General features: G+C 39.1%; 2 pseudogenes; both read left to right on the top strand.

Annotated features, from left to right (window-relative positions):
- The window catches only part of LOC123808341, an 817-nt pseudogene extending 197 nt beyond the window's left edge, over positions 1-620 (top strand).
- Positions 621-15,718: 15,098 nt separating this feature from the next.
- LOC123808350 lies at positions 15,719-53,281 on the top strand (annotated as a pseudogene).
- The last annotated feature ends 18,808 nt before the right edge of the window (positions 53,282-72,089 follow it).

The following is a 72,089-nucleotide window of genomic DNA, read 5'->3' on the forward strand; positions in this document are numbered from 1 at the left end:
CAGCCACAGTGGCCACAAGTTCTAGAATGCAGAAGTAAGCATTGGCTAAATATTTGTTAGAAACTTCCAACTACCTAGATAATCTATGGTATACAAGTTACATGATTTTGGCTACAGAAACTCTGCCTCTCTTTCCAGAGTGTCTTCTCATTTGATTAACTTCAAAGGAGCATATACAATAGAAGGAACTGCTTTGATTAAAAAATACTACAGAGCAAAAAACACTGTGCCAGGCTATTGTGTCCAGTGGCGGAACACAGTATCATAACAACTCGAGGGAAAGACCATGAAAGAGCTGCTTCTGAATACAGAGTAACAGATTTTTCATCAGGGCCAGCCCCTGTGGTCAGAGGTAGCTATAGCATGTATAACATATGTGAGAAAATGGGTAAAGATCTACATTTAATAGTATCTGAGTGTACAGAAGCACCACTAATAATTAGACCTGATGCTTGAAGTTCTCTTAACACTGTATTAAAGTTTGGGGATATTTTAGGTAAGAAGTACCCTGTTACTGATAATGAAAAGGGCCACAGGTTGCTGCCGTCTCCTCTTAGGGTTACTCTAGAGGATGGTGTAGACATACTACCTTACAAAAGATTGCAGAAGGTGGGAAGTAAAAAACAATAATGGAATAATAAAAATGCTTCCTTTGGTCTGGGTGTACCTTTGCTCCAAAAGTTAATCAGCTATTTCTTCAATTTTTTCTTCAAGTGTCATTATGTTGTTAACTAATGGTTTTGGGATTAATGTCTTCCAGGACCCAGTTGCTGATCCCAACAAAAGAACCAGAAAGAGGTGATTACCTTTAAACAGGACACCAGTAGGAAATTGTGTTGCACTTGAGGAGCGAAAAGGATATCCTGGAGAATTTGGTCATGACCTTCTCCAAACTATCTTCAAACATGGGAAGATGGCAAAGCTATTCATTTGATGATATAAGAAAAAGGGCAAAGCCAAACACTGAACTGGAAGCTGCATCTCATTAGGCTGTGTGTGTGTGTGTGTGCGTGTGTGCATATATGCCCACTGTGTGATTACACAATACATAATGCTCTCTGTACAGATATACAGGGTTTCTTGTGTTTTATGATATAGTTCAGCCAAATTATTTGTTGGCTTATAGACATACTGCCTGTTCATTTTTTTCTCTGTTTTGCAATGTTGAAGTGATTTCCAGTTAGGAAGTGCATTTAACCATGGAAAGATGAATGCCAAATTAAGCTTTTTAGGGCCCCTTGCCAATAGCTAGTAATTTTATCTGGTATTGATCTTTTTACAAATAACAGAACTGAGGAACTTTCATATATAATGGAAGCTTAGATAAAACCAATTTGAATAAAATCACTATGATTCTTTCTGTTTATATTTAACTTGTATTTTTGTACAAACAAGACTGTGTAGGATATACTAAAGTTTCAGTGACTTATGAGTCTTTCCAACTTTCTATGAGCTTTAGAAGTGCAAGCTTTTAAGAAAATACTTGAAAATAAATTACAGTGCCTTTTCTTTATTGACCAGCAAATAAAATACGGCCTTAACAAAATTGTTTGTATTATTTGAAAATGATCTTGGAGTACACGCTATAGATCCAATGTTGGGTATGCATTAATCATCCCACATTAAAGAAAATGATGGTCCTTAGTGGGATGTCTAGGCACTGCACAGTGGTTACAAATCTTGGTCACTGAATTGCACCAGTGAAATGCCAAATCTGAAGGGCCTGAACTGCAATTTTATATGTCAGATATTACTTATGGCCCTACTATGTGCCTCCAGAGTTTAAAGAGATAATAGTTTTGGAGAGAATTTCTGCTTACAATATAAAATATATACATAAATTAAAAAATTGACAAAAATGGATATACTGAGTGTATTTATTTGAAATCTTTTGGTCATGTTATAGTTTTCCTTAGGTATGTAAAAAGTAAATTGGATAATAAAGCATAAAAAGATTAGTGAATTTGAAGGTATAGAAATAGAAATTATTCAGACTAAAAGAGAAAAAAATGAAAAGTAATAGTGATCTATGGAACAATTTCACATGCCTTAATATATAAGCATTTGGAATTATTCTCCCAAAGGAGAAAAGAGAAGGCAAAAAGAAACATATATTTGAAAAAAAAAAGGCTGCAAAATTTGCAAAGTTGATGACAACTATAAACCTACAGATACAAAACACTCACCAAAACCCAAGCACAAGAAATATGAAAGAATCTATGTTCCTCTACATGTAATTTGTGTATTTATTTGCATTGGCTGATTTTAAGATTTCTTCACTGGTTTCAGGCAATTTGATTGCAAAATGACTTCGTTTAGGTTCTGTCATGTTTCTTGTACGTTATGAATATTCGCCATTAATTTTTACAGTGGTGACTATAGGTTGAATTTTATCTCCCCCAAATAGATTATGTCAAAGTTCTAGCCTCTCAGTAACTCAGAAGGTGACCTCTTTGGACATGAGGTCTTTACAGAAGTAATCAAGCTGAAATGAGGTCAGCAGAGTGGGCCCTACTCCAATATGACTGATCCTTATAAGAAAGAGAAATATGGACCCAGTGATGGATACGCACAGAGGAAAGACAATGTGAGAGCACATGGAGAGAACATCATGTGAATACAGAGGATTAGAATGATACATTCACAAGCCAAGGAATGGCAGAGATTGCCAGGAACCATCGGAAGGTAAGAAGAGGCCAGGAAGGATTCTCCCACCTATTTCAGGGGTCATATGGCCTCATGACAACTCTATTCTTAATACCTCCAGGTATTTGCAGTATCCCAGGTCTCATCCATGCTCAGAGACAATGGAGACTGAAGGCAGTTCCTCAGGCAGCCTTCACACAAGTCAGATCACTGACTACTCTGTTCACCTCTTGAGCACCACAGGGAGAGCCTGGGAGCCAGGGTTTTCCACGCCCTCACTCTGCTCTGAACCTGGCAGAGGGGCATGAAGATTGCCCACCTAAGGCACCGTCTTTGTTTTCCCCTGAGCAGCTAGAGGTTGCCAGGTCCAATAAGCTCTACATGACTCACAAAATCTAAGCTCATCCTCCATCAAAGTCCTGGTAATGTCAGGACATTGGACATGCTGTGTAACTTCCCGCAGTGGGAAGATGGGAGCTGGGGAGTTTCCTCCTGTTGTTGGCACTGTGCCACAGGTGGGGCGTCCTGGCAGGAAGGTGCCTTGACTTTTCCTACTGGCATCCATGTGTCTGGTTTCACAGCTGTCCATGGTGCAGCAGCCTCTCAACTACCTTCTGGATTTCTCACCAAGAGAATTTTTCTGTGTACTGTCAAATCCGTGTGTTTGTGGGTAGAAGGAGAGTCCAGGACTTATCTGCCGTCTTGCTGTGACCCTCTAGGAGCCACCGAGTACTTGAGCAGGTCAAAGTCACCACACAGGACACCGTGCAATGTCCTAAGGAAGCATTAACAAGACTCTGAGAGTCTGGATCACTATTGCCAGTTGATTCCATTTCCCATCCTGTGGGAGCCGGGATAAAATCAGTTTCCAAACCTATAACATGAGGGAAATGTTGAGAAAGGGCCAACTCACTGATTAAGTTCTAGTTATGTAACATTTTTTTAAAAGTTTTTAGGTTTTTTTAAAGGTTTTATTTATTTATTTTTAGACAGAGGGGAAGTGTAGGAGAAAGAGGAGGAAAGAAACATGAATGTGTGGTTGCCTCTTATGTGCCCCCTACTGGGGACCTGCCTGCAACCCAGGCATGTGCCCTGACTGGGAATCAAACCACCGACCTTTTGATTCACAGGCTGGTGCTCAATCCACTGAGCCACATCAGCCAGGGCTGGAACATTTTTTAAAAATACTCTAGTTGGCAGATATGCTTTACAAAAAGGCATTTATTTTCCCAAAGGAGGAGCCAGGGCCATGGTGGGCCCAGCTACACCAGTTCCCCACAACTGCCTGTGAGTATCTTTTCCCAACTACTCTTTCAGTGACATCACATTGACAACTTGAAATCAGCCACAGTGGGAGCACTACACCATGGAAACTGACACTTTCTACAGATGAGGACTTTTTCCTACCTTTAGAAAAATTGGCTATTAAACATTTACCAGTACAACCTTTGGAGGACTCTGAACCCAGAAGACTATGCATTGTGGGCACTGAGACAGAAGACATCTTCGGTCTGGCTCCCAGAGAGACAGAGTCTGAAAGGAAAACTGCTGTGTAGGAAGTGGTATTAACCATGTCTTTTATAATTTCCTATACGTGACTGCTTTGACATCAGGAGCCTTGCTGCCACTGGACTGCCCAATCCCTAGAGACCCTGAACAACCTGCCCACAAGGGTGCTTTTCAAATGCAAACCAAACAATGTAGAATCCACACCACAACCACCCATCCTAACAGCACAAAAGGCCAGGTACCAGACCATAAGAGCAGCCCCTCTGCTCCCAGAGCCCTCTGAAGTGACCACTAACCAGCCAACTCCTAAAGACGCACACATACATTTGATCCTCCCTTGGAAATCATGCTCAGGGCTCCTGCTCTCAGGGCCTCCCCTTCCTTCCCCCTCCTGACCTTGGTGCTTCCCAGCCTTGCCCTACAGTGTGGTATGCCCCCTCCTCTTGAGCACTGTAACTATTTCTTCGCTGGCAACCATCTCCTGGTTGCTGACTTTATTATACCTAACTACTAGTAAAATGCATTAAAAGAGAAGTTCTTTGAGGAATGCTCCCAAGATGTATAAATCTGAGGAAAACATGGAAATAGGGTTGGGAAGGGAGAGTATTTTCCTATGAATTTGTCTCAAGAAAGGCCTCAGAAATGTCAGTCTCCCAGAAACGGGGTGGAATTTCCAAGTGGTTCCCTTTGAGGCAAGGGGCTAAGGTTTCACAATCCTGTGTTGATTAGGGTAGGGTGTGTCCAGACCCAAGATGGGGGCTTGACCTTGGGCCTTGAAGAAGCTCTTTGGCTGAGAGCACTGCCCAGATGGGCTCTGCGGAAGTGCTTAGAGCCACCAGTGTTCTCACGTTCTCAGCAGTGGGGAGCTCCTCAGTTCTGAAAGAAGGCTGGGAGGGGCACCTCTGGGTGTCCTGAGTGGCACGAAGATAAAATCAACTGCCAGATATTGTCCAGCGTATATGACTCGTGGGCTTTCTGATGCAGTCAACACTGCCAAAGAGTGCAAATGCTGTAGTGGAAAGGTACTAAAAGTTCATGCCAAAGGCACTCAGACAGTCCCCTCAACCCGGGCAGGAAAACCAATGTAAAATAAATGAGCCATTTACAACTTTGCAAAACCCAACATACTGTGAAGATTTGTCAGCTGGACCATGAAAAAAAAAATGACTCTCTTTGACAAAGCAATTAAAAATAAAAATTGGTGCAACTGAAGTCCAAATAAAATAAGCTTCACGAGTAGAAGAAAAATGGGGGGAAAGAAGTTTGTTGGATTTCTCTCTCTTCTTTATTTGCCTTTAGAATTTCATGTCATTTTGTTAAGATGGAATTGGTTGAATAGGAGAAGGCAACTGACAAAGGTTGATTAAAGCTCCTTGTAATCCAAGAACAGTGAGCCCAGGGCATGTAGCCACATGCATTCTGAATAGTAGCAGGGTGATTCTAAGAAATGTTGTTTCTTCCTAGATGTTTTCTTTCCTGTAATGAGAGAATAAAGGTTGTGCGACCTACACTTACCATTCTTTCATTATTCTAATAAGCCATGATAAATATGAAGTAAAAAAATGTAAAGATATGATTGAACCACAAAGTCCTATGGATTATTCTGCCGTATGGATGGGAAATAAAAGAGAGTGGGTTTTATTCAAAGAAAGTTAGCAAGTTTATACAGGAAAAGCAAATACCCAGAGAGGTGCTAAAAATTTAAAGAAATGCTGTTGAGGAAAAGTGGGAACACTCAAGGGAGCAGCGAAAAATAAATGCCTCCTCACGGCTTTTTATATTTCCTGGACATTCTATGCCTTGTAAGTCTCTGTAGTTTTGGGTCTCAGCTAAAATGAGCCTTCCTCTGCTAGATCAGGTATCCCTGCCAGAATCAATCATTGCAGCCTACACTTTTTTTTTTTCAGATGCCATATCATAGCTTGTGCTTAGATATAGCCATAGATGTAATTGTTTAATGCCTCGCATATCCCACTAAGGTATGCTCATCAAGGGTGGGAACTTTATTACTGGGTCTCCAATGCCTAGCACAGTGCTGGGCATGTAGTAGACCTTAAGTAAACAGTTTGTTTTTCAATGAAATGATTACACATTCCTTATTTGGTCCTCTGGGAAGTGGCTGGATTCAGAGCCATGTGAACATGAACTAGGGCTTTGATAACAACTGAGGGAGTTCTTTTCACATACACACTGAGCATGCAGTGTCATCCCTTGTGTGTTTTCTACTTGCACCCCCACCTCTGATGTGCAGAGCTCTGAAAGGGGCTGCTGGGGCGGAATGGGGCAGCTACCAACCCCTGAGCCCTGCTTTTGGCCATTGCTTTCTGAACCTCACATGTATGCTCAAGGTACATTAATTAGTCTTCTTCTGCCTCTTCAAGTGCGTTTGAGAAAGAACAGCTGCAGAGCCTGATGAGTTCTGGAAGATGGAAAGCAGCCTAGACACTGTGGTGGGCTGTCAGGCCCCACTGCTCAGCTCCCTAAGTGTTGGCGGCCTTAGTATTTGCTAAGTCTCTGTGCAGCCCCAAGGAGGCATCATCTCAGCTGTCCTTTCAAAAACAAATTCTTTTTCAGTAAGACTTGCTGAATGCAGCCCCTCCCTTTCTCTCCTTCCACGTGTGTGAATAAACCCACTCAGACTGCGGTCAGCCCACCCTTCACTGTCCTGGTCAAATTGCACAATTCGTTCCATGAGAATGACTCTTAAATACTGTTACTGACAGACAAGTGAGAAAAGAAACTTCCCCTTTTCCTCTTCTTTCCTCTGGAGCAATAAATCACCTACTCATCCCAGGTGATTTCTACAGACAGTCCGCTTAAAGCAGAATTTCATGATTTAACAGATAAAATGTTTCTTCAACAGACCGTTCCTAACCATTCTCCCTATGCTCCACAGACAACCTAATTTTTTTTTTTTTCATTTTCAACTTACCTAAGGGCCAAGTGAATAAAGCTCTTAGGGAATATGGTCTATGATTTCACATTGTGGCTATTTCCCCTCACCTCCCATTTCCAGGAAGACTATTTCTTTCTTTTTAAAAGAATTAAAGAAAATATGTTTATTGATTTGAGAGAGAGAGGAAGGGAGAGTGAGAAAGAGAGAAACATCAATGTGAGAGAGAAACTTTGATTTGTTGCCTCCTATACACACGCCGATCGAGGATCGAACCTGCACCTTTTGGTGTACAGGACGATGCTCCAGCCACCTGAGCACACTGGCCAGGGCCAGAACGAGTATTTCTTTAGGAATAAAATAACTGTATTGGATGGGAACAGGGACAGTTGACAGAGCTGCTGCAGCCTGCCCAACCAGACAACCTGTTGTTTTAGGAAGAAATGGTGTCCACTCTGATGTGTTTACCTCTTAATGTTCACAATATCTGTCAAGTGAAATTTGATTGAAATTAAAAGAGAGGCTTAAATGCGCTTGTCCTTGAATCTCAGCTATTTTTTAAACATCTTACTGGATCCATTGACTTTAAGGAAAAGTAATTTCTGCAGTTTAGCATGGAGGGGACTTTGCTTTTGCTTTTCTAATAAATTATACATACAGCTTAAAGGATGCTAGGAAGGTTTTGCTTGAAGAGTACACTCAATAGATATGCACAGTAAAATAGTTTTTTTTTTTTTGCACTTTGCCTAATCTTCTGGTTTTATGTTAAAGCCCTTAATTTAATTTTCCCATTAATATCCAAAGCTTGACTGTGCACAAAATGACACCATATTAAGGGTGGTTTTTATGGTATTTAAATGCCATTTCCCTTCCTCTGTTACCCATTCATATTAGGGGAGAGTTTTCAAACTAAGTAAAATGCAATGTTTCCACATAAATGAGACATGGAGACTCACACCAAAGCAATGTCACTTGCTACAAAGAGTCCCATATTCTGTTAGCAAACTATAATTTCTCTTCCCTGCTTTTGGGGATAAGAGAATTAAAACTTGCAAAAGAAACTGGTGTCCTATGTGCCAAAGAGGGCTTCTTCCAATGTATTACATTTATGCTGGACACCCTTATGCAATAAATCTTAAACCTCACTCTCTGAACTCAAAAATCTTAATCAGCGTGAAGGTCATCAATTTTAATTAAATGGAAATCCTTTTTTATACTTTCAAGGAAATGAAGATTAGTCACAATAACTGTCATTAAATAAATAGAGCAAATTAAAATGTATAATACATTTTCTACATGGACCTAAAATGGTCTCGTCAAAAATCTATTAGTTGACAATAGGGGAAGTGTCTCGGTGGGTTATGGTAAAAGACGTACCCAGAATCCAGGATAAAAAAAAGGGTCTGTTTGCCGAGCTGGTGTCTATAGTTGATTTTACTCCAACATTCTATTACGCTTCTATTATTATAGCAGGGAGGTAAAGATAGCATTAACTTTATGGGCTTTGGTTAACATAATTTATTATAATCACAAACCCTGTATTTATACAGCTTTTGGCAGCTTACAAAGCACTTTTATACATGCCACTTCTTTTGGAATGATTCATTAGAAACGGTACATGCTTTAAAAAGAAATATTCTGGATCACAATTCTCTCTGTGCCAATTATTAGCTCTCACTTCAGAAAAACAGCTCTAACTCTCTGAGCCTCAGTTGTCTCATATTTAAAGTGGATATAATCATTTCAACCCTCCAGGAATGGCAAGAGACTGAAGTAAAATAATATGTGGAAAAGGGTATGTACAGGCTTGGCACATGTAAGTGCATATGAAATACAATCTGAAAAAATTATTTTTTGTAACCAATTTTCCAGGGCTGCCTAATGGTAAGAGTCTGAGGTCACTCAGTCGATTATTTGGAGATCCGGTGTTGAAATTTGTGTTTATTCCTCATATTAGTACCTTCTACCTCCTCCTCATTCTGCGCTACTCTTGGACACATACACAAGAATATTTGACAAAAGGATTTATTACTAACCAAACCCTCCAACTCTTTCTCAGTTTGCAGAAAATTAGCAGTACTACCACAAACATTAAAAAAGCTTAATGAACATGTTATTTTACCATGAAAACATCAAAAGTGCTCATTTATAACTTAACATTTCGAAAACACTTGATACAGGAAAATAGAGAAGACTGCAGAGTTATATGAAACTTCTCTTTTCTGGCTAATTTTTCTGAAAGTAAAAAAAGTCAAGATTTGAAAGCAGTCACTTAACCAAGACTAAGGGAAAAGTCTGTTTCTGGGTCTACACTATGATAAAGTAGTTTTTTGTACTGCACCTTTCATTCTCAATTGTTTTAAATGATTATTGTGCTAAATTAATACAAGATAAAAGCGTGACCAAGAAAGTACATGTTAGAACGGTGGGACACATTTGGTCAACTCTTCTTTCTGTCCTTTCTCCCTCCCCCTCCTCTTCTCCCTCCCTTCCTTTTTATTCATCAGGAGGAAATAATCTCCCTAAAGCGCCTGGGGGCACTTCTGGTTCAGTCTCCTCTCCCAGGGCTTTGTATGTGCAGTCTTTAAAGCTTGCTCCTGAATGTTTTTTTTTTCTTACTTTCTGCTCTTTTTCTAGGTTTTACCACTTAAGACCTTGGCTTTATTCCTAAGGATCCTTCTCCCCTCCTCTGGGTTGCAGCTATCCAACTTCCTACCCAACATTATTATTGTGTATCACACAGCTTCTTCCCATTCCTCACATCCTGACCTCACGATCTTCCCTCACAAATTGGTCTTCCCCTTTTCTATCTCATGTATACTACTCCATATTTTTTTTAATCTGCTCTCAATTTGTAGCGACAATAGTTATAGGTATCAGAAACCACATGCTGTTTAGTTCTGGGCCCAGATACATTTCTCAGTAGCTACTGGGGTCAGTGTCTGACAATGTTTGAAGGCAGGGACATTGGGATCTCACTGCCTGAATTCAAATCCCCACTGCCTCTTATCAGGTCTATGAGATGAGGCAGCAAATTCACCTTTGGGTTTTCAGTTCTAAGAATATAACACTGAGAAAGTTATGTCAGTTTTCCGAAGATCTCATGGTGAGAACTAAGTTAATTCATACAAAGCATCTTACCTCTGTTGTCAGTACGTGCTTATCATCACTAATTTTAGAAAGATGTAGGATTGGGTCTGGCTTCTCCATTTATAACCAGTTAGAGTTAGAGAATGTTACCTAATCACTTTTTTGTTTTTAAAATAGAATTTAAAAATAATTCCTTATCACATCTCTCACGATGACTAAATGATATCAGGTTCGAACATGACCTGTGTTCACTTCTGCACACAGCAGTATGGTCTCCCACATCTCCCTGCCTAACAGCCCAGTTTGTACACTTAGGGAAAGGAATGAAAATGGTAGTAATGAAAGAGTAACATTAATATTCATAAGTTCAGAGGCTATGATCTGTTTTACAAGACATTTGAGGAATTCTGGAGGTAAGACAAAAAATTGGATGGTGAAAATAAATCCATTACAATGTCATATTGATTGATGTTGAAGATGGAGGAGGAACTGTCTTTGTTTGCAGATGACATGATAGTGTACATAGAAAATCCTATAGACTCCACCAAAAAACTACTTAACCTAATAAATGAATTTGGCGAAACAGTAGGATACAAGGTCAATATTCAGAAATCAAAGGCATTTTTGTACACTAACAATGGAATATCAGAAACAGAAATCATGAAAAAGTCCCATTTGATATAGCAACAAGAAAAATAAAGTACCTAGGAATAAATCAAACCAAGGAGGTAAAAGACCGGTCCTCAGAAAACTATACAACATCGAAGAAAGAAATTAAGGAAGACACAACAAATGGAAGTATGTATCATGCTCATGGATTGGAATAATTAACGTCATCAAAATGGCCATACTACCCAAAGTGATTTATAGATTCAATGCAATCCCTATGAAAGTACCAATGACATGTTTCACAGACATAGAACAAACATTTCAGAAATTTATATGGAACAATAAACAACCCCAAATAGTTGCAGCAATTTTCAGAAAGAAGAACAAAGTAGGAAGGATCACAATACCTGATATCAAACTGTATTACAAGGCCACTGTAATCAAAACAGCCTGGTACTGGCATAAGAACAAACACATAAACCAATGGAACAGAACAGAGAGCCCAGAAATAAACCCAAGCCTCTATGGTCAATTAATATTTGACAAAGGAGGAAGAAACATAAAATGGAGTAAAAATAGCCTCTTCAACAAATGATGTTGGGAGATCTGGACAGCTACATACAAAAAAATGAAACTTGATCATCAACTTACACCATACACAAAAATAAATTCAAGGTAGATAGAAGACTTAAATATAAGTTATGACACCATAAAAGTCCTAGAGGAAAATATCAGTAGGAAAATCTCAGACATTCCACGCAGCAACATCTTCACTGATATGTCCCCTAAAGCAAGGGACATAAAGGAAAGAATAAACAAATAGGACCTCATCAAATTAAAAAAGCTTCTGCATGGCTAAAGAACACAGTATTAAAATGAAAAGAGAACATATCTGCCAATGATACCTTGGACAAGGGTTTGAGCTCCAAAATTATAAAGAACTCACACAACTCCACTCCAGGAAGACAAAAAACCCAATTAAAAAATAGGCAAAAGATTTGAACAGACACTTCTCCAAGGAGGACATACAGAGGGCCCAGAGACATATGAAAAGATGCTCAGCATCACTAGCCATCAGAGAGATGCAAATTAAAACCACAATGAGATACTACTTCACACAAATCAGAGTGACGACATAAACAAATCAACAAGCAAGTGTTGGAGAAGATATGTAGAAGGGGGAACCCTAGTGCACTGTTGGTGGGATTGCAGACTGGTGCAGACACTGTGGAAAACAGTATGGAATTTTCTCAGAAAACTAAAAATGGAACTGCCTTTTGACCCAGCAATTCCACCACTGAGATTATACCCTAAGAACCCTGAAACACCATAGGTTCCAAAAGAACCTATGCACTCCAATGTTCATAGCAACACAATTTACAATAGCCAAGTGCTGGAAGCAACCTAGGTGCCCATCAGCAAATGAGTGGATCAAAAAACTATGGTACACTTACACAATGGAATTCTATGCAGCAGAGAGAAAAAAGGAGCTCCTACCCTTTATGACAGCTTGGATGGAACTGGAGAGCATTATGCTAAATGAAATAAGCCAGGCGGTGAGGGACAAATACAATATGATCTCACCTTTAACTGGAACATAATCAACAAAAGAAAAAAGCAAACAAAATATAACCAGAAACATTGAAATTAAGAACAATCTAACAATAGCCAGAGGGGAGGGGGGAGGGGACAGTGGGGAGAAGGGTTTTCAGGAACTACTATAAAGGACACATGGACAAAACCAAGGGGGAGGATGGAAGCAAGGCAGGGAGGTGGGTTTGGCTGGGGTGGGGGGGAGGGGTGGGGAGAAAATGCAGACAACTGTAATTGAACAACAATAAAATAATTTTTTAAAAGATGGAGGAGGAAATATTTTTAAAATCAATATTCAGGCATAACTAATTTATTCATTACATTCTAGTTGAGATCATAATTATAGAGTGGGGCTAAGGTAGGTTTACAATTGTTCACATGGAAAATAATACAATAATTAATAAACAATAATACAGAATAAACCGTGTCTTGTGTACTCACAATTATAAGCCTACTTTTACCCCATCCTGTATTTTTTACCATTACTGCAGCTACTAAACCCTCTGCCTGAAGACTTTGCTAAGTACATTTTACATTCATAAACTGGAGTTAAAAGGGACTGAGATTTATTCAGTGTCTTGGTTTGTAGATCATTTTATACATCCCCCACATGTGTAAACTCTAGGCTGGAATCTACCTGCTAGGTCTGTTTGGAGTAAAGCTAATATGAACTGTGATGTAAATCCCACAAAGCAGGACATTTTATGTTTCTTTACTGCTTCATTCTCAGTGTCTAGAACTCTATCTGTCACACAGTAGGTACTTAACAAATAAGTGTTAAATGAATGAATTTGTAGTGTGTAACCTGCCTTCCAGGTCTGTAGAGCCCATGATCACAGCCTACCATTATAAGGGATTATTACACACACACACACACACACACACACACACACACACACATTGTAAAACAACCAAATGCAGAACAGCCAATGTGGGCTTTTCTATTTTGCTTTATAAAGAAGTAACCTCCCTATCCCCCAGCCCCCTATAATTCCCTTTCTCTGCTGAGCAGAGCGTCTTGTGCAAAGTTGATGTTCAAACAATACTTGCTATAAAATTAAATGAATTACATGCAAAGAAATCCCAAACACTAATTCAAAAGAACATAAGCATCCCTATGTTCATTGCAGCATTATTTACAATCATCAAGATATGGAAACAGCCCAAGTGTCCATCAGTACATGAGTAGATACAACAACTATGGGACATTTACACAGTGGAATACTCCTTGGCCATAAAAAAGAAGAAAAGTTTACCCTTTGTGACAGTATGGATGGACCTAGAGAACATTATGCTAAGTGAAATAAGCCAGTCAGAGAAAGATAAATACCATATGATTTCAACCATATGTGGGATCTAATGCGTAAACTGAACTACCAAGCACAATAGAGACAGACTCATAGATGCAGGGCAGGCTGACAGCCCTGGGTGTGGGGGAGGGACATTTTCGGGTGGGGGGAACATATAAAAAGGAAAAAAGGACTCATGGACATGGACAACAGTGTGGGGATAGTGGAGGAGGGAGAGGAGTATAAGGGGGACAAATGGTAAAGGAAAAACTACAAATAAGAATTAAAAAAATAAATTTAGGGGGGGAAAACTAGGAATCAAAACTCGCTAGAAACAAAAGTGTTAGCCAAGGGCAGGTATGTGAGAGGACTTCCACTAGGAACTGTGTAAAGCAGTTCAAACCCCCTCCAGTAGGATTTATAAATTAAAATTTTCACAAGGAAAAATGGAGAGACAACAGTACACACACCTCAGGTTGGCTTTATTAATCACTATTTAACCACTTGTGTCTCCATTGCTAGATGGAAATAGCAATACTCACAAACTTCACAGAATTGAAACAAATGCTAAGATGCAAAGGAGGTTAAAATAAAACATTGTAGATAAATAAGCTTTTAGAAAGAGCTATTTTCCTCTTATTTAGGAGAATTTCCATCTATATTTTAAGTAATGCATTACAGCCATTAAATAAATGAGAGTTTTGGTTTTCCACCTGATTATGCTATTCAACAGGCAGAGGACATTAATCTCCGATAGTTCCAAGGAAGTCAGTGGTTTTGGGACCTGTGGGTGGCGAAGTTGCTGGGTTAACAACTTATTTAGTAGCAGGATATGGCCCACCTGGTTTAGAAAGAAACTAGAGAAACCACTAATTTCTCCTCAGCATGACACCATACACACAACCCAAATAAAATAAATGGTGTTAAGTGGACAGACATCATAAACGAGGTTTACGATTGGAGTTAGTCCCTGCTCCTTCCACATGGCTGCATTCTCCCATTGAGTTCAACATTAAAATCACCAAACTGGCCTCTGCTCTGGTGTGCATTCCAGTGTCCATCACTATTGCCCAGCCCCTTGCAGGCAGGCAGTGAATCATGAAAACGATGTGATGGCACAATTCAGTTTGTGCCGTTGGGTTTCATCCATGTGAACTTTTCAGAGTTTTCCAAAATGTATGTGGGTGTATGCATGTGTGTAAGTGGGCATACTGACAGTTTAAATTGTTTTTAAGTAAGGAAAATAGAAATTAAGAGTTGTTTTGGAGTTTGCCCTTTCCTTTCCTTCTTTCGTTTCTACAATGGCAAAATGGAAACAGGAAGGAATATAACTAAGTTTATTTAATAAATCTTGGCTAAATCATTGCTTGCATCTGATACAAAACCAGTGGTCTTGTTTCTCTTATCAGTGGTTGCTTTGAGGTTATAAGGACACCGCTTCCCTGTTGGTGAGAAGCAGCACAGTCTGTTGCCTTGAGAAACAGATAGAAAATTACACTTTAAATATATAGCTTGAGCATCTTGAGTAGCTCACTTTTATGTCAGAGGTTTTCTTAATTACAGCATCTCTTCTGGAAGATAAGAAACCTCTTGTCACCTTTGCTGAAAAGCACATTATAAGAAAATTTTGATTTTACCCCTTTCCCAGGGGACACCCCTAGCTCATTGACTTGGAAAGAAAGAACAGGCACCCCACCTGATAGATCAGAAATTTATCCACGGGTGGAGCCAATGAGTGGAGTGGTCTTCTGGTCTATAAAGAATTTTTGCTTTACATAAAAAGGCATATTCTTCTGCTTATCCCCTTTGATGTTACTAGAAATGATGTTTCCTGTTCTAATAACATCCTTTTCCTGTTAATTTTAAGTGGATAATAATAAGTGACAATATAAAAACTATACATACATTAATTCATTTAGTCCTCACAAACCTCCACAAGATGAGTTAGCCTTATGTTAAAGATGAACAAAATGAGCCCAAGATGTGTTTTTTTTTTTAAAGAAGATTCAGTGAGTGCTAGCTAAGGAGTATCAGAGCCATAATTCAAATCTGGACTGTCTGACTCCAGAGTCCACACATCTTAAATGTCATGGTCAGGGAAGACCATATTGAGAAGCTGGCATTTGAACAAAGACCTACAGAATGTGAAAAAGTGAGGCACGGCGCTCTCAAGGAAATGGCATTCCAGGCAGAGGGGAGCGAGCACAAGGCCGCTGAGGGAACGGCACACTTAGGTGAGAGACAGTGGGTGGCATGACTTCCAGCATTTTTGCCCAAAAGTGGAGAAGATCTGGGTGATCCAGGTTTGGTGGCACAATCAAGAGTTCAGTTTGAACAGAAATTGGGGGTTCAGTAGGTTTGATTGAAAACTCTATTAGATATTTAAGAGAAGCTATCAAGTAGGCAGTTAGAATCCAAGACTGGGTTCTGAGGACATAATGCCCCAGGGGGGCACCAGCTTTATGGATGCACTTACAGCCATGAGGCTGGTAAAGAGCACTAACAGAAATTGCCAAGTACGTGAAGATGGGAAAGTGGGCCAAGAACTAAATGCTCCGATATTCAGAGACAGAAGATGAGGAGTCACCAGGAAAAGAACCTGAGATGGAGCAGTGGGTGAGGTGGGAGGAAGACCAGGTGATTGTGAAGTCTTGGATGCTAGGTGAAAAAAGAGGAGGAGGTCATCAGATTTGTCAAACGTCACTGGTAAGGCAATGAAAGGCCTGGAAATTGAGCAATGAATATAGAAATGTGGATTATTCCATCAGTAACCTTGATGAGAGAATTTTCATTATAATGACCAAGCAAAAATCTAATTAGTGCAGACTTAGGAATGATCAAGAATTTTTCCCAAACCACACAGCAAAGATCTGTCAAAAACCAAGCCCTTATCCTTATTGATTGCATGAAATGGTGCGTCATACTATGGAAATTATTTTTAAATGATGCATAATTTCTGAACAAAATATAGAATTCAGTAAAGTAATAATTTAACATAGGCAAAGAAATACTGAGAAGAGGGATTTAACAGAGGACATCTTGAAAGAATGGAATAGATACAAGAATGTGATTGGGTCAAAGGCTTATACTTGGAAGTGCCAATCACTCAGTCCAACCTGATTTAGGAAAAATTGCGGGAGATTTGTTGGCCAGCATAACTGAGAAAGTTCAGGCACAGCTGAATGAAGGTGCTCTCTGTCATTGTCTGAACTCAATGAAGCCTCGTCTGTTACTGTTTGTGTTGGCTTCACTTTCAGGCAAGCTCCCCAGTCACGCTGGCCACCAACGGCTCCAGGCTTCCCTCTCATTGCCTAGCAATCCCTGTGGGAGGGGCTTTACTTCCTCAACATACCTGTGAACTATGTATTGGCTCCGATCAGCAAGACTACTGTGCTATATATAGCTCAATAACAATTTCCTGTGATCCTCGAGGCATGGGTTAGATTTAAATCTCATCCCCACCCTTTGGAGGTGGCATAGGGAGGTCAGCTCTTTCCAAACCACAGGTCTTAGTGATTAAGTACGGAGTTACCCACTAAAAAATTAAGGTTCTACACCTACAAAAAATAGGGTAGTGAATATTTGGTGCATGAAAAAAGATGTCCATTAGAGAAGAGAAGGAAGGAGATTTGAAAGAAAAAAGCATGGAGACACGTAATTGTGCAGCTTTGACTATGTACTTCACCTGGACTTGTTTACATTCTCGGATTTAATACCCATAACAACCCCGAGAGGTAAGTGCTAATGTTGGGGAAAGCTTTGAAATGAGAGGGATCTCTAATATTTGCTTCAGAGACAACTTGCCGCTAGTACAAAATTATAAACGAATATTTTAAACCTTAGGATATTTGTATTCATAGCCATATAGTGAAAACAAGTATGTATGGCTCATCTGTTTAGCACTATAATCAACAGCCATGGAAATAAATCAATAAATACAAATAAGTGTTACTGAAAATTGTAGTCTTACAGTCTGGTTCAAGTCTCGAGGTTCTCTGGTTCAATTTCTCCAGCAAGTGAAGCTCTTAGCTTCTCAGGGTGAGCAAAGAGGGGTCGATGGGTGTGAGATGGGGTGGAGGGGCCCTAGTGTGAGGTGGGGTAGGGGAGTAACTACCTCTTACAAGGTTTTTCAAACAGTCCTCTCAATTCAGGCTCACCTCTTTCCAGTTCCTTAAGAATTACACAATACCTCCGAAGCCTGAACCTCTCTGAGGTTCCGAGGCTAACACCAGCCTGTTGCAAACTGGCTCTTCACATCAGTACTAGATTTCAGCTTCATTTTCTTCCTTTGTATGCTCTAGGGTCTTCTCCTCTGTCACTTTCTTTTTCTTTCTTTTTTTTTTTTGTAGACTTCTATTTCCCCCACCCCCACTGGTGTTTTGAGAAGTCACAAGCACAAAACATACATGTTCATTCAAGCTACCTCATCAACCAGAGATTCTTCCATTAGTTTCTCCATCATCATGTACAAGTGTAATGAATGATCATGTTAAGCATGCTATTATAATCCCTCTGGGTAGCCTAAATCCCCACCTTGTAATTTTAATAAATCTTCCATTCCCAGTGGGTATATATACCAACTTCTAAACCCTACCCCATTCATATATTTGAACCTATTTTTTGGCCTAAGTCCTACCCTCATATTTATTTGATCACCTATTTTTAAATTGGTGCCAAATCTGAGGCATCACTAGGTATCAAACAGAATTTGCCTTCTGATCATATTGTAGTTAAGTTGTCAGAAAAACAGATAGCAACATTTAGATTAGTGTTTTGAGCTGTGGTCACCTATGTTCCACACACAGATAAAGGGAGTTCTCATTTTATCTGGAGTTTTCTAACCTACTGTAGCAAAGGTACACCCACAATTGCCACATCTCTCTAAAGCACAAATTTAGACATAACGTAAGCTCATGAAGCCTGGTGGAGTTTGTGAATCTCTCCATGAGGCTTTGCTATCTCAGAAAGTGTATATGTCTGGGAGAGAAGGACACTGAATCACAGAACCAGAGAAAATGCTGCTCGAAGCAGTCCATTTCTTTTAGCTGTCAGTGACTTTTGGTTGTTGGTTTCTTTGTTTTATAGCTTTCTTTGGCTCTATAAAGTATCTTGACATACTGCCTGAGACCTCTGGCTTGTTCTCCATTCCATTTTTTTTAGAGTAAGTGAGATGCCACTGTGAAAGGCATTGAGGCATTACCGTTCAATTACTTCCACTGTGTGTGCAGACAGCCATGTAGAGCTCACTCCCACTCCCTGGGCACACTTTATTTTTAGCTTAGGGGAGCAAAGGTGATCACAGTGGTAGGACAGACTTGATGCTTAGCTACGGCAACATTCTTCTTTATTAGGTCTAATTGTTACTCCGTATTTAACAGGGAGACAGTTTTACTGGGAATTTGGGTACTCTATTTAAATGAGGAATATGTTATAACTTGGAACATAGATTAATATCTAGCCCACTGTCTGACATACACTTATTCAATACCTTTCAGTTACTCTATCTCATTGAACACTCATTGCCAGCGTTCACACTGAGGCCTTTGTCCTGTCTGTTCAACTGCCCTAACACCCTTGTTCCAGGTCTTAGGATGGATGGTGCTTCCTCATCTCTCCAGCTTTGGCCTAAATGTGACTTTTTCAGAGAAATTGCCTCTGAGCTTTCACAAACCCACTTTATTTTATTTTTTGTACTCACCTGGGCTTGATATTTTCTTGACTTTTAACTTGCTAATACAACAGAAAGAGTAATTGTATTTTTTTTTCCTTTATTTTATTCCTAGTGCCTGGAATATGGTAGGCATACCCATGTCTCTATATTGCACAGAGAAGGGGTCCTTGCCTGGTGTGTTCACTGTGGTAGCTCTAACACCTTGTGGAGTCTAACACCTTGTAACACCACACGTGTGGACTTCATACGTGTGCAATTAATGAATGAAAGACTTTCCTCTGTAGCTTAATGCCTAATTGAATTGGACTTTTAAAAGTAAAATATCCCATTCTAGATATTTTCCCAAGGCAAATGAAAACTTACATTTACACACACACACACACATACACACAAACAAAATAATGTCTTTAGAGGCCTTATTCATAACTGTCGAATACTGGAAAAATCACAAATTCTCGTGAATGGAAAAAGAAACTGTGGTATATCCATTCAACAGTGTATAACTTAGCAATGAAAAGGACCAAATTACCAAAACACACAACATGGACAAATCTTGAATGTATAATGCTAAACCAAAGAAGTTAGACTCAAAAGGCTACGTACTCCATGACTCCACTGATATGACATTTTGAAAAGGGCAGCACTATAGGACAGGAATCAGACCAGTGGTCACTAGGCCATGGGAATGGGCAGAGGAGGTTACTGTGAGGGGCAGTATAACAAAATTTGGGTGGTGATAGAACTGTTTTATATCATTATTGTAGTGGGGTGAGGGTTACATGATTGTATGTGCTTGTCCAAACTCACAAACTCCGAAGATCATGAATACTACTTTATATAAATTATACCTCAATTAAAAAAAGTAAGATAGCTGAGACATTATAATCCACTATACTTCAGAGAACTGTTTGACTGTTCTACAACTGCCTATTTTCCAGATTGACACAATGAAAACACGTCAGATCATTTTACTCCTCCAGCATCCTCCCAGCTCAGTTCTCATAATGGCCTACAAAGGCTGACCTGAATTGCTAACCCACTGCTTCGCTAACCGCATCATCTATAACCTTCCACCACTTCCACTCTGCTCCAGCCACCTTACTGACCTTCACACACATCAAGCACCATGAGGTCTCTGCAGTTGCTGTTCTCTGCCAGATCTACCTCACTATTATATCCACATGGCTTGTTCCTTTACTTCCTACAGCTCTCTGCAAATGTCCTCTGACCAGAGATGTTTCCTTGACCAGCCTATATTACAAATACCTCTGTCTTTGTATACAGCTTTTCTTTTCTCAACAGGAAATTTTATTCTATTTTTAAAAAACCTGCATGCCCTCTTTAGAATGTAAGGATCATAAAGTTTAAGATTGTATTTTATTTCCATATTTTAGAATGGTTCCTAGTTTTAATAAACAATAAAATGTATACATGTGTGATAAAATAAATGAACTAATTAATTAATGTATATGTTTCAACAGAGACCAATCAGATGCTCATAAACCCATTTTTTCATCCTCAGCACACAGCTTATTCTCATTTCCCAACCTACCCTGTGTATGGGGACAACCTGACTAGTTCTCATCAATGGAATGTAGAGGGAAGAGACATTTTATTGTTTGATCTAAGAAGCTATAATCAATTTGTCTTCCCTTTGATCTCTTCTCTCCCTTTTTCCTCACCCTGCCAAATGGATGACACCTATATGATGTCAGATTCTCGAAGCTGTTTGTTAAGCTGGAAGAAACACATGGCATGGAATGTGTCCAGGTCCCTGAAGACCCAACTGTCAGAACCCTGCCCACCCCTCCATCCACAATGGACTCTGAAACATTCATGAGAAATAAACATTTATTGTGTGAGGCTACCATACTTTTGAGTTGTTTGTTACAGCAGCTAGTGTTACTTACTCCGGCTAAAACACACAGATTTGGAATCTAAAGATGCTTCTAATCTCAGATAGGCCACATGTGGTCATGATTTAGGTTAGAAAACTATTTTCAGATTTTCTACACTGGGGATAATAAATGCTAAGCACTTCATAGGATGAAAGTACTCTGCAAATCAAAAAAGGCACGTGAAAATGTATTTTTAAAAGAACTTCATAAATGCAAGTTTTGTAAAGTGCAACTTCTCTTACTTTGTTGATTCAGATTCTTTTCCCCCAAACACTCCTTCACTGACTTCTTTTCTTGTTCACTCTCTCGATATTTAACATGTACTCAATTAGTATATTCTCTGTGCCAAGCACTGTGTCTTGGAAGAGAGTGGAGAAAATAATAACAAAACAGTTAATCATGATGTTACAGTGCCTTCAGACGGGGGGAGGTCTACAGAGTGCTAGGAGAGCACAGAATAGAGGAACCTGCCCAAAACTTGATGTCCCAGAGGAAGTACCATTCAATGGATGTGTCAATGAGTATGATACATTTAGAAAGTTAACTGGATGGTGAGATTGGGAATAAAGTGTTCTTTAGAGTGCTTGGAACTATCAAGGAACTTAAAGAAGTTACAGTGAATAGAGGGTAACATGTTTGTAGGAGTGGCAAGAGTATGGGTTGAGTGTGAGGACAAGACCAAGTTCTGAACAGTCCTGAAAGTGATGGAGCATGTTTGGTCTTCATTTAAAGGAAAGTGGAAACTACTAAAGAGTTTAAAATAAAATAATATGATTTTATTTGCTTTTTGGAAAGAATGATTCAGCTGAATTACAGAAAACAGAAAATGGACAAGGTATATATGAACCTGGGAATGGCATACTACTGCAGGCTGTGGCTGCAATTCTCAAGGTAAAAAAAGATTTAAATTCCAACTAGGGATATTGTTGTGGGGATGCAGGAAAGTTAGAATATTAGGAAATTTTAAAAATTGATATTTCCAGGCTATTGCTATTATAACTAGTTATGTAGCTGAAAAAAGAGGAAGAAGCAAATTGTTAGTTTTGTAGTTCATTCAAATTCTACAACTAAAGGAATTCTTCAAAGTCCTCTCCTTGGTCATCACTTTGTTTTTCTCTACATTTCCACCTGTAACCTCAATGACTATTTCTAAGTGAGTCAATACTACACCACCAATCATCAACTCTATATTCAGCTATAACCACAATCCTCTTTCACTATCTATACATATATCAGATAGACAGATAGGTAGATAAATACAGATAAATAAAATTTGACATTTGTCTTATGATTTTGTCTGGGACATCCAATAAAGTTTAGATAAAAGTAACGAGTACTAGCACCTTGCTTGTTTTTACCATTAAGCATAATATTAAATTTTTTGTGTGTTGTCAGTCAATTGAGGAAGTTCTTTCTATTCTTAATTTTCTCGGATATTTTTCATAATAAAGGGTACTGAATTTTATCAAATTCTTTTTCTCAATTATTCCCTGAATATGGTCAATAGCATTGATTGACTTTTGTGTGTTAAACCAACCTTACATTCTTGGGATAGTTTTTATTGCCCATGGTGTAATATCCTCTGCACATACTGATGACCCTAATTTGCTAATATTTTGTTAGGTATTTCTGCATCTATACTTATGAGGGATATTGACCTTAAGCTTTTTTATTCCTTGCCATAAACAACTAAAAAAAATGAACATATATGAAGTAACTGTTTTAAAAATCAGGGATTCCTTAAAAAAATAAAACATATAAAGCAAGCCCTAGAGCACCCCAGTTTTCTGCTTTGAGCACTTGCTTGACCCTTGTGTAGAGAGAGGTGTCCTAAGCAAGGTGGGGACAGCTTGCTGAATTAAGGACAAAGATGTAAATTTTCAGAGGGGCTAAGGCTCCAAGGAGAAGGTAGCTGCACAAGGAAAGAGTTCGATAATCCTGTATAGGAATACCCTCCTATGTTCTACTGAATACTAAGACATGCAAGTCTGAAGTCCTGCTGAAACTGTTTTTTTTTTTAGATATACTTTGTATCCCTCTCTGTTTAATGAAATCTCTGGCATAATGGTGGTTCAACCATGAGTTGTGGCTACTTGACCCAAACTGATGAGTTGAAAATTATAAAATTTACTCAATTTGTTAATTGTTTTTTTATGTGTAGCAGTTTGTTTTTCCACTGAATTTGTGGTTTCCTGTGTTCTGGAAGAAACAAAAGAAATATCTTGTTTTAGCAAACAGATAGATGAATTGATTAGGCATGGTAGGATCCTCTGTTTTTAACTTCAGTGGAGACTGCTGGTGGAAGGCAAGGAACATGTAGCCTCCATCTCAGGTGTGCTCACATGTTGCAGTTGAGGAAATCCACTCTTAGTCAACCTGGGTGAAAGTGACTGATCAAAGTGTCAAATGATTTACTTCCAGTGTAAACTACAATTCCCTGCCCAAAATATGATGACTTATTTAATAAAAAGAGGGTATCATTAAAGCCCAGACACATATTATTCACAAATGATGATCTAATGGCATATGAATGGTGTAATTATTTTCCAACGGGTAAACACAATCAGTGGCTTCTCCACACCCATCCTCATTATAAGTAATGCTTCCAATTAGAGTTATCTAAATGCTGTGTGAAGGCTTGTGTAAAGATGCAATATAAAACAATGTAGTATTATTTTTTTATACTCAGTGAAATATATACAAGCCAGGAAGAGAAGGGGTTCATGGCAGAGCAGTAGGGATGCAGAGGGTAAACCAGCTTGAAAATTATATAATCAAATTAGGTCAACAGGAAGAAGAGTTATAATCTGGGGGCAAGTCATACTAATCATCATTATTGTTCATCAATACTTTATATTGAGCAACAATAAACAATGACCCCAAATTACTAGTTAATTTGGTTTGGAGTCAATCCCAAGATGTGAGGCTTCCTTGACTGTATAATGTAGAAAAATAACAATTATGTAGGAATGACCACAGTGTGCTCCTCTTATTGGCATTGTGTTTGATATTCTTTTTAAAAGGCATTTAATGTCTAGTGTACCATTTTAGCTCCATAGTCACGGTATAATATTGTTTAAGAGCTTAGGCTCTGGGGCCAGAATACCTTGACTTCCGTTGCTCGCTAAGCCTCAATTCTCTCAGCTGTAAAGTGCAGGCTAGTCAGAGGCCCTACTTCTTAGGGATGTGGACATTTAAACAACTAGATAAAGTTCTTGCAGCTGGCTGGTGATGGAATAGAGGTGCAAAACATAACAGTCGCTTTCAGAGTCTGCATTCGGACCACCATGCATACTGCCTCCCCCCTTTCAGGGATTTGTGACAATTTAGCAAACGCATACATGTTGTGGGTGGGCACTTAGCTCACTGGTTGGTGTGCAGCATTCAAAGACCGGTAGCTAAAAGGAGGAGATAGAGGAGTTACAAGAAAAGGAGTTGGAAGATATTGGCCAGTATAACTACATTAGAGCAGGGGTTTGCAAACTTTTACTGTAAAGGATCAGAGAGTAAATATTTTAGGCTTGGCACAGTATACATCCTGTCTCAACTACTCAAGTCTGCCATTGTAGCTAGAGAGCAATCACACAAAATAAGTAAGTGGGTATGTTCCAATATGATTTTATTTACAAAATGCATTGAGTTGGATTTTTCTCTTAGAGCACAGCTGGGTATCTGGGTCAGAGAATGAGGACTTGATTTCAGTATCCCTATTTCTCTCTCTGTCTCTCTCTTTTTCCAGGTATAATTGACAAATATTAATGAAGTCTAGTATTCTTTTCACTTTCTCCCAGCTGCCTCCCTCTGGATGACTGTAGCAGCGGGAACATTGAGGGAATGAGACCACTGTGACCTCCAGGCTGTTTGCAGAAGTGCTGGTCTAAGATTACACAGTGTGTTTACTGAGGATGATTTAGCAACTGTTAACTAAAAAAAAAATTAAACAATTAAATGCTAATTCCACATCGTGGACATGACTCAGACCATGGTGAAAACCATGCTTGTGACTCCTCATTCTCTGTTCAAATCAGCATTATGGCTTTGTTCAATGGGCAGATACATATTTGTATCTGAAACCCTTCACGCTTTCCAGTCACCGAGTGCCAGGTGATATTTGCAGATAGGGGGAACAGATGTCCTTGTTCACCTGTGGAAGTTCCAGCACACGACTGCTGTGCCTATTTAATTATTATTATCATCCTCTTTCAATGTTCTAAAAATGTCCCAGTTCAGATGAAAAATTACATGGTCATCCTATCAGTAGGACATAGACCCCAATTCTATAGATTTCCACTTCCTTTGGAAGCCACCCCCCAAAGGGATAAAAAGCAATTCTCATCTTATAGTCCCTCTATTTCAGCAAACACTCACTGAGTACCTAATATATGCCATGTACTGCGAAAGACACTGAAGATAAAACGTTCACTCAGAAGTTTTCATTTTACTTGGAGGCAGGTTGTCTGTAAAGGTTTATATGAACTCATTCTCTGACTGAAATCTTCGAATTCCAGAGGCACAGGCTGTCTTCTTACAAATTCTCTCCACTGTTCTGCGTCCTACATGAGCCAAAGGTGCATGAGAGCAGAGGGAGGTACACAGCTCCCCCTCCCCATCACCAGCATCTAATCATACTTGCTGTGTGCTGAACGAATCCTAAGTAAACACTCAGGCAAGAAATAACTCAGTATTAAAGATTTCCCCATTAAGCATTATTTTTTGTTCCTACTTTGCATGAGAAAGGGAAGTGAGTTATTATAAAGAATTCAAGATGCCTGTATGAGTGGCTGCAGATACTTATCTTCATACTTTATACCTATTGTTTATTTAGAGCTTACTATATGCCTGGCCCTAAATTAAAATTTTATGTATTGTATAGCACTGAATCCTCTCAATCACCCTATGAGGTAGGAGCTATTGTTTTCTCTATTTTGTAGATAATAAAGCTCAAAGAATTAAGGAAACTGACATAAGGCAACATAGCTAGGAAGCATTAAACACAGGACTCTATCCCACATTTGATTCCCATGAAGACTGAATTATTTGGAAAGCTGTGAGGCAAAGCACAGCTCAGATGCACGCACTTAATGACAGCCTTGACCAAGGTGCTTCATTTAATACTACTAGTATCACTCCTACAAACATTGCAGGGGCCATATTTATATTACAACATTATTTGTCGTTTATTGGAAACTCAAATGTAACTGACCATGCTGTATTTTTATTTGCTAAAGCTGGCAACATCATCAGTTACTCAGGCTGTGGAGATTTGCACGGAAAGAGCACAAAGTCCTAAAGCAGTTCTCACCTGAGTTCCACATGCCATTCCTGAGTTCATGATTGTGGGTATATGTGGACATAGACAATATTCCTAGTGCAGTTATGACGAAGTACAGGAGGGCATTCGTTTCTCAGCTTTCACCCCAGCTCTCATGGTGTGCATTGTGTGATCTTAGGCAGAAGCCATAGGAACCCAAATGCCCCAGAGCCACCCACATTATATTGATCCTGTTCCACCACTGCACAGATTAATCCGAAGAGTAAGTCATTGAGCTCTCCTTTCATGGTGATGAGAGGCAGTGTAGAGTTCAGCTGTTCGAGTGAACTTCTATTATAAATTACAGCAGTGACCAAAAACAGGCAGGAAGGGATCCAGCTGGGAGCCTAATAGGTATGCTGGCTACTGTGAAACCTACAAAGAAAGCTGAAGACCGATTTCTCACTTGAAGGTCCTGCCATCTGCTTGCAGAGAAATTGCTGACACCTTGAAATGATGGATACAGTTATGTATAAACCTTCTGACACAGAGTGATTATTATGTTTTGGGCCCCTAGGTTGCTAATGCTAACTTCCTAAAAGTACCCCAGATTTCCCTTGTAGAGTCACCCTTTCCCATTTTATACCAGATTTGTTTAAATCAATGGTTGTAAAACTTTCTACACCATGCAGCTAAATGATTTTGCCCATAGAAGACACAGACCTGATTCCAGTGAGATGAGAGACATCTATTCCAGGAGAGAAAGGCACCTTTCCTACCCTATAGGAGCAATCCTAAGAAACCTTCCTTCTTCCTGTGAACGTAATGGGCTGGGTGCTTTAGACATGTGGTTGCATTTTGCTGCCATGAAGAGAGAGAGAGGCTGAAACCTCAAAGGGCAGAGGGCAGAGAAGAGGGACTTACAAAGTAGCCAGGTATAATTTGAACTTCTGGATCAAGCTTCAGCCAAAGCCTCTAGATTTTTTGTCTATATGAGTCAACACATTCTTTGTTGCTTGAGCCAAATCAAGGTGGGTTATATGTTGTTACCTGCAATGCAAATGCTTCTAACAGATCTATTCATTTGCTTTTTAATTTGCAAGTTCCCCAGGAAAAAAAATTCATGAGGCGTATTAAAATATACAGAACACAAAAGTGAACTATATAGATTAGAACTGTGTGATAAAGAATAAGTACGTCTGTCGGGGAAAACATTCCGATGTGTAACAGAGCCAGCAATGAGGCTCAGATAAAAAATGCTTCCTGTGGAGTCTTCACCCTTGCTGTGCATAGCCCAGAGACTGTGATACACTTCCTAGCATGGGATTCCAAGGAAACAGCTTGTTCTGGTACCCAACTCACAGTGACCTCCAGCTAAATTTCAAGGAATTGCTCAGAAGAAGCACAAATTTAAAAAATCTGAAAGTGAAAGTTAATAATTGAGAGAATGATCACTGTAGGGTGGAGCATTTAACCATCCTATAAGAGGTCAGACTTAAGCTGAGCCACGAGAGGTGGGGTAAGATGTGTAGGGAGGAGAACCAACATTCCGGGAAGTGGGAGCAGCATGAGCCAGCTGATACTCGAAGTGAACTTGTGTAGACAGCTGTGAGGAGCTGGGCATGGGTAAAGTTGAGAGAAGTTATGGCAAAAAGGAATCAATAATTATTTTAAAACAGAGTCAAAACATGGAGCAGTGTGCAAAAAAAAAAAACTTCTAAGAGTGTATAGAGTAGAAGTTCTCAAGCTTATTAAGTCCTTACATTTCCTAAATTGTAAATATAGCCATGGCAGTAATTCTGGTTTGATGAAAAATGGAAACGGTCTACAAATAAATCTTGCCAAAAAAAAAAAAATAAAACTGAGAATAAACAAACTCCCCTGCAAAAAATAAACAACATATTGAGCTTCATTCTCCTGTTGTATAAATTAGTCCTTAGGAGTAATTTAGGTAACTTTTATTCCCTAACCTAGCAATCTAAATCTTGAATAAAATAATTCTCATTAACACCCTGTCAAGATTATATAGCAGATGTTTTAATATTGTTTTCTTAATCTGGTAGGATGGAGAGTGAAAAAATAACAATGTTCCACACCTATGTAATAAACTCTTAGGGTCATCATTCTAATGGTGACCTAGCTCTATGAACTAGCCCTGTGATAGTGTCAAATTGAAACACCTCTAAATCGCTAAAAAATCATGAATTATCAGTGGATCATTTGTAAAAAAGCACCTGCTGAATAGTTGTGGATTTCAATTATATTTTGACATAATTACCATACTAGCTCTGAGACCTTGAATAAGTGAATTAATCTCTCTGAGCCTTGCATCCCTGATTTGCACAATGGGTGCAATAATAATCACCTATTAAGGTTTATGAGGATGAAGTGTGAAAATACATAGTAAGTGCCTAGTAGGAGTAACCGTCATTTGAGTGATTACTATGGGCCAAAGTCCTAAGGTTGTTACATGAATTAATTACTTTAATTCTCATTAAAACCTGATAGGGGGTTTTCCCTTTTTATGGTTGAATAAATTCAGACACAGGGAGGTTTACCGACTTACCCAATATCATCATTAAGTAAAATAATGCATATAATATATAGTACTTCCCTATTTAAGAGAGTACCCCATTACCACCAGAATGTCAAATTAATAAAACTTATTTTACTACTATTTCCAAGGAACCAGAAAAAATGTACTTTAAAATGAAATTATTGCTCCTCAGAGAAGTTCCTTGAGGTAGCTTAGTCATATATTATTGTCTTTATTTTATAGACGGGTATAAGAAATTACAATGAAATGTAACATATTAAATCAATAGTTTATTAGCTTTATTTAATTACCATCTGTTTCAATGGTTCTCAGACTTTGGTATTTCTTAGACTCACTTAAGGAACTTGTTAAAAATACAGACCGCTGGGTCTGATCTTCAGGGATTCTGCACTGGGGAGAGTTCCAGGCCTATTTTAACAGGCGTTATTGGAAACTTTGATATAAGTTATCCACTAGCTTCATTTTATGAAAAACTGATGTGGAGTTCAGTAACCCCGTGAGGTCAGGGGCTACATATGCATGCAGCACAAAAGGACTGACAGAAAAGAAAAAAAGAGAAAGAAAAGAGGAGGCAGAGTGTCTCCGTACTGTTTGCCTCCACAGCAATAGCATGAAATTTTCTGGTGGGCATTCAGCATTCCCTCACTATCAGTTCACAGTTCTAGGTGGCACCCTGCCCACCTCCCAAGTGATCATGTGATTTAAGCCCCAGCCAATCAGCACACCTGATTACTCCTGCATGCCACGATTGGTTCAAGCTTGCCAAAGCAGGTCCAATCAGAGAAAAGCAGAGACTATCAGAGATACCAGAAAAAAGGAGCCTGTCTCCTTCTGCAGCGAGAGTCCTAAGAGTATTGAGGTATTGCAGGCCTCTTGCTGCATCTTGGAGGCTGAGATGAAAATGAATGTGGCAAAATTCATCCTCAAGATATTGTTTTGAGTTCTGAAGCCAGCCATGCCTGAAGCCAATCTACCTCAGGACTTCTCAGTCTTGTGAGCTAGTAAATTACATTTTGACTTGAGACAGTTCCACTTGCAACCCACAGAGACAGATGATTTTCATCAAAACTTAGGGGCAGGACAGACAGAAATTCACTGGGTGACAGGTTTTAAAGAGAGGACCTCCTAAAATTGCTTTTAAACAGTCTTCCTGTGCCCTACAGTGTGCTTATAATAATTCAGGAAAATTTTTAATCATTATTTTTTAAAATAACTTACTGAACACTTACTATGCTAGATGTTATGCTAAGCATAATACCCTTTCATCCTCAGACCCACCTTCTGTTGGTAGACACTATTATTATTCCAATTTTACTTAAGAGAGAAATGAGGCTTAGAAATATTAAGAAACTTGCCTAAGATCATGCAGCTTGTAAATGGCAGAGTCAAAATTCAATCCCTAGCTGCCTGAGTCCGAGGACTGATACCTTACCCACTGTCATACATCATCTCTAAAATATTTGGCTATATTGAACTCTGTAATTAGGCTTTCTCAGAAAATAAATTACCTTGGGGGATTCACTTTTCCTGTACTTAAACTTCAACTTAACCCCTTTATTGGGGGCAAGTGGATTTATAGTGCATTGAACCACCTTTCAATCTCTCGTGGCTGGCAGGACACTATTCATCTATTCCTTTCTGTTTTCTAGTGGTTTAACATGTTTTATGAGGGACCTGGAATTTTCTTTGGATCATGCTGCCTGCAGAGTAGAGGGGATGCAAGGGAGTGGTAGTGGGGAAAGGGATGCAGCATCCACAGGATTCAAATGGCACCACCCCTTCAGCTTCTATCTGCTGGTTAGATTGCTGCTCTTCCTCCTTTTGCTCAATTCCTTGATCACTGCCAGCCAAATACACACATGGATGGACATTCGAGGTTCCATTCAACTAGACAGCAAACTTGCAAAGCCTACAGATTTGGTGGTTGGGGCAGGCTGATTGCTACAGAGGGACATGGCTGGATGATGGTCTGGATGCCAAACACAGCATCTGTTTGTGATACTGCTTCCTGCCTCTTGCTGCACAAACATTTGCTGCTGCATTCTGCCAGTTCTAATCTGCATTTAGGTTGTTAAAATACAAATTCATTTTTTTTCTTGCCTGGGCATTGTTTGGGCTAGTCAACATTTTGGAGGTCCTATTCAAATATGAAAGAATCTTAAAATTTCAAAGTTAAAGTGTTTTCGATCATGAATGAGGATAAATCATTTCAATGCTGAGTTTTTGCTGGTGTATTTTACATGTGTTATCTCATTCATAACAGATCAAGAGGAAAGAGACCATGATTGCTCCCATTTGATGGCTCAGGAAATAAAGTAGTTCAGTGAACTGCCAATATTCATGAAGCTAGTGAGTTGTAAAGCTTGGGTCAAATCCCTATCTGTTTGACTCTGACGCTCTTAATCATTATATTTGACTATCTAGTCTAGTGCTTCTGAAAGTTTAGTGCATAGCGGGATCACCTGGAGGGCTAGTTGAAACAGAAATTGCTGGGCCCCACCCAGAGTTTCTGATGCAGTAGGTATGGGGTGCTCCATGATAATCTGCGTTTCAAAGGAGTTCCCAGGTAGTTCGGAGACTGCCTCTGTGAGACTCACACTTTGAGGACTACCAATCCACTCAACCATCTCCCTGCAGAACTCAGAGAAAGGTAAAACCAGAACTCAGAGAAGGAAAGGACCTATCCAATATCACAACATGGATGAATGGCCAAGAGGAAATTTGAATCTAGGTGTTTTGGTGCTCAAGCAGATGGTTTCTTAAGTATGGGGATGTACCTCTTCCCTCTCCCCTTTACATTAACAATAAAGAACATAATACTTGGCTAAAGTCACAAATGATAATTTCTCTGATGTATCCTGATTCACCAAAAGGACAGATATTCATGAATGAGAGTTGATTAAACTACTCGGGTTTTAAACTCCTGTAAATCCGTAGCAACCAATTCCCACTTTGTAGCTCTGTCATAAAGATTCAATATGATTGAAATTTCCCCCACTGAATACAATCTTCATGACTCAATACTTTGCTTATCTTTACCTCAGGATGCATTCCTACATCCAAGAACACTGGATGTAGGAATTCATCCTCATACATATTAGATATTTATAAATAATTTTTGAGTGATTAAAATAGATAGTTGGTACATTGAGTAGGGATAAATGTGGCTTTATTGCTATTTTAATATCAACACCAGAGGGGAATAAGGGGATAAAAAAGTGGAAGGGTCTAATCAATGAACAGGTGTAAATGACCCATGGACATGAACAACACAATGGGAATTGACTTTGAGGGTGTGGGGTCAGGGCAGAGGAGAGCAATGGGAGAAAACTGGGACTACTGTAACAGAACAATTAAAAACATAATGTACCATTTTGAGGAAATATTCAGAAAAGTATCAACACCACCACTACTACCACCACCAGCACCAGCATTGTTGCCATTGTCATCATCATCACAATCATCAATTTGGAGAATTTCCTGATTCATTTCCCATCCTACTTTCTCCCTTTCAGGATTTTCTACACCCTCTGTACCTGCCAAGTGCCATTGTATACTCTGGTAATGATGTTTCTGTTTTATGGTTTCAGGAAAACGGGCCAGATGTTAAGTTTTCATTTGTTTATTTGTTATTCTTTCAGCAAATACACACTACAGCCATTGATATCCCATTTTCAAATGGGGAGCTCTAAATTACAACAAACATTCTGCCTTGCCTGCCTTTTAAACATGTCCAGCTGTCAGCTTTGAAGGGAAAATGGCCATTCATCATCTGGGACACATTTTAACCCTTTGGATAACTGTGAGACCTCTCTCCTCCTGCAGTGTGGATGTGGGTCCCCACACGGAGCTCTCTCCCCTCAGGAAACAGGCAAATGGGGAAGAGACTGCTGAATCTATTATATGGCTCATCCTTTGAACCTGAGATGGCCTGGCATGAAGTGGTCAAGCTACCTGTGAAAGGTAGCATGATGAGCACTGATATAAGATGCAACCTTGAACAATGAAAAATTTCTGGAGGAAAACAGTGACAAAGAAGGAAAACTGTCTCACTAGCTATAGACCCAGGGTTCGCAACACTCTTTGCATTGCAGATTCATCAGGAAAGCATTTTTAAAAATCCTGAGGCAAAAACATCATTCACAATTATTTGATATCAGTCTCTCTGAGCAGTGAGTTCAAGGCAGATACATGTAATTCTAAAAAGCTCTCTGTTTGCCCAGTGCTCTTCAAGGATGAATGCAGAGTGTTTCAGGAATTTTTCATGGATCCTCAACATGGTGAGAAAAATGAAGTCCAAGTAACAGGATGTTCATAATCTAAATATGGTCCTTTAATAAAGGTTGTCTTTTATTGTGAGAACACTCATCCTCCCTAGTACTGCTTGAAGAAATCATTAACCACAACTAAATAAATAAAATGCCACTGCAGCTCAGCTGGGAGCAGGCTGCAAATCCTGAGAAGCAGCAAGATTGTAATCAAAGCCTGTAATTTAGAACATCTGCCCTTCTGGCTTCAATCTGGAGCTCACATCTGAAATCAGCACTGCTTTCTTTGTATGAGGCATGTGGCAATCTCAGTGTGTGCTGCCTGTGTCTCCCTGTCAGCTAGTAGGAGGGTGTCTCCCTCGTGCTCAGGTTCAGATGCTCTAAAAGAAGGACGGTTGTTGCTTTTGGGGGACTACCCAAGGTTCCCAATGGGAATTTGCTGTATGACACTCAGCTACACTTTAAATCAGATTGGCCAAGATGTGTACTCTAAATATTCTTAAAATCCATATGATGACTTCACTAAAATGCATTGAGAGACATACAAAGACCAACTTAATTTTATTAACATAGATTATGTTCTTTCTGCTTGTTGTGGCTTCAAACTATTCTTTTAAAAAATGACAGCTATAGTTACTGTTGCTTCAGAAATTATACATTTATGTGATAAAATAAAAAATGTGGGTAATGCTCTTTGGAGGAGACTTATTAATCAATTTATTTTTAGTTGTACTAGCCTGTGTAACCCAGAAGTCTGGGGATACGACAGTCTGTGATAGAAAGTATCCACAACACAGCAACTCTCCATCCTTATTGTTTTGCCAATAACCAATGATGACTGTTTACTATTCAAATGAACTTTTAGGAGAAGGTCCCCATTTTCTCTTGGGCCACGAGAAACTAAGAGGCAACCACCACTTACGTGCCCAGGTTTTATTTCACTCAATTCTGAGGACTCAAACTAGTACCATTATAACTGAGTTCAGGCAGCAAATGACAACAGAAAATTATGTGCTTTGTGAGAAGGACACTTTTGCTACGGCCCTGAATCGCTCCTTAAAATACTATCTTTCCCTCCGGTACCTTCCCCCAGCCCCTGATCAGTCCTCGTGACTGACATTTATCATTGCTTTCTTAACTGACATGTAATTGCATATAAGCAGATCCTTGGCATCCTTGTGAACATAACATGCCCAGCTCCATCTCCTCATAAGTGACCCTGAAGGGTTCATAATTTGTATAGTTTGTCATATTGTTGTGGTATGAATTTAAACCACGCTCACTTTGAGCTGTGTAGGAAAAATAAATGACTTAGCCAGTGTACCATCACCCAGCACCTCCCCACAGTATAGCTCTGGTGTCCTTTTTCGCCATTTCTGAGAAATCAAAATTTCATATTTTTGTTGGAATGATTATCTTAGTGAAAATTGAAATAGCAATTAATTGGTGGTGTGAGGCTGTTAGTAGGAAGCGATAAGAATGAGATTCAGAAGAAGCAATAACAAGAGTTAACACTGAGTGCTTCCTGTGTGTCCGGCACCACGCAGACAGCTTTCTAGTCATGATCTCACTGGGTCCTCGCCACCCCACAGTTGAGTTGTATGATGAAATCCCTCCTGCGAAAGGGGAAAATGAAGACTAGAGGGTCTGGTTTAAAGTCACATAGCCAAAGCCAAGATATGAAAAAAAGGTATCTCTGACTTCAAGATGTATTTTCCCCTTAAAAAATTATATATCATTGTCATGCAACATTATATCAGTTGCAGGTATATAAAATAATATTTTGACATTTGTATATATTGCAAAAGCATTGCCACAATAAGTTTAGTTAACATTCATCATTCCACCTAGTTACAAAATCATTTTCATGTGATGAGAACTTTTAAGATCTCTTGGCAATTTTCAAGTACACAGAACAGTAGCACTAACTATAATCACCATGCTGTGTATTGTACCCCCATGACTTATTTATTTTGTAACTGGAAGCTTACCCTTAACCCCCCTTTACCCAGTTTGCCTTCCCTCCCTCAATCTCCGGCAACCACCAGTAACCTACCCTCTTTCTCCATGATCCATCACTTTCTTTTATAAAAAATGAGGTGTGATTGATATACAATGTAATGTTACTTTCAGATGTACCAAATAATTATCTAATGTTGTATCTATTGAGAAATGACCACCACAGTAAGCCTAGTTAACATCCATTACCAGACACAGCAACTATTTTTTTTCTTGAGGTGAGAACATGGAATGTGTACTTTTAAATTCCTGTTGTCTCTATTTCACCCACCTTCTCCCCATTACCCCATTTATTTTTCATACTCCTTATAAGTTCTTTTTGACCATGAGTTTAACTTCATTTGGATATTCCTTGGAGTACTTAGAACTTTTGCTATACCAGGATTTGTTGAATGTGGAAGGATGGGTAAATGAATATAGGAATGAATGATCCACTGTGTAAATGTACCACAGCTTTTTTATCCACTCATCTACTGATGGAATACTTTTGGCCATAAAAAAGAAGGGAATAATACCTTTTGCATCAGTGTAGACAGATTTGGAGAGCATTACGCTAAGTGAAATAAGTCAGTCAGAGAAAGGCAAGTACCAAATTATTTCACTTACATGTGGAATGTAATGAACAAAATCAACTAACAGACAAAATAGAAACAGACTCATAGATACAGAAAACAGACTGACAGCTGTCAGAGGGGAGAGGGGTTGGGTGAACAAAAGGGTAACATAGATCCAGACAACAGTATGGTGGTTACCAGAGGGAAAGGGGAATGAGGAGAGGTAGGAGAGGGCAAAGGCAGGTAGGTGGTGATGGAAGGAGACTTGGGGCAGCAAACACATGATACAATATACAGATGATATATTATAGAATAGTACCCCTGAAACCTATACAATTTTATTAATCCATGTCACCACAATAAATTCAATAAAAATTTAAAAAGAATTTTCACTTACCTTAATATTTACTTCATCAGCAAAATCATGAGAGAACAAATACACTTTCAAATGTATTTATTTCAGTAATCTACAGAAAGTCTGAATGTTGAACAACATTCAGAGTCATTTCTCAGAGAGATTTCTCAAAAAGCGATTTCTCTGTATGGAAGGGGCTCCAAGATCAAACAAACAAAATATTTCTTTTACTAAAAACCTTCCACACTATGAGTCAACCTTTATAACTCCTCTGATCATATCCCCATGTCATTTGTGGATTTTCAAGGGAGTGTGACCTTGAAACCAGAAAGTACCAGGGGGGCCCTGCTACTTCACGTTCAGAGAAAAGGAACAATACATCTCATTCTTTCATGATAAAACTGACAGACCTAAAACAATACATAGTTAATTTCTCCATATGTGTATCAGTCAGGGATCTCCAGAGAAACAGAACCAATAGGGTATATATATATATATATATATATATATATATATATAATATATTATATATATTATTATTATAGGGATCGGCTTACATGTTTTTGGAGGCTGAGTAGTCCCCGTGATCTGCTTGCTGTCTGCAAGCTGAAGAACCAGGAAGGCTGGTGGTATTAATTCATTCTGGGTCTAACCCTGAGATCCAAGGGAGCTGATGGTGTAAGTCCAAGTCCAAAGCCAGAGAGCCAGGAACACTGAGGCATAAGGGCAGGAAAAGATGGATGCCTCAGTTCAAGCAGAGAAAGCAAACTCATTCCTCCTCTGACTTCGTTCTATTCAGGCTTTCAGCAGATTGAATGATGCCCACCCATGTTGGTGAGGGTGACCGTCTTTACTCAGTTTACTAATTCCAATGCTGATCTCTTCCAGAGACACACACACGTATAATGTCTTACAACCTTAGTGGGCATCCTTTAGCCCGGTCAAGGTGACACATAAAATGAACCATCCCAATTGTCATACAGTGCCATGAAATGAATTAAACAGTTATTTGTTTTTGGTTATCATAAATGGCAAGAAGGAGAAAGACAGGGGCCTATGAGGGCACAAAGCAGTCAGCTATACCCTATTTGGGGGGCCGGGTCTGGGAAGATTTCCCTTCGGAAATGATATATGATCCAGAACTAAAAGAGGAGGCAGATAGATAAATTAGAAAACATATTTAATATGCATGCGAGTTGGGTTTTTGAAATAGGGAAAAGTGCCCACGGCAAGTGGAACAGTGTATGTGAGGGTTTAAAGCAAACAGGATCAGGAAGCTCTTGAAGAATTAAAAAAAAATAATGTGGGTGAATTTTGGTGATTTAAATACTGGAAAAAATTTGAATCGAAGAGCTGCAGTTAGTTAATGATGTTGTACCCATGCTGGCTTTCTGGTTTAGATACAGCAGTGTAGCTGTGGGAGATGTTGTCATCAAAGAAATCTTGGGGGAGGGTTCACGGGAGCTTTCTGTACTCGTTTTTCAACTTCCGAGTCTAAAATGATTTTTTTAAAAAAGAACATTTGGAAAATGACCTCTGGGTTTCTGTCTGAAATTGGGACTTTATGGGTATCAATAAAATTATACCATGCCGTGACATTCCTAAGTTTACCCACTGTGTTCTTTTAACACGTGGGGTGCTGTATTGTCTTAATTTATTAGCGGTGATTCCTATCTGACATATCTCCCCCAGGCACTGATGATAGTATTCGTTCAGGCAAACTATCATCAGGATTCTGGGCAGGAAAACGTGAGAATTAGCTGTCTACTTCTCTACAAATGTCAGCACTCTGCTCTGGAATATATGGTAAGTAGGCGTCTGAGATTCCCTGTATTAGCTGAGAACTGCGGCTCAGAGAAAGTCTAATTGAATCATACTGCATGACAATGTAAGGAGAATGTGTTCGTGGAAGGTCAAAAGAAGTAACACCTACAATCCTGTGTGATAGCCAGAATGGCAGTCACATGCTTACATCTAGACAAGACTTTCATCAGTCTGGTGTTGCTTACAGCATGTATGGCATGGAACCAGAAAATACAGGACAGCAAGCCTCACAGCTCACCAGAGCTGGGCAAGGACTGACTTCCTGTCAGCAGCACAAATGCCCTTCCTCTGAAGTAAATGTGGCATGGAGCACTCACTTCTAATTGTGTCATTTCTCTACTCAAAATTCTACAGCTGTTCCCCATTGCTCGCTGGATTAAATATAAATTTTTTTGAAAGATGGTCAGGCCCTCTATGAGTCCACCCCTGACTAGGTGTCTAACCTCATTGATTTTTCTTTCATTCCAATATTACAAATTCTTTCATTGATTTTTAAAGACCCTAGGCTCTTTATGCTTCTGAGCAATTGATTGTGATTTCTTAACCTTCTTAACACAAACCCCACTGTATCTGTGAATCCTCTTCTGGCTTGTCCAAACCTGAGGGCATCTTCCTTATATTCTCATCCACCCTATACGGAGCTATATTATGGCAATGGTTATTTTGTATCATCACGTGTTTCTTCACAAGTCTGTCCCTCCACTAGCTTCAGGCTCCTTGAGGACAAAGTTCATCCTTTCTGTTGTACTCAACACCTATAAGACTGCCTGACATAATGTAGTTATTAATAAAAAATTTGATAAATGGAAACAAAATTGATTAATATTTGCCTTAATCCAAAGAAAAACACTGAAATGATTTACAATAAGGATCATCAATGGTAGTACAAAGGAGTTTTGGACCGCGGCTCTGAAGCACCAAGGTGAGTGTGGACTATGGATACTCCAAATGGATCTGCCCACCGTCATGTCCCAGGCTTGCTGCCTGGGGAGAGCACAGGGTAAAAACGTTTCTCCATTTCAAAACACAGAAAACACAACCAGAATTTTTATAATACCTATATGACACAAAATTATTTCGTTTCCCATTTTAATGAAGCTATTTTTTTTCTTTTTATTACATGTATTGGGATGAAGCTATGTTTGAGGATAATTTTTTCATAACCTGAAAGGGCAATGACTCTGATTCAGCAATTTTCAACTACTGCACCACGAGAATTTTTAAAACATGCAGTATCTGACTGTAGTCGAGGGCACTGACCTCTTTTCCCTTAGATTGTCAAATAAAAGATGACAACAGCCAACACAGTAATACCCAACTGGTGTGGATGAATCCAAATTATAGCTATTTTTTGGTCAGATTGGCAAATATATCTATTTTTTTGGTATGCCGCAGAATTTTAGTAATTAATTTATGTGTGCCATGAAATGAAAAAGGTTGAAAATTGCTGCTGTAGATTAAAAATGCTGATGTTCAAAATCCTTTTAGGAAAACTTCTGGGTAAATGGGTAACTGTATTTCATCTTCAGGCCCAAACTGCAATATGTTACAATTTTAGAAAGAGACTGAATACCAGCAAACATATGAAGGTGGCATGTAAAAAGAAGCTATAACCTTGTATGATCTGAGGCTTGCAAAATTATTTCAAGTATTCCAAATAAATATGTTTCCCAAACATTCCAAAGTTTTCCAAAATATTCCATGGTAAAAAAAAAAAACAAAAACAAAAACAAAACAAAGGCAAAGGGAGATTCCAGAAGTCATAAAAAGATCTGTAAGCTGGACACTGACGATACTGCAGAGCCAAATTCTCTGACAAACATTTTTGATATAAGATAGAATTTCAATGAATAGTTTTTGAAATTTGCAGTCCAATTCAGTTAAAGAGGCATCTGTACTAACCGCACAGCAGACACTTGACTAACCTGTGGCACACTGTGCTCGGTGGAACGCAGACCCTGCCTCTGAGGGGCTCACAGCCCGGGAGGCGGCAGCGCAGGGAAGGGAGTAAAGCCCACATCACGGAATTCTGCCGTCTTTGATTTGGATGCCACGGCTTCGAATTATTAGCTGTGGGATTGGGCTAATTAATCTCTCTAGATTGTAGTTTGTTTGCCTGCAGAGCAGATAATAGTCACAAGGTTGCTGGGAAGATTATAAAGAAAATCCTATAATGTGCTTGGGAATGCCTGGCTGGGAGTAAAAACAAATATATTTTCGCTGAGAAAGTAAAATAATCATTTTTCTAATTCATATTTGTGTAGGCCCTAGGTCTACAAAGAGTAATAAGGATCCACAGTAATCTAAGAAATTATAAGAGACCACGGCCTCAATTTAAAAAATAACTGTTTTTAAAAAATCACTGAAAAATTATAACTCATTTCTGAAGAACAAAGGGTGAGGTACAGAGTGTATATGCTTCCTGTGAGAGGTGGACACAAAGAACAGCTTTCAGCTCAATTTCAGGAGAACGTCACATTCATCAGAATTGTCTATCCAAAACTGAAATGAGCTGCCATCAAATTTATCAAATGCCATGAAGAGTAATGTGAGCTTGTAGAGAGATTAAGGTAGGTAATAATTTAGGAATAACCAGTAATAAGCAGATGCTCTAACCAGATGCCTTGAAGAGCCTATAACACTGAACCCACCGCCTGACTCACCATTTATTTTGCCACAGAGAGCAGGCTGTCACTTCCCCAATCAAACTGACTGTGTGTTAGCCGATGATGAGCTACTTTTAGAGCAACCGACAAACTGTGCTGTGAAACGATTGATTTTCTACTGACTGGCCATCATTTTGCTTTTCTGGCCCCCCAAAATGGAATCAACAAAATTGAAATCATTACAAATCACTGGTAAAAAGCCTGTGCACTATCATTCCACAGTGGGTTTTTTTCTTTTTCTTTTTTTCATTTGTTCTTGAAGCTCTGAAAACAATGTGCCTTTTCCCATTACTGAAGACACTTGTATTTTGTACTTTTGCCAAATGAAACAGTTGGTTGAAAGGACCAGCACTGATTATGCCTGAAGCTCTCATGTGACACTGAAGGTGACGGAGTCTGAAATCGGAGAGACTGAGGCTTGCGCTCCCTCCGGCTTCAGGCCATGCGACGTTAGGGGGAGGTGACCAGCCTCTGTCACAGCTTCCTTACAGGCTAAGATACTGACTGCACAAAAAAATTCATGGGTTCCAAAGGAGATAATGTTTCACCATACCCACTAGTATTTAACATATTTAATATTAAATACTAAAACGAATACATTTTCTTTTATTAATGTATCTCCTTATTTCCACATCTTGATGTTTTCTACCATCTACTAAGCCTTACTGATTATCAAGAGCACTGGAGACACAGAAATCACAACTGAGATAAGTTAAGAAGTGATTTACTTCATCTCTCCTTTCGCAGAGGACCAAGCGAAGCCCAAGGCCCCACAGCTCATTGAGGGAAGAGCTAAGTGAGGGGAAGGAAGCATTCTCCACCTCCTGCCTCCCAATCTAGCGTTCCTTCTGCAACAAATGCCATCTCTGGTAATGTTGCAGGTTTGAAAGAGACATTTTTGTTTGAAGAAAATTAAGCACAGCATAAAGGAGTAGAAAGAACAGCAACTTTGGAGTAAGAGCACTGTGGATTTGGTTCAGGTTTGCCACATGGTGGTTGGGTGCCTTGGAAAAAACACAATGCTTCTGGCCCCCCATTTTGTCACCTACATGTGTGGGTGATCAGATGGACCTCACGGGGCTTTGGGAAAATTTTTAAAATAAAGAATGTAACATCCTTAGAACAGCATTTGCCTCACTAAGAATCCTTGCCACATATTAATAAATAATATTTTTAAAAATAATAGTAAGAGGTTTAAGTATCATAACAGGCTCAAAGAGGAGATAGGGGACAGGAAGTCCTTTTCAGTCCTCCCAACCCCCATCAGTGTGGTGGTCACTCTTGAAACAGGAATTACATTTTATAACAGAAAAATACCAGTGCGCCATGCTCTCCTTCTCCTCCAGGAAAAAACACAAACAATTTTTTAACCTATCTTCTCAGCTTTTCCAAGTTCTGGTTCTTTTTCCACTCCTAATAAATATTTTCCTTAGAGAACACCCACGTCGTGCCGGCAACGTGCTCAGTTTCTGGCCCGACTGTTTCGGAGGCGCATGGGTGCCTCTGAGCGCCATGCACCCAGGGCTGGGACATCCATCAAAATCTTTTTTCAGTGACTGTCACTGTCTCCAAGGTCTGCTCACTGTTCTGGTGAATTAATTTACACCCACAGCTAAGCCTAATCCTGCCAAGTTCTTCAAGGAATTCAGAGCACCATGCGTTTAGCTGTCTAATCTCTCCTCCCTGTAATGCTGTGTGCAACCAGACACCCTGTGCGGTGCCATTCCATCCGATTGCTTCTTCTTCAGTTGATTTACCGTCCTCTACATCCACAAGGATGCTCAGACCCGTAGTTATAGTTCATGCATGCACTCCCTTGTTGGCTGTATATTTCTGCTGGATAAGCGGGCTGGAGAGAGATTGCTCCATAGAACAAAAATTCTTGAGTTTTGTGATACATGCAAAGATACATTTCCACGAGGATTAAAACAATATACCCACCCCAAAAGGACGTTAACACTTTCAGTGTGGGCATTGAAAACAACTAATTCATTTGTGTTGTTCTGATACCACTATCTTTGCCAAGAGTATTTATAGCCATTTTAGGAATTTCCTTAACTCTGGTGGCTATGGTCTTGCTACATTCTTGGTCATCCTTCCTTCAGTTATGAATTGTCTAGTTTTACATTCCTTCTTCTTCCATTGATACAGATAGAAATATGTAGACACTTTATATATAAGACCATGGCGAAGAGTTCTATGTTGCGTTCGAAGATCTGGTATGAATTCCTTTTTCTTAGCTCTCCTGAAATACCGACCACTGCAGCCTCAACAGTTCATATTCCACTTCCTTGTTCGCTTTTTCTCCTTAACTTTCTCCACTCTTTTACAAATGTTGTATTTTATTTACTTTTTTATTTATTATCAGTGCCCTTCAGTAAGCTCTATGAGGGCAAGAATATTTGTCTTTTTTATTTATTGCTGTCCCCTAGCTCAGAGAATAAAATATTTGTGAATGAACAACTGAGAGATTAAATGAGATAATCCATTCCAAACCCTTAGAACAGTGAACTCATACTTTCTTGGTTTAGACAAAATGGAAGAAAGTAGAACAACTCTTTCTCCTTACTGCATAGCTCCAGACATCCATGCTCCACAATATATCAAAAGTGTGCTTTCCAAACTAGACTATAGCTGAAACCTAACCTACTAAACTTTCTTTCTAAAGCCTGTTTTGGAAAAGCATGTCATTCAGAGTATCATGGGAGATCTTTTGTCCAAAGCCAAGTGCTTAATAGCTCATTTTTCCTTCCACTGTGAAATGAAAACTAAAATAAATCAAAGTAGCAACCTAACAGTCCAGAACGGCCCTGGAATAAAAGTGTAAATAAATGTGCTCAGTGATGAAAGGAAAAAAAATCAGGTAGAGAAACATATTTCAATTCCTGGTTCCTGGGGATTTTGTGTAAGCAAAACCAAAGCAAGTTTTGTGCAGAACTTTCTTCTGGATGCTCCTTTATTTATTACTCATGACTGCCAAAAAGTTAAATAAGCATTTACCGATCTCGTAAGCCCAAAGAATCAACTGTGTATTTATTTATTTTCATTCAATAACTTGTCAAAAAAACCCCTAAGACATCAGCAATGAACAAGCAAAGTTTAGATACAGAGCAATTTAGCCCAGAGTTGTTGTTTTTTAAATTTTTTTGTGTTGACTAGAACCAGAAACAGATGATAAACAAGGACCCTCATCTTTGCTAGATATAATGGAGTTTGAGTAGATCAACAAAAGTCTTCCACGTACTACTCTACAAGTCCCATTTGATTTTCTGATATGCATCACAGGAGATGGGTGCAAAGACTGGCACTTTGTGTAGACATGGATACTGGGATGATTGTTTCCATATCAACATACTGTTGCCACCAGGCCCCTGAATGTTCAGTTTCTCCTTTATGAAACCTCATCACTGCCCTTATGCATCCTACATCTGACAAAATGCATGGAGGAAGTCAAATCGAATTGCAAATTTCCTGGGTTGTTAACTCTAGTGGAAATTTGTTGCATCTTTTTCTCTCATCTTCCATTATGCCTTCTGCAAATGTATTTTAATACTCTCCTGGGAAATGTTCTCTTTCCTTCCATGATAGTTTCATTATTCACAATGACACACTTGACCACTTGGACTTCACCTTCTGGGGCCTCATATCTGACATATAATAATGCCACTGAATACTTTGGAGTGTATACTGGCATTGATCTAAGTCCTTTGGTGTCCCTCAACAACCCAATTAAGTAGACACTATTATTATTCCAACCTGCCAAATGAAGCAAATATCAGAGACCAGAAAGCCAGAAGTTAAGTGGTGACATAGAATTCACACTCAGTTTGGTTAAAGTGAGAGCAGATACTTGCCACATTAGGCTATACCGCTCCTCTGAGTACAGGGACCCAAGAACCAAACACCAGTTAAAGGTGATTCGCGTCAGCAGCAGTTTCCTGGTGAAATGGTTCATTCTTCCCTGCTGCCTAGGTTTTCATCTTTCTTCCGATAGCCTTCATTCATATGACTGCCCCATGACCTTTTTAATAAATGAACTTTTCCCCTTTTTTATTTAAGTATAGTTGGCATATAACATAATTGATACAACCACTATGAAAAACAGAATGGAGATTCCTCAAAAAGGTTGCTTCCACTTCTAGGTATTTACTTGAAGAAAATGAAAACAGTCACTTGACAAGATATGTGTTCCCCTGTGTTCATTACAGCATTATTTACAAAAGCCAAGATATGGAAGCAACATTGGTGTCTTGTCCACTAACACATGAATGGATAAAGAAGATGTGATTTACACATATATATGCATACACAAGGAATATTGCTCAGCAATAAAATAAAAGAACAACATCTTGCCACTGCAACAACACGGATGGACCTAGATCACAGGTGGCAAACACAAGACCTGTGGGCCGAATCCAGCCCTTCACCTTGTTTTAATCAGCCCAGCACCTTTTTTCTACCCAGTGGCAGTGCCAAGCTCTTGCCTAACTATTAAGGAGTAGTTACATGTATACAGTCCTAAAATTTCATTCAGCCCTTTGAAGGCAACCACGAGGCTAATGTGGCCCCCGGTGAAAGTGAGTTTGACACCCCTGACCTAGATGGTACTATTCTAAGTGAAATAAGTCAGAGAAAGATAAATGCTATGTGGTTTCACTTACGTGTGGAATCTAAAAAGAAAAATGAATGAAGAAAATAAAACAAAACAAAACAGACTCATAGAAACAGAGATCAAACTAATGGTTGCCAGAGGAGAGGGGTGTGGGAGTAAGGTGGAAAAGGTGAAGGGTAATATAGTCAATAATACTGTGGTAACTTTACATGGTAACAGATGATTACTAGGCTTCATGTAGTGATCACACTGTAAAATTTATAAATCTCAAATCACTATTTTGTACATATGAAACTATTAAGTTGACTTTTTGATAGACTTTAGAAGATAGATGGAATCAGTATTTGTTTATTTTTCTGTTCTTCCCCCGGAAGTTCCCACTTGTATTTTTTTCTTTTTCTTTCCTACTTCTTTTTTTATTGATGTTCAAGTACAGCTGTCTCCATTTCCCGCACCCCCACCCCTCAATCCTACCCCCTTTGGCTTTGTCCATGTGTCCTTTATACAGTTTTTACCAGTTTGTTCTTTATTTCAATGCCTCTGGTTATATTTTGCTTGCTGGTTTTTTATGTCAATGAATCTTAACCTGGTATTCAGAGTCCCCATCTGCATTGGACTCTGTCAAGTGGGTGCTGTTATTAAGAACTAAACACATTTTGTTTTTTTTTTAAACCTATTTTAAAGCTTATTTCAGGCTGTGCTGATCTCTCACAATGTATGTTATGGGGTGAGTCACTGTACATTCCTAATGTGTGAAGTCCTGCTATTCAAGGACAAGGTCAGAGCTCAGCTGCCTGGTGCAATAGGAGTCAATACTTTGGTTCTCCCCATGAATCCCTTTCTGGGTCAAAGGGATTGTTTGATTTTCCTAACTTCAAAACCATAAAGTATTTCAGCTTTGACCTCCTTACAAAACCCCAGCAGAATTCCACGTCTCGTCCATTCAGAAGTTACTGCCAGCACACTCTGATGTCCCAACTGGAATAAGACAGTTCAGGAGTGGCCCACCTGCTTGAGGAGTGCATATTCACCAATGCCATCAACAAGGAGACATTGTTTTCTTTCTCAACATCTATGCCTATAAGAATATATTGAACCTTCAGTAGCATTATTTTTATTTCCCCCCCCTTTAAGTACCACCTCCTCCATTCCACGTGCTCCTGAGAAGGAGGATATCAATTCGTGTCCTAGTTCCCAGCCACAGGGATGGGCACCGAATCCAGACTGGCCAATTAGTGCATCCAATCCAGGACAGTTAGCAAAAATGAATTATATGTTTCAAACAGGACCCATTGGCGTTCTCTTTGAAATAATTGATGCAGCCACTGAGACGGAGAGGGTTCTTGGGATTTTGACATGTAAAAATGTAACTCTGGAGCAGTTTATAACATCTGTGCAGTAGAGAAAAGAGATCTGAAAATAGAAAAACCTAGGGGAAGGGGGAGAGGGAGTGGAGGGGAAACTGATGGCATCCTTTGAACCTTCATATCCTGTGCTGCCTGAAGCCAGAACTGCCCCACCACGGTTCCTTCACCCTCTTTGTATGAAGAAGTTTGAGTTGGGTTTTTGTCACTTGTTGCTAAAGTCCTGGTTAATCTTGGTGTACCTATAAACTGGAATATGTATTTAGGATATTTAGCATATTGTTTATTATTTTGTTTTTCCTTAAAATATCAACACAGTTTATAATATCTATCCATTTATTTATCTAACTACAGGTGTGCACATACACACAGCATTGTTTCCTAAAACACTAAACATCTGAAAAATAAAAAATAAAACCCCCGCCATTTAGAAGCATGTTATAATACCATCTGTCTTTTGCTGCCATATGGCTCAAACATCCTCCTTAATGATTAGAAATTTATGTCTTTCAGATTCTCGTCATGAAAGGCTCCAGTATCCTCTCTTACGTAGTCTTCCCATCTCTTTACCACTCACTTGCTCTCACGCTGACATTTGAGATTATTGCTTTTCTCCATGATCAAAATTAGTTTTTCTAAGAATTCAATGAGAACAACCAATATTTTAATTAATTTTGGATCTCTCCTCTCTTCTAAGACTTAGAAGAAGATAGTCTTAACAGTAAGTGAAGCTTGCCTCCCTCCACTCACTGAACAGGGGCAGGTTACTAAGACAATTTCCAATATGAATGCCTTCCTTTAATTCTATCATAGACATTCTTTAGACACTGTCACATGTGTTACTGCACTTGTTTTCCAATGTGCATAGGTATGCTGAGAATCCCACCTACACAACACGAGAAACGAATACTGAGAAAGAAGGTAGCCTGCCCTAATTCACTCATCTATCAAGAATCTGGATTCAAACCCAAATTGTTTGGCTCTAAACCCAATGATATCTCTACTTAGAGCCCTGACTCTTTTCTCTGATCCATACACAGAGGTTCTGGCCACACTTTTTTAAGAAAATAGTTTCTGTTGCATTAGCCATGTTGAAAATAGGTTGCAAAATCACCTAACTTCTATTTCTTTCAAACTTGAAAAGACAGTGGTAGGGTGATGGCCTAGAGACTATGATCATGAAAGACACATTTCTTGTCTGAGATTCAACTTAGAAAAAAATGTAAGTCTGGGTATGAATTCTTGGGAATTAGCAGAAGAGAAAAAGATTCTTTTGCAGGACGAAGCAGTGGGTGCAGCTCTTCTTGTGTCTTCTATCGTGACAGCTGAAGTCTCCTCTGTGTAGCTCTGCTCAGTTCAGTTATTCAGGCTGCCTTTTGTATTAGAGGCCACTTTGATTCCCAGCCATGTCTCTTCACAAGGGTGGTTGTTAAGAAATATGTGAATGAGCTCAGAAACTAAAAATACATTCTTCCTCTCTCTGCCTGGTTAAATCCGTTGAACTCCAGCCTTGATCTAACTCTATCTTTTATTATTTATTAACATCTTTGTCTGTGATCTCAAGTCACCCCCATGACCCATGTATTCACGTGACCAGCAGAGTTTGGGGCCAGAGCAGAGCTCCCCGAGTAGTCTGTGGCCTGACAATAGCTTCAAAGTCTTACGTCTCTCAGTGAAAAGAGAGAAAATCTATCACAGGTTACATTCTTCTCTGGGGAACAGGATACAAAAACTTTCCTGTCGTTTGTCATTTCCAGACTCCTCCATGTTGCACAATAAGTAAATCTGTTTTAATGTCTCTGGCTTGTCACCTCCTGTCATCTGTTGTGGAACTACATGCTTTGGGGGGAGTTTGGCTGAACTTATGTCAGGAAGAAGTCATGTTAATCTCAGTGGGGAATGTCTCTGATCTGACGCTGTTCAAAAGACTCAGAAATAATGATCGATAATCTGTAGTAAATTGCCATGTATTTATTACCTATGGGTATTTATCATAAATCATAAAAGTTTGATTTTTCTCCTTCAGATTATTTTACACTGGTATTTGAATTTGAATTTTGCATGTAAGATTCTTGCATTAGGTTCCTTCCTACCTTGTAGGGCAAAGTAAAAACAAGGAGAATTCAGGGTGGGGTGAAAGTAGGGTTTATAGATGTATGTGAAACACAGAACTTATTCTTGTGTTATTATTTAATAATTATGGTAATATTTTCCATACAATCAACTATAAACCTGCTTTGCCCCACTCTATATAAGCATCTGGTTTTACATTCTATCGGAGGTAAAAATGATTTCTATTCTTGCCATTATCATATCAAAACACTACCTTAATTTTTCTTTTTACATCATGATTGAGAGAACAATTTAAGAATGTATATAATAGTCCTATATATCTTGCCAATCCATCATCCATTAGATTTTTAAGCTAATAGCACCCACATTATCGTTTCGGGGACCACCATTTCTCCACTGTGGGTCCATGTGGTTCAGTGCAGGCTGACTCTATCTCCTGTTCTGAGAACAGGAGCAGGATTCAGGCGTGGCCTATCACACCTACCGCAGCCATGTGAATAGCCCTGGGGAGGGCAGATGACCGAGGCAGGCCAATGGCATTCAATCCCAAGGCTTCTTAAGGAACTTCAAGTGAAGTTTAAAGTTCCACTGGGATTACTGAGCTGGTGGGATACAAACCTGGAAATTGTGCTATTTATTTTACCATCCCAAAGGCAAAGCCTACCTGGGAATAAGCTAATGTGAAAGAAAACAGAACTGAGAGATTGAGAGTCTCTCTCAGTCTCATGAGGCCCAAAATGCCAGTCCCCCAGCCATCATAGCCAGGGGCCCAAGGGGCAGTCCCTGTGTGGGCTGTGTGAGCCTGTGGCATTAGCTGTGCAGTGAGGGATCTCAGGGGTGGGAGAAGCCCACCAACTTCATCAGGGCCATGCAAAACAGATGCTCAAGCTCATTTATGTCCATTTAGATAAGAAAGTATAAGGACCACAACTACTGAGTTTCTAAAATTGTGGTCCTGATGTTTTCCTCTGTGAAAGTGTTGCCATGAAGAGTATTAATATTCCCTGGAATGCTACTGTTATCAGAACAAATACAATGAATAGCCATATTCCTTTCAATTTCCTCCATTAACAGTATAGTCTCATAGTGAACAAGCCATTCATGCATTACTTATACTGTGCTAATGTAAGGGAAGCATGCTTGACTTTGTCTGTCACCAATATGCACTTGAATATTTCATCAGTATTCATCTTCTATCATAACTTTGTAAGTATTCAAGAAATTAACCTCTGCTATAGTCCTGTAACATGCCTACTTAAGAAAAATCTTATCATTTTTCCTAGCAATATTTCAAAGCTCATGTCAAATTTCGTGACCCAGGGACTTTTGGAACTATCCTCTAATGTGGAAATTTTATTCTGAACCTGCAAATGTGTTCATTACTTCTACATTATTACCTATTTTATATCATTTTATGTATGCATTACACAAATTCTGACTATCTTAATAACTCTTGTGATATGTCATATATAAAGTATGACTGCCTTGAAAATGGCAATTTAAAAGTTAGATTTATAAAGTGTCACTTTAAAATTGTATTAGGAACCAGATTTCTAATATATTTAAAACTTGATTTCATGGCAGTAAACAAAATTACTGTGAAGTTACAGCTTACCCATAAAATCCTGAAGTAGAATAGATATCTAATACCACTGCACTTGACCAGTTAAGAAATTAGGTTACCCATTATTAAAACATTTATCTATTTATTCCTTTAACATTTGTAGCAAAAATATACTTGTAACAAAAATTTTAGATGAAGAAAATTAATCAGTATGGCCATTGTCCATAAATAATATCTATTTTATTCTGTCACTTGAACTACTGAAGTAGCACATACTTAGGTTAGAACTAAAGCAATTGTTTGAGAAATTAATACAATAGTGATGTAGGGCAGTTTTCTGGTCAAGGCTGTGAAGTTTTTGATGGCCATGACTGTGCCAAGTTTGCTTTTAAACTTTTAACATACAGTGAATTAGTAAAGGTTTTTTAATTATTTGTTATCTATAAGAGACACCTTTGTTTTTTCTTTTTAAATAATCATTTCTATTGCTATCCTGTTACAGTTGTCCCAAGTTTTCCCCTTTGCCCTCCTCGGCCCATCCCCCATTCCCCCCCACAGTCAATTCCCACACTGTTGTCCACGTCCATTGGTCATTTTCACGTGTTCTTTGTCTAGTCCCCTTCCCCTTCTTGCTACCATTATCCCCTTCCCCCCTCCCCTCTGGTCACTCTCAGGCTGTTCCGTGTTCCCACGCCAGTGGTTCTATCTTGTTCATTAGTGTGTTTTGTTCATTAGATTCCTCTTATACACCAGGAAGACAAACAATCCAATTAAAAATGGGCAAAGGACCTGAATAGACACTTCTCCAAGGAGGACCTACAGATGGCCCATACATATATGAAAAGATGCTTAACATCACTAGCCATCAGAAAGATGTAAATTAAAACCACAATGAGATATTACCTCACATCAGTCAGAATAGCCATCATTAAGAAATCAATGAATAACAGGTGCTGGAGAGGGTGAGAAGAAAAGGGAACCCTCATGCACTGTTGGTGGGAATACAGACTGGAGCAGCCACTATGGAAAAACAGTATGGAATTTCCTCAGAAAACTAAAAGCGGAACTTCCTTTTGACCCAGCAATTCTGCTGCTGGGATTATACCCTAAGAATCCCAAATCGCCAATTCAAAAGAAATCATAAAATCACTTATGCACCCCTGTGTTCATAGCAGCACGGTTTACAACAGCCAGTGCTGGAAACAGCCTAAGTGCCCATCAATAAATGAGTGGATCAAAAAACTATGGTATATTTACACAATGGAATACTACACAGCAGAAAGAGAGAAGGAACTCCTACCTTTTGTGACAGCAGAGAAGGAACTGGAGAGTATTATGCTAAGTGAAATAAGCCAGTTGGTAGTAAGGAAGTTTTTAAAAAATTTAGTCCAGCAGATGAATAAACAGTAGTGTTATATTCCCATCTACTCTGTAGCTACTGGATGTATTCAGAACTCTAGACAGCACTGTTTCTTCTCAATAAGGCCTTTAGCATGCTACTTACTAGCTGTGAAATGGAAGGCTTACCCCCTCTCTTTGGGTACACTGACAAGAAATTTTATACGCACATCATTAAAGGTATTACAACTTTTTCTGTTTGGAAACAATGGGATCACTGCTTCATTTCAGGGAGCAGATGCCTTCTTTCTCCACAAATATGTAAGTTCCCCAATGGCAAGGACCCTGTCTTGTCTGTTGCTATATCTTCATTATTCAGCCAATAATGTGGGACATAATAGCTTTTTGAACAAATGATTAATGTAGTGTCTCTCTGGTAAATTCTCATTATTAAGCACAGCGACAACCAACAATAATGAACAAGTTTTTAAGATTTGTTCATAAGAAAGCCAGTCATAGGACTTTGAAAATGGACAAGACCAGTGTAGTTATCTTCATTCAAATAAAATTCAATAAAGAGCTCAAAAGTTCTACAAAACAAACAGTCTATTGAGCTCTTAATCCATAAATTTACTGAGATCATTTTGGGTAACTAAAATGCTTCTAAAATGAACATTATTTAAAAATATATATTATCACACCCTGGCTGGTGTGGCTCAGTGAATTGAGCACCGGCCTACGAAGCAAAGGGTCGCCAGTTCAATTTTCAGTCAGGGCACATGCCTGGGTTGTGGGCCAGGCCCTCAGTAGGGGGTGCATTAGAGGCAACCACACATTAATGTTTCCCTGCCTCTCTTTCTCCTTCCTTTCACCTCTGTCTAAAAATAAATAAAATAAAAAAAATCTTTAAAAAAATAAAAATATATATTGTCAGGACTTCTGCAGGATCCGGGAATCCTGAAACCCTGGATTGCCTATATATGCTTTAAGACTTGCTTTCCATACTTTTATCTGGAAGTCCTGCAACTACCCTAAGTATTGAACAGACCTATGGGCAATGGTGGCGGAGTCTACATACAAATATGCTTTGTGATGTTCTGGGAAAAGACTTCCAACTTGTTGGCTGTACTATTCACTGTGGCTGCATCGCTCACTATGCTTTTGAATACATTGGCAGTGTTGTCATGCATTCTGTCATGTAGCATCAGTGGAGGCTACAATTCAAATTCAGATGCCGTCTTTGCAGAAAACCTTAGTTGACACTTTTATGGTATCCAAAGAGGTGACACTGTTTTTGCAAAAAGCCCATGTGATTTAAAATCAAATATTTGTAAAAATGTAATTGATTTGGAAGGGACCAAATCCTTACCAAATTTCTTTAAAAGTCATAGTTATGTGCAAAGGGGTTATGCTTGGTTAGAAGGCGATAATATAGAGAATTATCCATATTCCAGGTACTATGGATCTATTCCATATGGTCTAATAAGAGGACATATCTTCTTTAAGATTTGGCCTCTGTGTGATTTTGGATTTCTACATCATAGCCCCAATGGCCACAGATTTTCTGATGATTACCCAGTAGTTATTCTTTTGATTTTATTATTTCTCCTATTCAAGTGGATTTATTATTGCCACTGAAACCACTTACTTAATGAATGAACTATTTGATAGTGTTTTAGTTATTTTTAATTGTTAAATAGAAAAAGTAACAGAATCTTCAAACTATATTAATTCAAAATATATGGATAAAAGTAATCCAAAAATCATTTAAATTTTCAAATATATATATTCTTAAAGATTTATAACTATGGATAGAATAAAATCACTTTATCCAGAGACTACAGGGAGTACAAATATAAGATGATAAGTAAGATGCGTAGTCATGTGTCATGTCATGACATGTTTAGACCCCAGCACAGTGCAGGGACGGTATAGGGATCTAGCTGATGGCAGAACGGCATTCATGCCATCAGCAAGCATCATCGGAAGATGACTGAAACTACAAATAGGTACTAATGATGACAAAAACTTGATGTGTTTCAGCCTAGGGTGAAAATAAAATCAAGAGAATGTTGTCACATGACATAGCTTTGAACACCCAAGGTGAAAAGCACATTTTGGTAAAGCATGGCAGACTAAAAGCATTACACGTAGCTAAAGTCTGGCAAAGTTTGGACATAGCTAGCTGCCTTGCCCTAAGGTCTCAACTACTGTGAACTGAATACTGGTCCTTTGCACTTTGAAAATGAAAAGATTATTAGTATATACATTCTCTTTCTTTTTCCCCTTTTTTATTGCTGTTCTATAACATGTGTCCTCATTTCCCCCCATTACAATCCCTTACCCTACCCACCCTCACCTTCCACATTCAATCCCCCATTGTCTTTCTATTAATATTCATAACATTATTTAATCCTGGCCTACAGAATTTCTTTTTATTCTTATTTTTTAGTTAAAGCAGATCTTAATAAACATACAAGTTATTAAGATCCCTTATTGAAATTAAGGGTCTATCTATCATGGCCATAACAAGATTTTACACCTGTCTTATCTGACTTACAGATTTTCAAAGCAAACCTGAGCAACCAAATAGAGAATGGTTCTACTTTCTCTGATACAGGACCTGTGTGATTAGGATGATGGGGAGACTGAGCCTGCTTACCTTCCAGACAGTGTCTTTAGTGTCTCTCAACTCTGATGAAATAGGACTTGGGGAATGCAGGCTGTAGAGTTCTGAATGAACAGCATATACTCCCCTCCCAACATGTAAACACACACACACACACATCTTCTGGAAATCTCTGATCTGTTTTTCAAACTGTGTAAGATGTTGTTTTCATAGAATAAAAACAGTCTACACAGTACAACCTCTGGTTGAGAGTTATAAAAGTCAGCTGGTCATTTCCTGCCCCAGTGCCAAGCAACCAGTTTCACTGATTATTTTTTTTTCACTATACAAACCCCAAATAGTATTTCATTTAAAAATCAAACAGAGTTGAGTCCAAACAAATTTCCAGTTATATCATCACATGCAACAGAAACGTTTTGGGTGGACTTCCACCATAATTTTGTTCCAAGCAGACCTCTATGTGAAAGCACTGCTCTACTGACTGGCTGAATCACACCCCAGTAGGAAAAATCGGCATGAATCATCATCTCTCTGTGTAGTACTACCATGGGACACAACGAGCATCAACCCTTAGAAAGAAGGCAAGAAATAAAGGCATCCCTCGTATCATGAGACAGTGTCGTCCCTGTTGGTGAACAGAGCCACCATTCCATTTTTCTGTCGTTGCCGTGTATTTGGAAGGCAGCAGGATGGCATCCAAGCAAGAGCATAAACCTAGCGTACAGGAGAACTTAATGGTTAAAAACACTGGGCTTCGGAGTCAACCAGACAGATTTGTATCCAGATTCTTCCAGTTTATCTCTGGGCCAGTGTAGGCCCCGGGGCTCCACTTCTGTGTCTGTAAATTGGATAACGATAGTATCTAACAGCCAACTTGTGAGTATTAAAAGAGGTAATATAGAAAAAGATCTAATTTCACACAACACATGACATATAACAAATACTCATAAATGATAGCTCTTATTCTGAGGAGACTTAACTATGTCATTAACCAGCAGTGTAATAGTTGCTGGTTGATAACTGTGACTGATTAATGAATTCTTATTTTGGCCCAAAGACTATACTAAACATTTTATCTGAACCAAATTAACACAAAATTAAAATTTCAATATGAAAACAACTTCTCTCCTTAATGTTTAGATGACGAAAGCCATGACTCAAAGAAGTTAAATTGACCTTAGATGTCAGATCAAGTTTGACTGACATCAAAATTTGAATCAGGCTACAGGCCAGAACCCATACTTTCACCCCCACACTCTCCACTTATCAAAAAATAGAGAAAACAAAAGAAGGCAGAAGAAAGTGGTTCCTACCTATAAGACTAAAGAAAAAGAAGGGAACTGAAATTTCTTGAATGTCTATTCTACATGATTTTAACACCATGTTAGTCTATTTAATTCTCACTCAAATCCTTATTGCCCCTTTGTTAAATTATAAGATGGCATTCAATTGGTAGAAAAAATTAGGAATAAGTTTTAAAAACACCCACATCAAGAAAGAACATGTTGAAAACAGAATTAAGATTTGCTGAAACTCCATTAATGCATTCTTCTTACTGCATAGCCACAAGTAACTAATGTTCACATTTCAGTATCTCCATTACTTTTAAATACTTTTACAATCTGTGTTTATCTCAAGCAATAGAAAGTAATGTTTAGTATGTTTCAACTTCCATATAGAGCACTATGCTTTGTGTATTTTTTCAAAAAAGTTTTTCACTCAAACACAAGACTACGATATTTACCATTTTGATATATATATAGCTGTGATTCCTTCAGCTTCAAGACTGTATATTATTCAATTTTAATAAAGCATCACCTTTTATTTATCTGTGTAATTTTAAGAAAACATTGTGGTGTATTTGACCATTGCTTCCCCTGTTGAGGCTCCCCCACCCAGTACCGGATGTAATGTTTCTCTACATGTTGTCTGCGTGTTACACGCTGCCCACATGCCAGTGTGCCGGGCTGTCTCCGAACGTGTCCCTAGGAACTGGGATGCACGGAGGCAATGAAGATTTTCAGCTACACTTGTACTTACGCTTCTTCAGCTTCACTAGGCACTGCCAACATGTTCCTCCGTTGGCACACTAATGCGTAAGGGTTTCTCTTATTCCACATGTTCTTAAACAATTGACAGTATCAAACTTTGACATTTTTGCGAATGTGATGGGTGCACATTAGAATTTAATTGTGTTGAAATGCCATCTCATTACTGCTGAGATGGAAGACTGTTTTTTTTCATGTTTATTTGGTATTCAAGTCATTTCCTCTACATTTCCATTTTTACATTTGTCATTCTTGTAAACAGACTGTCATATTTTTCTTATCAATATGTTGGGCCGTTTTATAATGAATATTGATCTTTTGTTAGTTATTTGTATTGTTAATATCTTCTTTCGGTCTTTGGATTTTTTTTCCTTTTGAAAATATTTTGATAAACTTTTTAATGATAATAGAGTTATAACTCTTTCTGGTTTGTGTTTATGGTACCTATTTTAAAACCATTTCCTGTCTAGAGGTTATAAAGATTGTTTCCCATATTTTTTCTTAAAAACACTAAAGTTTGATTTTATACCTAGGTCTTTAACTCACATAGAAATCTTTTGAGGATATAATACAGGTTAATAATTCTGTATTATTTATTTTTACACGTTTTAAATTATTACACTGCCAGTTTATACACTGCTACCCTCAAAGCAAATTTCTGAGGCAGATGCTAATAGAATTCCAAATCAATCTACTGAGAAACAAACTTGGAGGTTCAGAGTAGCCTGAACAACATCGAACAGCTGCTGAACTGTGAGGCCAGAGCGAAAACCCGGGGAGTCTGACTCCCGGGCGTGGGCACAAAGGAGCGACGTGTCTGGGCCGTGATTTCCCCAGCCAAGGAAACAGGCTGAGCACCGGCTGAACATGGGAAAGTGAACACCCTACCTCACAACCGAGCTGCGGGCAATGGTGTCCACCCGTGCCCTGTTCTCAGGACGAGTGTTTTGTGTTTGGTAAGATCAGCGTGTTAGAAGCAATGAATTCAGTTAATTAAGTTGGCCAGTTTATTTACTTATTTATTATCTATAAGAAGTTTTCTATTAAATAATTCAATTAATCAATTGATTCAATTCAAGACAAATTAATGATCTAATCTTGATGATGTCTGAAAGTACCAGGCTGTTGTTTACACTCCTGGACTTGTAATTTAAGACAGACCTAAGGGGATAAATACAATACAATGTATCAGATGTAAAGAATAGTAAGTACACGGAGAACAATAGTAAGTACTCTGGGTGCTATGAATCACAATAGAGGGGCATTTATGTTAAGTAAGGTAGGAGGGTAGTCGGAGAATTTTCAAAAAACTTCTTAAAGTTTAATGAGCTATGCTTTGGTAATGAGGAAAAATTCAACAGGACAGCAGAATAATTCCAGGTTAGGAAATAGCAACAGCAACAACATACAGATGATAATTAGTAGAAAGCATTTATGGGACATCACCAGCCTTTCAATGTTGATGAATTGCTACCTCCAGGTAGGGTTCCAGGTGAGACCAGAGTAGTAAACGAGAGCAAGATGTGGGAGAACAGCATATTTATCATGGCAAGGAGATTATTGTTTATACCGAGACCAATGAGATACATCACTGAACGATGTAAACAGACGAGTGGTTTTTATCAGAGGGACAGCGGAGGGAGTAATTGGAAGGCCACTGTGGCAGGTGACACGTCTAACAGGAACTGGCCTGCCTGAGGCTGGGATGCAAAAATTACCAGTTTCACTGCCACTGCCTCTGTTGGGGACTGTGGGCCACTAGGGACTGTCTGCAGCCCCAGTTTGGAATCTGTGAGCACCTTTTGGAAATATTTATTTGTATACCTGTCTCTTCCGCCGAAGAAGTGAGTATCCAGAGGACCAAAGATATCCACACTATCTCATAGTTTATAACATTAAACTTCCCTCTCCATTTACCTCCATTTATCTTCCCTGTCTAGGCAGGAAAAAAAAACACACAGGGGTACTCTGAGGAATCCAGTGTGGTCCCTAGTACAGGGTACATATAAGGAAACCACAATGACAGTGCAGTACTTCAGGGTGAGCGACACGGGTGACAATAACCACTTCTAGATTAAAAGAGCAGGAAGAGGAAGTGAAATGTAACTCAAAGAAAGTGGGAAAGTTGAGTGGAGAATTTGTCTTTCAGGAGTTTTTATTTTGGTCAAAAGATGAGCAAGCCAGCCCTGGCCTGTGTGGCTCAGTTGGTTGGAGCATCGTCTCATAACTGAGGGGTTGAGGGGCTGTGGATTCAATTCCTGGTTGGGGTGCATGCCTAGGTTGCAGGTTCCATCTCTGGGCCATATGCATATGATCCAACCAATCAGTGTGTCTCTCCCTCCCTCCCTTCCTCTGCCTCTAAAGGCAATTTACAAATGATCTCTGGTGAAGATAAAAAATTTAAAAAAATTAAAAAAGGAGATGAACAAGTCTGAGGGGCTCTGTAAAAAGGGATCTATAGGAAGAATACCTCAATCTTACTTTTCTCTTTCCCTCTAAAATACAGCCAGGGCCCACTGTTGCCAAACCCGATAGGAAGGCAGAATGCAAGAGAGCTTGTTGGTGACATCTACACAGATCAGCCTTGGTCTTGAAGGCATGAGGCAGGGCAAAGGAGAGTGAAAAGACACCTGGAGGTGCTCTGTGGTACATACACCCTTCAGAAACTTTTTAATGTATGGAAAAACTGTGTTTATAATGTAAGTGCAACTCAAAATCACATGCTTCCAGGAGGGCGTTCTCTGACCACCTGTCCAGGTGCAGCACTATTGGTAGTTCCAACATTCAAAACAAAGGTTTCACCAAAACCTTCAGTTGGTTAAGTTTTATGTTACAGTGACATAAAAATATAATTTGTATTCTTTCTTCTTATTGCATTCTTCTCCTTGCATTCTTTCTTCTTATCTCATTTAGTCTTAGCAATTTGCCCTCTTAAATAATTTTTTCTTTATATTGGGCAGATGAGAAAACTGTAACAGAGAAGGGTTACAGGAAACCAAAGAGTGCCTGAGTGACTTGAGCAGAGCTCTCACCCTGACCTTGGGGCCAGACACTGCCTCCAGGTCCTCAGGCCTCAAATGAGCATCGTCTCCGCACCATGAGTGACAATTTCAGAGCAGCTGCCTTAGTGAGGAAGGGCACTATCCTGGGGTCTGTATGATCTGGTTAACCCTAACTTATTTTACTATTTTTTAATTTTATTTTTCAATTATAATTTACATTCAGTATTATTTTGTATTAGTTTTAAGTGCATAGTGTGGTAGTGAGACAATCACACATTTCACAAAATACTCCCCATCCCCTAGCCCCTGGTATTTCCATGATTTAACTCTATCTCTCTAATGGACCACAGACCACCCTACTCCACTGCAGACATACTGATACCCAGCAGGGAGCTACTTGTTTTGTTTTTTAATTCTTACCTAATATGTTTACTGGTTTTAGAGAGGAAAGAAGGGAGAGAGAGAAACATCTATCAGTTGCCCCCCATATGCCTACCAACTGGGGTTTGAACCCACAACCAACATATTTGCCCTGAGCTGGAGTCGAACCCTCAACCTTTTGGTGTATGGGACAACGTTCCAACCACCTGTGCCACTGGACCAGCGCACCATGGAGCTACCTTTGAAAGCAGAATGAATGTCTTTACATTGAAGAACTGGATGTTCTGGGAGAAGAATGGTAGATAAAGATGAAGAGGTCATGCTAATTAAATTCTGAAAATATGTTAAATTTACCTTAACCTGCACAAATAACAGGCATTTTTTATTCTGATTTAGTACAAAAGGCCTGTCATTCAAATAAATAGTAGATTGCAGCAGACTCTAGCCAGCAGAGTCCGCCTGTTGTGACTGAAAGAGAAAATAAATGCACAGGAGACAGCAATCCTGTGGAGAAAAGGGGGATGGCATGGCCACTCTCTCAAGGGGAGAGTGCCTCGACCCTTGCCTAGACAGGCTTTTATTATTTTTCTTGGGTCTGACATCAGAGAAAGATTTATTATCTGCTACATAGAATATTATTGTCTACATTTTAGGTACAACAAGGAAATGAAAATAATATGTAGAGGAGAATGGTGGTGATCTGATTAGCTCCATCCTTGGGAAAATTCACACAGGCTTTGGAAATTACCTTGAAGATAGACAATACACATTTGTTATTTTAAACCAGGGTGATGGGGTTTTAGCAAGAGCAAGCCATAAGAGTCTGTATGCATTTTCTAGGCCTGATTCCCATGGGAAAACTCAGTGTGAAGGTCTGGCTCCTGCCCACCATTTTGCTTCTGTGGGTTTTCCACTCAGAGCTGAGTCACATTTGCCAGGTGAAACAAACCCATCTCCTACAATTCCCCCTTTTTTTTCTTTTTGTTAAGGCTGTTGTGGTGATGCATCCCACAAGACTTGCTACTTGCTGGTCTCTTTTGTGACCCTGGGAAAATAATTTGTAAGTGCGTCATAATATACAAAGCATTATTAAAATCAGTAAGCAACCAGTGGCTCCAATGAACCACAGTCTTAGGTTGAGTCTATCAAAGTAGTGTTTTGAGTTTAATGAGCCGAGATTATCATTAAGGGTTTGAAGAATCTCCTGCTTAGTTAAGTATTGAATGTCCTCCAACTGTTGGTGTAACTCCAGTTGTAATTTATTAATTTGTCCCTTTGAATTAGTAGAAAAAGCTCCTCTTAGGTGATGTTGAATATCACTCCAGAAGTATTGGCTGGAGTTCCATTGCAGAAGGGTGACACACAGTTTGGAGAAACCAGGATCACAGGTCAGCTGCTGAGGGGTCACTAGCGCATCCTGGCATTCACTGATCCAGTTGAGGGCTGATTTGACTGCAGAAAACCAAGTCAGGATTTCTTGATCAGTCGGGGCCTGTTGAAGCATTTCTAAAGTAGAATTGGTTAAGAGAACATCAACAGTATGAGCAGTTTGAACTGACCCAATGGGGGCAGCGGTTACCGTGGCCACATTAACTGTGACAACTATAGCAAAGACAATAAATGCAATTAAAGTGCCAACAAACTGTCGGACTCTTAAAGAGGCCAGCACATTGTTAAGCACTATTATGCCATTGGGATCTTCCCATTCTCTGGTTACATTAACTGGCACCCATATTTGAGTTTGTCTTCTAACTATATAAACCATAGTGAGGCTTAACTGAGTAATATTGAGATGAGTAAGACAACTGGCATATATGGAGCCTACAGGAACAGGCAGAGAATACATTTTTGGTGATTTATTAGAAAAGACTTGAGCTTTCCCTGGAGTTGCCAAAAACAAGTAAGGGTGAGAGGTACAAACTGTGACCCAATCCTGTTTTAGATGGCCATCCTGGTAGAGACTTTAAAAAATTTTTTATATAGGCATTTTCTAGCAATAATAGGCAAGCCCATTTTCCAAGAATTGTAATGCCAAGGGCTGTTGTGGTTGGGAGAAACAATTCTGATAATAGGTGCCCCAGTACCGGGCCCCTCCCACCACGTATTAGCATATGGGATTTGAGGCAGACTCAAAACTATTGTTGTGCCATGCTTAGCCAATACTTTCCAATTAGCTCCCAGTTCTCCACTACAAAAGGACTTTTGGGGAGAAAAGCAATAGTGGCATTTGGTCTTCTGCATAAAGACCAAGAGACTGAGTCTTTACGGCTTTTGTCTAAAGTACAAGGAGGAACCAGAGGGGGATTGAGAGTATGATAAATCCCCTCCTGGGTACATAGGCCAATTGTAATTACTATGGGAAGTTGATAGTAATTACTGTATTACTCCTTGCTTGCAACATAAAGTTGTTCCTTTAAAGGAAAACACAAAGTGTCAATAAGAACAGAAAAATAAATTAGTAAATACTTAGCAATATAAACCGTATGTTTGGCACCAGAATCCAGTGCTTGTTTCCTTCTAATGGGCTGTCTGGTCTGTTAGCTGATCAGTTTTCATTTCCAGGTAGCAGAGCTTGATGTCTGTCCCCCTCATGATAAGGCTTCACCCTTTTAGCTGGAAGCCAGACAGGACCTATAGGGATGGAAACACAGCATACCCTCTTTCCCATGTTAGGAGGTCTACAGGGCCTTGCCAAGAGCCATTTCCCAGTGGATCTCTGTATAAAACCTGAGGATAAGATGACTTTGGTTCCTTCTTCTGAAAATGTTTCTCAATTGGAGTACAGAGTGATTTATCACAGTTTAGAAAATTATAGGTAAACATAACTAACATAATCAAATTTTGGGGGGTAGACTCTTGATTCCCCCTTTTTTGTTTTTTAAGAATATTTTTAAAGTATGATGTGCCCATTCAACAACTGCCTGACCGGTTGGATTGTAAGGTATTCTTATTTTATGTTGGATATTCCAACACTGAAGGAAGGCTTGAGTAGAATGGGCAAGATATCCTGGGCCATTATCAGTTTTAATTTGCTGAGGCCATCCTGAATGACTAAAGGTTTGTATATTTTTAGCATATTCTCCTGTTAGAGCAGTTGCATGTAGGGCATCAGAGTATTAATAGAAATATGAATGTATTTGATTTTCCCAAAGGGAGAGTAATGAGTAACATCTTTTTGCCAAATCATTTGAGAACTTAGTCCTCGAGGGTTAACTCCCGTGTATGGAGATGCCTTAGTAAAGGCTTGACAGTCAGGACATTCTTTAATAATTTGCTTAGCTTGGGAATGATAAAGAGACAGTCTTTTAACTTTTATATTACTTTTTCGGTTTAGTTTCAGGGGTCTGATTTTCGCCCTTCTGGAAGATCTCTTTTAAGCCTTTAACTGTTGGCCTTCTGGTTTGCAACAGGTAGGGAGGAGTTGGCTGATAAACCATCTCAGTTTTTAAAGTGCCATTATTTTTTCTTGGAAAGACAGGCCCTCTGCTGTTTCTGCAAGCTGCAATGAGTTTGAGCAGCAAGTTAATTGCCCTGTTGTTCTCAGGATCTGGTACTTTCCAGGTTCAGAATTTGTAAGGAAAATGGGGAGGGTGAGAGGGGGTCTGCTCAGATATGTTTTAGACAAAAGTGGTTACATGCCGAGGGCCTTTCGTGACTCGACTGACTAACCATTCCCTCTGGGAGAATAGCCAGTTCTTCCCCAAGGAAACAATCAGTGTTTGCAGGTACTGAGTTAAAAAATAATACTTACGGGATCTCATCAAAATAAAAAGCTTCTGCACAGCTAAAGAAAACAGTGTTAAAATAAAAAGAGAACCAACTGTATGGGAAAGCATAGTTGGCAATGATACATAAGACAAGGGTTTAATCTCCAAAATATACAAAGAACTTACACAACTCCACTCTAAGAAGGCAGGCAACCCAATAAAAAAATGGGCAAGGGACTTGAACAGATACTTCTCTAAAGAGGACATACAGAGGATCTAGAGACACATGAAAAGATGCTCAATATCTCTAGTTATCAGAGAGATGCAAATTAAAACCACAATAAAATACCACTTCACACCAGTCAGAATGGCCATCATAAACAAAGCAACAAATAACAAGTGTTGGAGAGGTTGTGGAGAAAAAGGGACCCTAGTGCACTGTTGGTGGGACTGCAGACTGGTACAACCACTATGGAAAACAGTATGGAATTTTCTCAGAAAACTAAAAATGGATCTGCCTTTTTCTCCTAGCAATTCCACTGCTAGGATTATATCCTGAGAACCCTGAAACACCAATCCAAAAGAACCTATGCACCCCAATGTTCATAGCAGCACAATTTACAATAGCCAAGTGCTGGAAGCAACCTAGGTGCCCATCAGTAAATGAATGGATCAAAAACTATGGTACATTTACACAATGGAATTCTATGCAGCAGAAAGAAAGAAGGAGCTCCTACCCTTTGCAACAGCTTGGATGGAGCTGGAAAGCATTATGCTAAGTGAAACAAGCCAGGCAGTGAAAGACAAATACCATATGATCTCACCTTTAACAGGAACCTAATCAACAAAACAAAGAAACAAGCAAAATAAAGCCAAAGACACTGAAATAGAGAACAGGCTGACAGTGTTCAAAGGGGAGAGGGGAGGGAATTTCAGGGAAATTTCAGGGGATAAGGGCAAGGGTTTACAGGAACAAGTATAAAGGACACATGGACAAAAACTAGGGGCGGGTAGAAATGGGAGCGAGATAGAAAGGGCTGGGTGGGTGGGCTGGGTTGGGAGTAAAAGATAAAAAATTGTACTGGAACAATAATTAAAATAAAATAAAAAAATAATAATACTTAGTCCTCCATGGAGAAGAGCTAGTTCTCCCCAGGAGACAGTACACTTATATTTTACTTTTACAATAAAAGGTCATGGCTCCGGAATAAACAAGGAGGATTCTTAACATTTCTTTAACGCGTCACACCTCCCATCCAACTTATAGCATGCTTTAGACTGACAAATTTATGAAGACATTCATAACTTTTAGAAACAGTTTTTTCTCTACTGGCAAACACATTTAATTTTTTTTTAATTTTTGGTGATTACTGCACTCCTGGAATATGCTCAGAAGTGAGCTGTTTCCTTATCCAGTGCCCTTGAAAATTTTAGGGAGGCTGGAGAAGAGGGAGGGAGGATGTCAAGCTCGACATACCTTGTTCCCAGGACTGAAGCAGTCCCTGAGTCTTCAGAAAGAGGATTCAGAAGGGTTAAAAGACACATTTTCTCATTGTTTTCATTCCTGCATTTTCTACTGTCTGAGGGAAGTGAGATCTTTTTCTCTCTCTTTTTTTAAATAATCCATTTAAATTCTTTCTGAGTAGAATCCTCACAATGTAACAACACTAGAGATCTCATTCTATTTAGTAAAACATTTTGAGACTGAGACGTTACTTTTAAAATGGAAATAAAAATAAAATTCAAGCAAACCAGTATTTTCAAATTAAATCCTCTAAAGGAGGGAGTGAGACACTAGCCTTTATCTCACACCACCTGGTGCTGTTTCAACTTCTGCCCAACTTTTTCCTAAATAACGAAATCTACAGATCCCTCATCAGGGAGATATTTAGCAGCTTTAAAAAACTGCTAAGTTAGCATGAAACATTGCTCTTGTTCTTTAGAGAACCTGTTCTTGTTGTTAAAAAGTTCCATTTGTACTTTCCATTTCTGCCCTTTCAGACTCCGCAGCTGGTACTAAACCCTAGCTAATTAGCTATTGGGGAGTATAGTTTGGGGGGTCAAAAATGTACTGTTGGTGAAAACCATCAGGGAGGGCTGCCTGATATCCAGGGTACCCTAACCCTGCTTATGGGTTTCAGGTTTCTCCCACCCCTCTAAGACTGTGAGGCAGGGGGGCTTGAAGCACCCGGTGACCAACCTTTATATCGCACTCCCTGGCCGAGCTGAGAGTCAAATTACTGTGATCTGAATTCCCTGTAAGGCCCCTGCACATCTCCAGGATTGACCCCAGACACCTCCGCAAGGCCCCTACTCACGTAGGAATGCCTGAGGTCTCAGGTCCGAGGGAGGAATGCCCCTTATCTTCCGTGCTTCAGCAAGAAGCTGAGACACTCATAAACAATCCTGCAACTAACACTGAGTTCTCAAAACAATCTTTGGAGTCCGGTTGAAACCTAAACTCATTTACTATCTGTTTTTCTGTTTACAGGCAGGCAGAGGGAAAAGGCAGAATCAAAGGGGCTACAAAAAGCAGCTTTTAAGGAAAGAATGTGCAGAAGTGCTTGTAAGAAGAAAAACTAAATGAAAGGAAAATTCATTGCTCTCTCTCCCAAGCCTAAAACCTAATTGCGGGTTATACCACGGGGATGGGCTTGTGAGTGTTTTTTACAGTGTGCCTCTTGTTTTGTGGGCTTTTGCTTGCAGTTGGCAAGAAACCTAGTGTTCTTTCCTGGCATACATCCAACTCATCCTGTCACAGGTGGCTTTGTTGTGGCCAGCTCCCTTGTGGCTCTTAAATGCTCAACCTATGCCCGAGAGGTGTGGCGATTGCCAGAGGGAACTAAGGTTTCTGATTACTAAAGAGAGTGTGGTGGCAAGAGAGGGCGACCTTGGAAAAATACCCACTTTCCCCTGAAATACAACACACCCTACGACTTTACCAAAAAGCACTCGAGGTCATCGGCCCTTACCTGGACTGTTGCATGCGCTCCAACCACATTGGTGTGTTGGCCACAACAACCGCTAGTAGCCTCTGGGTCCTGGTTCGGGCACCAGATGTGGTGGACTTCGGCCAGCAGAGTCTGCCTGTTGTGACTGAAAGAGAAAATAAATGCACAGGAGACAGAAATCCTGTGGAAAAAAAGGGGAATGGCATGGCTACTCTCTCAAGGGGAGAGTGCCTCGACCCTTGCCTAGACGGGCTTTTATTATTTTTCTCGGGTCTTACATCAGAGAAAGATGTATTATCTGCTACATAGAATATTACTGTCTACATTTTAGGTACAATCAAGAAAATGAAAATAACACATGCAGAAGGGAAAGGTGATGAGCTGATTAGCTCCATCCTTGGGAAAACTCACACAGGCTTTGGAGAATACCCTGAAGACAGACAATACACATTTGTTGTTTTAGACCAGGGTGATGGAGTTTTAGCAAGAGCAAGCCATAAGAGTTGTATGCATTTTCTAGGCCTGATTCCCACGGGAAAACCCAGTTTGAGGGTCAGGCTCCTGCCCACCACTTCGCTTCTGTAGGTTTTCCATACAGAGCTGAGTCACGTTTGCCAGACTGAAACAAACCGGTCCCCTACAGTAGATGACAATGATGTGGCACTTTCAAGATTCCTTCCCTATGCTTGAAACATTAGGGTTAGCATAGATAATAAATATTGCAAATACTATATTTTGCCATGTGTGATGTGCATTTCCCCCCAAATTTTTGATGGAAAAACAAGGATGTGCATTATAGATGGGTAGTACTAATTCTGTATCTATATAAGTGTTTTTAATTTTATATATGCCTATGAATTAAAATTATAACTCTAGAAAGCAATAATGATACCTGTATGCAAAATAATAGCCTGGAATATGATAATCAGTTTTGTTTCTAAATGTAAATAAATAAAAAATTGAATTCAAATATTAAAATGAAATATTTTTTCCCTGAAAGTTTGGGCCAAAAACTTGAGTGTGTGTTATACATGGAAGCACATTGTATACGGCAAAATATGTTAAGTCTAAAAAAGAAACAATGAATATTAAGATGGCAAATTAAGGAAATTAAAACTCCATATTAAGAAAAATAAAACACTGGAGTCTCTTTTTCCTCCAAAATAAAGTAATTGTGTTAACATGAAAATTGGAGCAGGTTATAATGCGTAATTAGGAAATAAGAGGAAAACAACTAATTCTATGTGTGTGCGCATGTGTCGGCAGGGTGGACAAATAAAATTAAGGCTTACAGACAAAACAGTTATTTATAAATAATTATCTGCAGGTTAAAGTAATTTTTTAAAACACTACAGAAATTAGCATACCACGATAGTAAGGTGTTGTAGCAACGGTTCTACTAAGGAATAATCTGAAACTAAGAAAACCAGGGAGCTTAGTAACAAGTATGCCAAAGAGACAAGGTTAATGGAGGCTCCAGCACTGGCTTAAAGGCAAAGGTGCGCATTTTGTGTTTCTGCATAACTGCTAGAGTTTCTGTCCGGACAGGGTGAAAGCACCAGCAGCACGCTCACAGCACCCTTCACTGCTAGGTGTCGATTTCAGGACAGATTTTGCTTCCCAGAACCCTTGTTTTCATTATCCTTTGTTAAACTCAGGTACTAAATAAATTTTCTCTATTTTTCCTGCTTGCTTAATCCCTGTGTTTCCATATAGATGAATCTCACATAATTAGCTCGAGCTTTTGAAAACGGTGGTGCCTGCTGCACATGAAATGAAGTTCCTGGCCCAGGCAGAGGGAGTCACGGCCTGTCATGGGAGCAAACACGCTTTATTGGGAGTTCCTTGCCTGTGGCTGTGTATGAATTGAAGAGTGAACAGAGGAAATTATTCCAGTCTGAAAATCTGTCTTCAGCCAAAGAACAGTTTTTAAGGGTGAAATATTTTCCTTTCATTCACTCTGTCTGATATCTTACACCTAAAATGATTTTGGCTATCTTGTAAGTATGCCAGTAAAACTGATTAGAGGAAAAAATGTAAACAAATCAGACAAAACGTGCAATTCAGCTGAAGCCCCTTTCACAGGGCCTGGCACTCACAGATAACTGTTTTATGAGAAATGAAAGACAATGGTATCAACTCTCTTAGAGCGCCCTGTGATGATATGTCTGTCTTTGCTCCTATCCGAACACTTTTTTTTATCCTCTTTACAGAATTGGTCAGCTGCTTGGATTTATTGTCCCCATGGCATAATAAGAGTTTCTGAGGAGCAGAATAACAACTGCAAAATGTTAGCTAACAGTAACCCTGACTGTTAATTTTAGGGGTCAACTTGAGTGGCCATGGGGTGCCTAGATGAAACATTATTTCTGTGTGCATCTGTGAGGCTGTTAGGGGATGAAATTAGCATTTGAATCAGTGCATTTAGTAAAGTAGAGGGCCTGCCATAGAGTGGGTGGGCATCCTTTAGTCCACTGAGGGCCTGAGCAGAACAGAAGGTACAGGAAGGAAGAATTTGCCCCTGTTTTCTGTCTGTGTGCTGGCTTGAGCTGAGACATAGATCTTCTCCTGCCCTTGGACTGGGATTTACACAGACTCCCCTGGTTCTCAGACCTTCAGGCTTGAACTAGAATGACACCACTCGCCTTCCTGGGCCTCCAGCTTGTAGATGGCTGGAGATCCTGGGACTTAGCTTCCATAACCATGTAAGCCAATTTCTCATAATAAATCTCTCTCTATATTTTGTATATACAAGCATAAAATACATATACATTATATATACATGTATAAAATATAGAGAGATATTATATATCTATAATACATAATCTAAAATAGATATAATATATAAACATAATATCTATAATAGACATTATAGTGATATTAGCACATATAAACTTATATGTATAGTCACCGAATACAGAATATATAATTATATAGAAAATAAAGTAAATTATTTATATAGAATATAAAATTATATCTATATTAATATAGCATATAAATGAATGTATTCTATATATAGAATCTATATAGATATAGATAGTATATTATAATTATATATCTTATATATAATATACTTTCTATATATAGGCTATATTCTATATATATTAGTATATATATTTTTATATATGTGCTATTGATTCTGTTTTTCTGGAGAACCCTGATTGGTAAAGTAACAACACATGCACAGGACAAAACAATAGGCACCTGACTTAATCACTAAGCTCGTCCAAATTATGTAGAAAAAGTATTAATGACAGGCTGTAGTGTGTACTTTTCCATTATCTGAAAAATTGGTATTAAGGAGATGCACAGCATGAAGAAAAAACAGAAAGTGAACGCTGGGGCAGAAAACAGAACCTTTGCTTTGGTAAGTTGCTTACTGATGCTGTTTGGTGTATGCTATCTGGATCAGCCACTCTCAAAGTGTGGCACTGCCCTCCACTGCACACTCCCCATCTCCCAAAGCGTCAGCATCACCTGGGAACCTGTCAGAAAAGCAAATTCTTGGACGCTGTCAGACTCCTGAATGAGAAACTGGACACAGCCCAGCAATCTGAGCCTCGTTAAGTCCTCCTTGTGATTCTAACGTGGACCCAAGTTTGTGAACATTTCATCTAGATCATCTTTCAAATGCTTGGTCTGTGTTATAAGTACAGAACATTATATGATGAAGCTTCCATTATTTTAAAATATGGGGAATAGAATACTGACAGAGAGAGTGTCTCATGCGATAAAAAGGTGAGGCAAATGTACTGACACTTCACCTTCTGGATTATTTTTACATTTTGCACTGCAGCAGAGATACAACTGGCATGTGTGTGCTGCTCCATCTCCTCTCAGTGATCCCAGATTTTTTTTAAAAAGGCTGAGGGGTCGGGGCAAATGATCCAAGCCAGACCAGTAAGAGTCCCCACCCAAGATTTTTCTAAGGAAAACTGGATTGAGACTCTCACTCCTCACTGAATTCCTGAGCTAAAGGAATATAAGTTAAGAACTGCTCTTAGCCATGTTCCTCATGACATATTTTTATTTATAATATTGATGCTCTGAAGTCTCTGTGTCCAGTCCAGTGCAGACATCTTCACTGATGGCTATAGACCACTCATCCTCTTTCTCTTTCTGGTTGATGGACATCTTGAACTTGACGCATCCAAAATGGGATTCTTGATTCCTCCCATTGACAGTCCTCAAACTTGCCCTTCCCTCAATTTTTCCCATATCACTAAATGGCACAACTAACCACCCTTCTAACCAACTACCTATGTAGGGAAATATCGTGTGAATTGCACAGCTTATTTCTCCCTGAGCTCCCACATTCAAACCAATAGCAACTCCTTTTAACTCTACTTTCAAAATATATCCTGAATGGAGTAATTTCTCACCAGTTTAGTCCAAACCACTTTAAACCAACTTTCACTTTAGTCCAAACCACTATAACTTTTCACAAGGTTTGTAGGGTGTACCTTCTAGCTGGATTCTCTGCTTTGACTCTTGATCTCTTACAGTCTGTTCTCTGCTAGAAATATGTTTTTGAAGACAAAATCTGACTCTTTCTGTTTTAGCTAAAAATCTTCTGATGACTTCCTACTAAAGCAAAAATAAAATATCTACTCCTTACCATGGACTATTAGGCCTTAGATAATAGGTCCTTGTCATTTCCACATCTACCTACTTTCCCCATAGATCTCTTTGCTCCACCCTGGCCTCTGCCCTTTACATACCCTCCAATCACTTTTATTTCAGAGCCTTTACATTTTCTGATCCTTCTTCCTGGAATTATCTTGCTCCAGAATTCTGAATGACTGCTTCTATTTCATCCCTTAGGGCTCAGCTTGGATATCACTATTCAGAAGTCTCCCTGACCACCCAATATAAAGTAAACCACTTTCTTCCCCCAGTTATAAACCCTTACTTTATCTTACATTAATTCATTTTTAGAATACATTACTATTTGAAATTGATTATATATGTCTATTTTTAATTTAAATTCTGTCTTTATGAATATCTACATACTCCTATACAGAGTTGACCTGACTTAATTCAGCAGTACTCTACGGCCAGAGCTTACCACAATATGTCTTCCTGTCACACATATGTAGGTACTCGCTAAATTTTTATGGGATTAAAGAAAATGATGTGGGGCAAACTCAAAGGCAACAGGAAGACTCAAGTCTACATGCAGGCAGAATAAGAGAGGAACTTGACGGTGTTCAGGCTCTTAGTTCCATCCTACACAAAACGTTTCCTATTCTTGCATTTTCCACACTTTGGCCATGTAAACCAGTAAAACAGCAAATATACAAAAAAGATATGATTTAGTTTGGATTGGTCTCATACATCTTACAACAGAAAGAGGTAAGACTGAAATACTTGCTTATCCGTATGAAAAATTTAGAGAGGAAGGTACCCTAATTTGTTCCTTCTTACCTGGGAAATTCCTTGGGGTTCTTACATATTTTGGACAGTGATCAAATAAAGTATTATTGCATGTGATTACAAAGGGCTTAACCAAAGTAGTACAGAAAGGCCCAGACCTGAGTTTGTTCTGCATGATGAGGAATAAAAGACTAGCCGTCGTCTGTTCATCTGGGCCAATAGCTACAGGCTAACCTCAGCTTATTGCATAGCAACTGGTTGCTGAGACTTCAGAGAGCATTTCCCTAAACAATTAGAGTGAATGCATATTAAATTCAGTGACCCCACCTACTCAGGGTCTTGGTGGCTTTTT

Source organism: Phyllostomus hastatus, unplaced genomic scaffold, assembly GCF_019186645.2.
Source record: "Phyllostomus hastatus isolate PE091 unplaced genomic scaffold, TTU_PhHast_1.1 phas_contig_150, whole genome shotgun sequence".
Lineage (NCBI taxonomy): Eukaryota > Metazoa > Chordata > Mammalia > Chiroptera > Phyllostomidae > Phyllostomus > Phyllostomus hastatus.